The sequence below is a fragment of the Silene latifolia genome, chromosome 9, assembly GCF_048544455.1.
Source record: "Silene latifolia isolate original U9 population chromosome 9, ASM4854445v1, whole genome shotgun sequence".
In the NCBI taxonomy this organism is placed as follows: domain Eukaryota; kingdom Viridiplantae; phylum Streptophyta; class Magnoliopsida; order Caryophyllales; family Caryophyllaceae; genus Silene; species Silene latifolia.
Genome location: NC_133534.1, coordinates 182,592,512 through 182,664,600, shown reverse-complemented (window position 1 = coordinate 182,664,600; position 72,089 = coordinate 182,592,512). Strand labels below are relative to the sequence as shown.

The 72,089-nt window shown below is 39.1% G+C and overlaps 1 protein-coding gene and 2 long non-coding RNA genes across 4 annotated transcripts; all 3 read left to right on the top strand.

Moving 5' to 3' along the window:
• Positions 1-5,182: 5,182 nt before the first annotated feature.
• LOC141598392 (uncharacterized) lies at positions 5,183-6,935 on the top strand. The gene is made up of 2 exons (XR_012523478.1): positions 5,183-5,255; positions 6,773-6,935. It is a non-coding gene; the product is annotated as an uncharacterized LOC141598392 (long non-coding RNA).
• A 50,878-nt stretch (positions 6,936-57,813) lies between these two features.
• Positions 57,814-59,243, top strand: LOC141600267 (uncharacterized). The gene is made up of 2 exons (XR_012524279.1): positions 57,814-58,225; positions 58,646-59,243. It is a non-coding gene; the product is annotated as an uncharacterized LOC141600267 (long non-coding RNA).
• Positions 59,244-62,534: 3,291 nt separating this feature from the next.
• On the top strand, positions 62,535-68,835 carry LOC141600266 (DEAD-box ATP-dependent RNA helicase 15). 2 transcript variants are annotated; one of them, XM_074420461.1, is made up of 12 exons: positions 62,535-62,636; positions 62,815-62,934; positions 63,935-64,035; positions 64,457-64,629; positions 64,856-65,087; positions 65,201-65,319; positions 65,992-66,048; positions 66,125-66,309; positions 67,399-67,543; positions 67,637-67,720; positions 67,845-67,908; positions 68,351-68,835. In XM_074420461.1, the coding sequence occupies exons 2-12, from the start codon at positions 62,819-62,821 to the stop codon at positions 68,359-68,361; spliced, it is 1,287 nt and encodes a 428-aa protein (XP_074276562.1). In that variant the 5' UTR covers positions 62,535-62,636; positions 62,815-62,818; the 3' UTR covers positions 68,362-68,835. The 2 variants fall into 2 exon arrangements, with proteins under 2 accessions (XP_074276562.1, XP_074276563.1); XM_074420462.1 differs by having other exon boundaries at positions 62,551-62,636; positions 64,330-64,629.
• The last annotated feature ends 3,254 nt before the right edge of the window (positions 68,836-72,089 follow it).

Genomic DNA, 72,089 nt, shown 5'->3' with positions numbered 1-72,089 from the left:
CGTCACAGTTGGTATCAGAGCATATATTGCTCCCGACGCACACACGTGTACCCCAACTTAAAATTCTCACTTGACCTTGAATAATGAATGAGAGATGGGTAGAATTAAGGACCTAAGTTGGTAGCCTTTTTGTGTATGTTTTGTGTTAGGTTCTAACTTGTTTGCTCTTGTGCAAGATGGCACGACCAACCCAAGTGGAAAATGCTATCATGCAAGCCCTCACTCAAGTACTTGCTAATCAACAAAATGCTCAACCCGCTCCCCTTGCACCCGAAGCTAACCGTCAAGGAAGTTATGCTTGGATTGCAAGTCAACTAGCAAGGAACAAGGCTAAGACCTATGGTGGTGAAGTGGATCCCGTTGCTCTCTCGGAGTGGTTTCGTGATATGGAGAAGAACTTCTCTCTCTTTGATGCCCGAGAGGAGGACAAGGTGAGGTTAGCATCTCACTTTCTTGTGAAGGAAGCCGATAGGTGGTGGACTTTGACCGGTCCTACCGCTACTCAAGACCCCAACTTTGATTGGAGCCGCTTCAAGTCACTTGTGGAAACCCGCTTCTATCCTAAGGAGCTCAAGCAACAAAGATTGAAGGAATTCATGGAATTCAAGCAAGGGAAGCTATCAATTCAAGCCTACACCGACAAGTTTAATGAACTTGCTCATTATGCCTCCAAGTTCGTGAAAGATGAAGAGGATCGTGTCTACTTCTACAAGAACAAGTTGAATCCTAAGGTGGAAAGTATGGTGAGAAGAAGCTCAACTACCTTTGTGGAAGTCTATGATGATGCTATTTGGGCCGAAAGCTCTTTGAAGGCCATTGAAGAAGATTCCAAAACCCACTCCTCTTCTCATTCTTATCGTTCTAACTTTCATGGCAAGAGACCATTTGTGCCTTCTACTTCCAACTATGCCAACAAGAGAAGGTTTGTGCCAAGGATGCAAGACCATGGAGGACAAGGACCCAGAGTCCAAGAACCTAGAGGACAAGTTCCATCACCAACTAATGAACTTGAGAAGGACCGTAAGTGCTACCATTGTAGACAAGCTCTACACCCCGGAGTTGGATGCTATGGCAAGCCCTTGACTTGCTTTCATTGTAAGAAGCCCGGACATCGTGTTGCCGATTGCCCCGAGAAGAAGAATGCCCCTACTCCAAATGCTAGGCCAAGAGGAACTATCTTTGTCATGAGCCGAGCCGAAGCCGCCGCTCATCCCGATATCATCACGGGTATGTTCTCAATTTTTGATCAACCTTGCCTCATTTTATTTGATACCGGCGCATCTTTATCTTTTATATCTTCCAAATTCTCCGAAAAGCTAGCCATTGAACCAATTCCTAGTGAGGAAACTTCTATATCCTTACCTTCCGGAGAAATGTTCTCTTGTTCCCTCACTTTCTCCGACATTCCTATCTCTATTTCGGGAACCTTATTCCCCGCTAACCTACTTCGTTTTCCCCTTGAGGAATTCGATGTAATTTTGGGTATGGATTGGTTGTCAAAGTATGATGCAAGATTCGAGTGTAGAGACCAAAAGATTCGCCTCAAGAGTCCGTTAGGCACTCGTGTGTCCTATAGAGGAGTCCGTTCCCAAGAAGGTGTGAAGTTGATTTCCGCTTTGAAATTGATGAGTTTGAGGAGGAAAGGTTACCAAATCTTTCTTTGTGTGGTGACTTCTACCTCCCCTTCCTTACCAAAGATCGAAGAAGTGCCCGTGGTTTGTGAGTTCCCCGATGTCTTTCCCGAAGAATTGCCCGGAATTCCTCCCGAGCGTGATGTTGAGTTTTCTATCGACCTTGTACCCGGAACCGGACCGATTGCTAAAGCCCCGTACCGTATGGCGCCAACCGAGTTGAAGGAGCTGAGAAAGCAACTTGATGAGATGATTGAGAAAGGATTCATTAGACCTAGTGCCTCGCCTTGGGGTGCTCCCGTTCTCTTTGTGAAGAAGAAAGATGGATCCATGAGACTTTGCATTGACTACCGTGAGCTTAACCGTGTTACCATCAAGAACAAGTATCCCCTACCAAGGATTGAAGATTTGTTTGATCAACTCAAAGGTGCTTCTACTTTCTCCAAGATTGATTTGAGATCCGGTTATCACCAAATTCCCGTTCGTGAGTCCGATATCCCCAAGACCGCCTTTAGCACGAGATATGGACATTTCGAGTTTAAGGTGATGCCCTTTGGTTTAACCAATGCCCCTTCTATCTTCATGGACCAAATGAACCGGACCTTTAGTGAGTTCTTAGACAAGTGTGTTGTGGTCTTCATCGACGATATCCTCATCTTTTCCAAGTCCGAAGAAGAGCATGCCGATCACCTCCGTATCATTTTGGGAATCCTCCGTCGTCAAAAGTGGTTTGCCAAATTCTCAAAGTGTGAATTTTGGTTGTCTAAGGTGTCTTTTCTAGGCCATGTAATATCTAAGGATGGTGTCATGGTGGATCCTTCGAAGATTGAAGCCGTGATTGAGTGGAAGAGTCCAACCGATGTTGGTGAAATCCGTAGTTTCTTGGGTTTGGCGGGTTACTACCGTCGCTTTGTGAAAGATTTTTCCAAGCTTGCTAGACCCATGACTCAACTTTTGAAGAAAGAGACCAAGTTTGTGTGGACCGAAGCTTGTGAAAGTGCATTCCAAGAGTTGAAGAAGAGGTTGACTACCGCCCCCGTGTTGACCTTGCCCGAGGATGGAGTTGACTTTGATGTGTTTTGTGATGCTTCTAAGATGGGTTTGGGTTGTGTTCTCATGCAAAATAGAAGAGTTGTTGCCTATGCTTCGCGACAATTGAGAGTTCATGAGGTGAACTATCCCACTCATGATTTGGAGTTAGCCGCCATTGTTCATGCTTTGAAGATGTGGAGACACTACCTCATTGGAGTCCATTGCCGTATCTACTCCGACCATAAGAGTTTGAGGTACATCTTCACCCAAAAGGATTTGAATATGAGACAACGACGATGGTTGGAATTGGTGAATGATTACGACATGGAGTTGTTGTATCATGAAGGAAAGGCAAATGTGGTTGCCGATGCCCTTAGTAGGAAGTCTACTCATTCCTTGAGTGCTATTCGTGTGCTCCCCGATGACCTTTGTACCGAGTTTCGTAAGTTAGGTTTGCAACTTGTAGAGAGTGGTTTTGATTATCTTGGTGCTATGGTTGCCGAGCCCATTCTTCACCGTGAGATTCTAGATAGCCTTGTGGACGACGCTACATTTAAAAGTTTTCAAGCCAAGCTTCTTGAAGGGAAAGCAAAAGATTGTGAGATTGATGCTAGAGGTTACCTCCGTTACCGAGGACGCATGTATGTGCCCGATGCCGTTGACTTGAGGAAGAGAGTTCTAGATGAAGCTCATCTATCACCTTATTCGATTCACCCCGGAGGAGACAAGATGTATAGGGATTTGAAGCTTCAGTTTTGGTGGCCTAACATGAAGAATGACATTGTGTCATATGTTGGAAGGTGTCTTACTTGTCAACAAGTGAAGATCGAGCATAAGAGACCCGGTGGTTTGCTACAACCATTGGAGGTTCCTTTATGGAAGTGGGAGTCCATTTCCATGGATTTTGTGATGGCTTTGCCTAAGACCGTTGGTGGAAAGGATGCCGTATGGGTTGTTGTGGATAGGTTGACCAAGTGTGCTAGGTTCATTCCTATCAAAGAGACTTGGAGTTTAGACCGTCTTGCTAGTGCTTATGTTGAAGAGATCGTTCGTTACCATGGTGTTCCTAAGGAGATCGTTTCGGATCGTGACCCGAGGTTTTGTTCAAGATTTTGGAAAGCTTTGCAAGATGCTATGGGTAGTAAGTTGTTGATGAGTACCGCTTTTCATGCCGCTACCGATGGACAATCCGAGAGGACAATTCAAACTTTAGAAGACTTGTTGCGTGCTTGTGCCCTTGATTTTCATTCTAGTTGGGAGAAGAGCTTACCTCTGGTGGAATTTTCTTACAACAATAGTTATCATGCTTCTATCAAGATGGCCCCTTATGAAGCCCTTTATGGAAGGAAATGCCGTAGTCCAATTTGTTGGGACCAAGCAAGTGATGTCCGTGATCTAGGACCCGACAGGTTAGCCGAGACGATTGATCAAGTGAAGCTCATCCGTGAAAGAATGAAAGCCGCCCAAGATCGCTGAAAATCCTATGCCGATGTTCGCCGTCGACCCTTGGAATTTGAAGTTGGAGATAAAGTGTTCTTGAAAGTATCCCTAGATGAAAGGAGTAAAGAGATTTGGAGTCAAAGGGAAGTTGAGTCCAAAGTACATTGGACCTTATGAAGTGATAAAGAGGATTGGTGCCGTGGCTTATAAGTTGGATTTGCCCCGAGTTTGGGTAAAGTTCATGATGTCTTTCATGTTTCTCAACTTAGGAAATACATTAGCGACCCTAGTCATGTGTTGCAAAATGAGATTCCCGAGCTTGAGCCTAGTCTTTCCTTCGAGGAGAGACCGATTAAGATTTTGGATAAGAAGGAGAAGAAGCTAAGGAGCAAAGTGGTGCCCTTGGTGAAGGTTTTGTGGAAGTGTGGTGATGTAGAAGAAGAGACTTGGGAGCCGGAGGCTTCCATGCGTGTCAAGTACCCTAGTTTGTTTTCTTAAGGTAATGCCTTTTCGTTTCAAGTTTCGAGGGCGAAACTTTTTAAAAGGTGGGATGATTGTAACACCCCGCACTTTCCTTATATTTTAAATAAACTTTTAAGTAATTTTTATTAAATAATTATTATTTAAAGCTTATTTTCATAAAATATCGTAACGGTAATAATAGTGTAGATTTTTAATAATATTATTCTCCGTCTCGAGTTATAGTAGACTTGGGACGAAAATTCTAGTGGATACCGACTCATTTTGAGTTATTGGGCTTAACTTGACTCATGGGCCTTTTTCCCCCTTTTTTCTCTACACAAAACCTCAACTAAACCCTCACAACTTCATCTCCCTCACTTGTAATTTCTGAAATTTCCCAACAACCACCCCACCATTGTTGAACCTTCCCTTACTAACCCTAAAACCACCATATCTCACTCAATTCTTCACCAATCTCGTTCCTTTTCGCGCCATTCTCTTCCTTTTCTCATTTCCTTTCTTTCTAAGTAAGAAAGTTGTCATCTTTCTCTCTATTTCGAAATTATCATCTTTCAAGGATGTGAATTCTTGACTTAATATCTTTATTTTTGTGTTTAGGGAGAACTTGGACAACCCGGAGGAGGATAGCTACATCATTGACGAGTCTTTAGAAGATTGAAGTGCAAAAAGGTAACGGTGAGGGGTTACTCGACTTTTATGTTAGAATTGTGTGGTTTTATGTAGTTATAATCTCATATGAATGTTAAAAGTTGTATCTTTCATGATTGGTGCTAATTTGGATGTTGAATATCATGCTTGTTTGCAATTCTCACATGTTTGGATGAAAATCTCATGCTACATCTCTTGAATCCGAAATTACCCATTCACATGCTCAAATATGTTGTTTTTCCGAGTTAGAATCATGCTAGGATACGTAAACAATTGATGGGAAACGATTTTTGTTGGTTTCAAATGGTTTGGAAGTGTTTTGCATTGAACCCGTGTGTTTGTAGTCCCAGTGATCGGGTGACGGCGGCGGTCTCTTGACCGGGGAGTTTCTGTAAGTTTTGAGCATATTTTAGAAAGGTCAGTAGTCCCAGTAGGGTGATGGCCGGCGGCCCACTCTTGGCCACTGGGAGTACACCGAGTATTTTAGGTGATTTTGAGTTTTGGTCGTTCCCAGTAGGGTGACCGGCGGCCGGGTGACCGGCTGGGAGTACACTGAAGGTTTTTTTGTGTTTTTGGAAATTTGGCTGTATTCCCAGCCGGGTGACCGGCAGCCGGGTGACCGGCTGGGAGTGCACTAAAGGTTTTTATGAGTTTTTGAAATTTGGCTGTAGTCCCAGCCGGGTGACCGGCGGCCGGTCTACTGACCGGCTGGGAGTGCACTGTAAGTTTTATGGAATTTCTGATTTTGACATGTTTTCCCAGCCGGTGGCCCGGCGGCCGGTACACCACCCGGCTGGGAGTCCCCTGTTTGTTCTATTTCACTTGCGACTTCTAATAATGATTGAGCTATGCATGCATCTTCTTTCCTATTGATAATTGGTTACTTTAAGACTCATTAATGTTATGATCATGCATAATGGTATTGGTTCTTGTTCGGACCCGAGTGTGACGTTTTACATTGTGAGACTACTCGACATTCCCTATTTATTTGCCCTCGGACATTGGGTCACGGTTAGGTGCCATTGTTTCCGAGTTGGGCTATTTTTCCTTCCGCCTTTTCGGACCGGGGGTCACGGTTAGGTGACAAGGTTCCGCTTGAGGTTACTCGAGTTCGGGCACGGTTAGGTGTACCATATTTCGAGTCTTGGATACGATTTGGTATCGTTTGTCGAATCGGGTGTCGTCCATCCCGAGAGTCTGGCCAGGTTTAGACTAGGACCGTATTATGATCGTCGTCCTACCAAGAGGTTGGAGTCTAGAGGGTTGTCTTGTTTGAGTCTATACTTTGTAAATTGTCTTACATGTGAGTCGGGTTGATGTGACAATTTTGATCTAATAATTCTTCTCTCATTTATGCGTAACTACTCTTATTGCATTTTGTATACTAATCATGATCCTCTCGTCACCGTAAGTATGTTACTCTCATGCTTGTTTATTTAATTAAATTCTTAATTACTTGTATTTTGACATATTGTGGGCGGGAGAACCCTGAGTTACTCCCCACCGACCGTGGCTTTCATATTTATTATGAATGACAGGTTGGTGATGAAGCTTAAGTGGGCAAGACCGTGTGAGCTAGCGAGTTCTTACCTCGGACCTTATTAGTTATTACATAATAGACTCACCTACTCTTGAACTTATGTTAATTCGTGGGATATCTTTTCCCCAATAAATAGACTTGTGTTGTAAACTTAAACTTAACTAACTAAACTTATTTATCGTGTTGGTGATGCCCCGCGTTGGACATCGTTAGAAGTCTTAAAAGTTTTAAAAATCTCGTGTTTCCGCCACGATTTACTAGTTACTTTTAGTTACCTCATCGAGGGGCGTCACAAAGGAGCCTTAACAAGACCTTCCCTAACATATAAAGGCGTCACCATCTCGGTTGCCCGAAGAGAGTAATCATCAAAAGTCGATAAAAGAACATTTATAATTATTTTACAAGTGATTAAACCAGAACTATTGATACAAAAGATACACCTAATCAATACTATGTAAACTTCTCATGTCATGACTCGTGAAGACTCATCCCGCCAAGACTCCAGCTACCATCCAAGACATCACCTTTTAAGACTGACTGCTCACCATAAGGGATCACGGCAGACACAACAGAACAAACAAGAAACAGCCACACAAGGTCAGTAACTGAGGCAACACATCAACAACCACAGACACTACGCAAGCACACAAACACACATACATCACATCTCCGATCAATCACCGTCACCGACTGTCCACTGGACCAGCCCTCCCAGTGGGGGACCGCAGCCGTTCCCACCTAAGCCCCGCTCATCAGACTGAGCGATAACCCTGTCCTATTAATGTGCACATCCCCTTCCGTGGCGGGTTCCGCGGAGGGCGAAACTAGGGCGTGAAGCCACTCCCGCAAGTGACTTCACTCATCCGAGGACGTACCTCGAGAACCATAGACAATCAATCACAAACAGCTGCACCACAACAACAACCAACGAAACAACCCAACACCAACCGATTACTTTAACCAATCAACAACACTGACACTACAATCAAAACAACAACCGACACACTAAACAACCAACAGAAACTGAGTAGGCGAACCTACCTTTAGCCAACCGCAGCGATTTCTTGTTCAGTCACATGACATCGACCAAGCAAGCAAAACCCCTATACAAACAGCATAAAAGCCTATTACTACCACCACAACCCTGCAAGGAACAATAATGACAAAGATGATGATGATGATGACATACCTACGCATCGTATATCGGCGTCAAGACCGCTACCCGACTCAAGCAATCTATTCCCAAGACACAAGCATCCTCAAAGGCTCCCATGGAAGGAATTATGATGAAGGAAGTGAGGTAAGGCGACATCTAGGTCTGAAGGAAGGAGGCGGAAATGATTTGCGATTCTATCAAAACACGATTATAAACCCTCGCTGTAAAGACGCTACTCGATCGAGTAACCAACCTACTCGATCGAGCGGCCCCTACTCGATCGAGTACCCAAGCTACTCGATCGAGTACCACTCATCCCAAGGTCTATCAGGACACGAGTCATCCCTTGCACGAATTCTCAAAGGTTATCACATTCCCCTAAGGTCAGTCAACGGGTCCCTAAAAGGACGGGTATTACAGTCTTTCCCCCTTAAAAAGAACTTCATCCCTGAAGTTCGACTTATCCTCCCCCAAACCACACGACAAGAAACCAAGGTCGACACCACTGTTTACCCGACACAGGTCAACAACTCCCTAGAAGTATTATCCCACTACGTATGTCCATCAAATATAATCATCATCAATTGTCCAACACACACCACCTATTCAAGCCTCTAAGAACCACTACTTTAACTACCGAACACACAACATGCAACAAACGGTCCTATCACAGATTCAACAATGTATGATTCATAGCTGCACAACGCAAAACTACTGATGATAACCCCGCTACTATTCATGACATCATCTTCTCATTATAACATAACGAATGATTACTCATTCTCACTTAAATATATAATTTCCTCAACAAAACTATTAAAACAATTATAAACTCGTACTTGGAATGTAACAGAGATATTATAAAACATTACAAACATACGGCAAAATTGTTATGATTTCGTCTTTTTCTTTTGCGACATTACTCTTCCCCTCTAAAAAGGAACTTCGTCCCCGAAGTTCACCATCAGACGACTCCCCTGTCCCTTAACCCGACACCTATCACATCTTATTGACATTACTCATAAACCATCACTAACATCGATTCATATACGCACGGTACATTACTAATGGACATTACGCGATCACAACCCATACCATCGTAAACCATTGGAATTACACACTACCTCACGGACACATACATATACATATATATACTGTGACAACCAGTAACTTCCCAATAACTTGATATTATATAACTACACGGAAGAAGTGAGAATATTATGAACATATTACTCAATTAACCATGACGAATTGTATGCGCATACAGACTAAAAGGTAACATAAATACTACTAAAACTGCGTGAATTGCTCAAGTCCCTATTCACCCATGGCATCCAACACCACATAACCATTACTCTTAAGCTATAGATATGTACGTATGCAAATATGAGCTTAAACAACATCACGTGCATGCCAAAATCCCGTAGCGATATGTGTTATCGTCCCGTCACACCTATATCTCACAAAACTTCATTTATAACGCAAGCTCAAGTCAAAACATAACTAACAATGCGACCAAAACATGTTACTAATCTCCAACAACCATGATTAAAATCGAAACATCCAAAAATAAATGCATTCAAACAATTTAATTTTCGAAAAGTGCCTGTAACAGTGACACTCGATCGAGTGGGTCAGGCACTCGATCGAGATGGCCCTACTTGATTGAGTATCTTAGCTACTCGATCGAGTAGCCCGAGGTCAGAATACCCCTCAAGTAGACACACCTGCAGCTACTCGATCGAGTGGCTTCAGGTCAAAAAAATGCTCTAAATTTCAAACACAAGCTATATGATCGCATAACTACGAGTCGGGATGATAACCCGACCACCAATCCTGTAAAACAAGTTCAAAATAAGCAAGTATGGCCTTATGGCCACCGATACAACCAAGTTCCAAAAGAAAGTACCAACCGAAACAACTAACATCCATCATGAACTACAAACATCACAGAAATAAACGGAGTATCACTCCTGCTGTTGCTGCTCATCCATCACGTCATCCTCATCTCCACCACCACCTGAGGTGCCTGCTCCTGACGCCTCAAGATCCGCATCACCACCGGCTCCAGCATCTGGTCTCACATACCAAGGGGTCAAACCGCCGTAAGGGTATAACTGAGGTGCTCCCCATGTAGACATGTCCACCCCGTAGGTGTGGAAAACCTCGCTATTGTCCCCGACTCCCCTTCACCAAACTGGATGTGGTCCCGAGGTCCCAATACCCTAAACATACGCCATCTTATACATGTTCCGGAGTGTCAAGGTAGAGGACACTCTCTCGGCTAGGTAGCTCTCACGCGTCTCCGGGGTATCAAGAGAAGGGTAACCAGGAAACGGATACTGTGGTGGTGCTGTCTGCTGTGGCTGTGTCTCAGCCATCCTCTCCCGCACTCGGCGTGGCCCTCTCCCTATCCTAGGTCAATCCTCCTCAGCTCTCACGTTCTTCCCCTTCCTCGGCTCAAGCATGACTCGGAGGATCTCCGGGTCGATGAAATACGTCTGCCTCGCAGGACGTGCATCCTCATCCTCCTCCTCGTCAGAATCGGCAGCTACCACTGCCGCGGGTAAAGGCTATGTCGGTGGAAGGTGCTCATAAGCTGGTATCTTCATCCAGCTCATTCCCCACACCCTCCATGCTAAGCTACCATCCTCCAAGGTTCTCAACCATTTAAGGTCGAGGAAGTAAGCTCTGTCCAAGGTAGGTACCAGGGTGGCTAAAGGGGTGTAGGCCAAGGAAGCCTCAAAGAAAGTTAGCTTCTCAACTAAATGGGTGGAAATAGCACCACAACTCAGGATCCTTGTGCCAGACGAGGCCATCAAAGCGAGACTGGCACACACCATAGCGGGAGCACTAAAGGTCACTCTCTCAATCCGCTCGGGGTTAAGGTACGCCATCAGAAGCATCAACTCATCTGAGTTCAACTTACTCATATCCGATCTCTCATAGAGGAGACACGACAAAGCACGAAGAAAGATCTTCAAAGTGACATGTTGCACATCATTGATCAACATGTTACTAGAAATGGGAGCTGATTTCCCGGTGATACAAGGCATAAGACTGCAAACCCCACACTCGGTCGGTATGTCACGAAGGGCTCCCTTGGCAGGCTTAGCCAAGCCAAGGTGAGAAGCAAACATGTCCATGGTCAAGGCAAAGCTGGTATTCATGAGACGGAACTCCACAGTTTGTTCTACCGGCTCGTATTTAAACGAGCTCATGAACTCGAGGGTCAGAAAGGCATACGAATGCTTTCGTAGGCATATAGTCCAGTCAACCCCAAGGTCTCAAAGATGTGCCTGACATCAGTCTAAATACCCATATCATCCAAAAGAGTCGTGTCAATGCAGCGGGTCGGTCTCATCTTACGAGTCTGTAAATCCACAAAATTCTTTCTTTGGTTGAAATCCACAAATACCACAGACGGGTATTCGGGTACAGCGCCGGGACTACCGGTCCACTCCCCTCCCCCAATTTCGGGCTCAGAAGCCCTACCCCTCTTACTCTGTCTGACTCTTACTGTCGGTCTCGGCATCTGTTTCAGCATACAAATTCAAATATGCTACCACATATACACGAAAACATACAAAGCATACATGTTTGATCAGAAAAGAATCATCTAAGTACACACTATCACCAATAAATCCAAAATTACAAGAAAATTTCCAATTCTGATAAATCAGATGGTCTCTACAGCTGTAAAAATTTTGACATATTTAGCATGAATTAACTTAACCACTACTACTTTTAGGACTCAAACCTTCAAAACATATTCCCATACAACCCAATTTCACAATAACATGAGACGAATTTCAGTTTGGGGCACTTATAAGACGGAGTTTTAAAACGAATTTTTTGTTGAAAATCAAAAAAATCGACTCCATACATGATATATACGGCATAGATTACTCAATTTTCATCCTTTTACATACAAAGTACAACCAAAAATCAATTTAATTTTCCAAACCCTAGAAATTTCGAGACATCTTTTTCCCTAATTTGATTCGATTTTTGCATAATTAATAACAATAATCATCAAAGGAAAGCATCTAGATCATATTGCAATAATTAGAAGCAAGTTTTAACACATGTAAATCGATTTTTCAACACTTTTCATCATCCTATATGATTCTAATTAATTAAAAACATCAAAATAGAGTGAGCATTCATACCTTGATCAATTAGGAAGTAAAAGAACGAATTTAAGCAAGAAAATCACCAAGTTAAAGCACCTCAAACAACAAGAATCAAAGGGGTTGAGAGGGATTTGGGAAAATAGGGTTTGCGGAAATAAGGAAGAAATAAGAGAATGAATAAAAGAAAGGGTTTATGAATCCGCAAATTTTCAGGTACTGCAGCACTTACTCGATCGAGTGGCCTCCACTCGATCTAGTTGGAGTTACTCGGTCGAGTTTCCGTAGGGAATTACAACTTTCTCGACGTTATAGCTTCCTAACTAGATCGAATGAGGTCTACTCAGTCTAGTAGGCACTCATACTCAGTCAAGCAAGGCTAAATACACGGTCGGAAATACAAGATTAAATTAAAGTTCCCTGCAAAACAGCAACGCGTGTCGATTCCAAAAAAACTAATTCGGACATCGGCACAGATTAACATATTCATTCACATTATATTACTATCACATGATTACAACATATCAAGTAAGTTGAGTCACATGGTGAGACAGTCTTGCTTAAGGTTCTTTGGTCTAATCATGAGGTTGAGGAGGCTACATGGGAAGCGGAAGAGGCCATGAGAGAGCGCTACCCGTCTCTTTTTGATCAGGTATGTATGGTTACGGGGACGTAACCTTGTTTCTTTTATGGGGGTAGGAGATGGTCGCGAAGAGTTTTTACATGTTTTTATGTTGATTTTGATATAGTTAGTAGTTGTTTGAGTCGAGTTGAGTTTGGTTTGGTAAGTATGTTTTGAAGTTTTATGTTGAGTTTTGTTTTTGTTGTTGTGTCGGGAGAGTGTTAGTGTATTTTTATTTTATTGTGGTTTGAACTTCGGGGACGAAGTTCTATTCAAGGAGGGAATACTGTAATACTGCGGTTTTATGAGTCTGTGGGTACTCTATCGAGTGGAGCTTACTCTGTCGAGTAAGTATGTTTGGTATACGAAACAGTAGTCTGCCTGTAGGGTACTCGATCGAGCAGCCTTGGCACTCGATCGAGTACGTGACATACTCGATCGAGTAAGTCGGGTTACGGGTGTTATTTGACGGGTTTTGTTAATAAGGCGGATTAATATATAATAAGTTTCGTCTCTTCTTTAAACACTTTTACAAAACCTAATTCACTATTAAGAGAGATTTCAAGTTACGTTGCCTTGTTCTTCCGCATTATTAGCAAATCCCGGAGCTAGAGGTGTCGATTTTCTTTGTTCTTTATATCGTTGTGATCCTTGCGTTAAGGGTAAGTTCTACATATCTTTTTTTATAGCGTTTGGGTGATGTTGGTTAAACCCTAATTTGGGGAATTGGGGTTTTTATGATTGTATTGTTATATTAGTAATTGTATGAATGTGTGTATAGGAGGAGGGTTCGTAGAAGAGAGGTTTTGAGACAGCTGCTAGATCATCTGATTCTATGATTGCATTCCAGGTAGGGTTTTCCTACTCGGTATTAATTACATGATGTGTGTGGTGGTTGTACTGTTATTTTTTATTTATCATACTGCTGGAGTTTGTGACGGTTGTTGATTAATATCGTTGATTGTTGTTGTATCTGTCTGTGATCTTCAGGGTGCGTCCCTGGCTGAGTGGAGTCACTTGCGATAGTGGCTTCACGCCCTTAATTCGCCTTCTGTGGAACCCGCCACCGAAGGGATGTTCACATTAATGAACATGGGTTTATCGCTCGATGGAGATGAGCGGGGCTTAGGTGGGAACGGCTGCGGTCCCCCACTGGCGGTGTGGAGTATCTGTTGCGATGGGTACTCTGGCAGGACTACACACTTTAGTATGTAGTCAGTTGTGTGGAGATTGATTATGGAGTTTGGGGCTTGATGTGACGATTGAGCTGTTTGGCATTTGTTTTTTCGTGATTTATATTGTGTAATTAGTACTGACCCCGTTGTTTATTTTGTAAAACTATGGTGATCCATTCGGGATGGTGAGCAGTTGTTGAGCAGTTTTGATATGATGCATTTGGGCTAGCTGGGATGAGTCATCACTTGGCATTAGAAAAGTCTTCCGCTGTGTCAGACGATGTCTTAGTTGTTCAGTTTTGATAGTAGACATTTTTGGTTTTGTATGTATTGGATTTATCAGTTTTGGCTTTGAACATGTAATCACATAAATTATATTTACTTTTAAAGTACGTTTCTTTATTGTCTTTTGATTATCATTGCCTCGGGTAACCGAGATGGTGACGTTCCTATACCTGAGTGGTCCTGGTAAAACACTTGGAGTATGGGGGTGTCACACAAGCTCAACTTCATCATCAGATAAAATACCCGACGGAGACGGAACCGGAGGTCTTGTGATACCCTGAATAATAAAACTACAAAGGCCATCAACACACTCCAGAGGCGCCACAATATCACCCCGACTATGCCGACATCTAGAGCGAATGATACGGGTTTTAAAGCACACCCCACACAACCAGAGCCCCATCCGCCTCAAAGTACTCTCGGCAGTAGAGAAAACAGTTAGACTATCAATAAGAGTTTGACGCGTATGTCCCAAAGCACCATTACGACAATGCTGGTCCTGAAAATGCTTCTGCCATGCGGCCTTAGTAAGGACTTTACCAAAACCATCCGGACACGCATGAAGACTTGAAAAAGGACAATGAAACCGCACAAGTTCAGGCATGAAGGAAGAATGAAAGCAACCCCTCCTCCTACCTGCACAGGAAAAAATATAGCCACCAAGAAGATAGCCGAGATGTGCGGGCAGGGCAGCAAGCGCAGGAAGTGACCGGAGCTCCGGCGGAGCCACAAGCAGCACACACACCAACACCCACGGCAAACGCACACAGCCCTAAACACGAACAAACCCCAACCGCAAACACTAGTCTCGGCAATGCGCTGCCACTGAACCACCACGGTCAGGCCACAGATCAGCAGCAAATGCCGACAACGCAACCAGCAGTAAGGTGACAAGCAACAGTACACCGACTGTAAAACCCAAAAAAAAAGAGAGAAATGGAAAACCAACCGTAGGGCAACGTGCAGCAGTATACCATCGACGGAAGGGTAGTTTCCAGCCGGCAGAAAACCTCACTCCGACAAGATCAGAGGACCACAACCACCACTGACCCAAACTTAAGTCAAAAACCCGAAAACCCGAGATTGCATTCCCGAAAATAAACAACACAATCCAAATCCGATGAACGTCGCCGGAGATAATTGGTTATTATTATTATTATTATTATTATTATTATTATTATTATTATTATTATTATTATTATTATTATTCCGTCTCATACATAGTTCGTATAATATGCAACATAATATTATAAATAATTATGAAATACGGAGTATTACATAGTAGACTTTCAGTGGACCGAGTAGAACCCCTAGTGGACCAACTGAGTTGGCACTCGGTCGAGTAAAAGTATACTCGACCGAGTGAGTGCCACTCGATTGAGTGAACCGGTCACTCGGTCGAGTGGTGCTGAGCTGTACCTAAGAAAGGATTTTCGGGATTTCATTCTATCCCAATCATATCCCATTCATTCTTCTCTTTCTTCCTTCTTACACTAAAATCCTCTCCCTTCTCTCTAAAATGCTCCCAATGCCCTTCCCTTGGCGTTCAAGCTTGGATTAATGGTAGAACACCTCTCCTATGTTCCGATCTACCTTTGTAAGTACAAATATCACCTTTTCCTCTTTGTCTTATGAGTAAATTCGAGTTAGGGTTTACTAAGAGAGGTTAATTAGTATTTAGCTATATAAATGAATAGTTAGCGACTAATAATGAGGGATTTATGTTGTAATTTAGTATAGAGTGAATTGTGATAGTTATTACATGATTTATGTAGGATGAGACGGTATTATGAGATAGATACTTCGTGATTTCGATTAGCTTATGGATTATGCTAAAAGGTAGGTTATCCTACTCGGTTTCAATATTTTGTATGCATATTTGGGTGTCTTTACTCACTAGTGCATTCATGAGTCGGTTAGTATATATGTGGGATTGAATTCATGAATTTGGTCATATGTTAAATGTTGTTCTTCCATTTGTCATGCATGTTTGTGATTGTGTTGTGTTGGAGAACTTTGGTGGTGATACTTGATTGTCGAGGAGACGTAAGACGTTTGGGAGACCGTCTTGCGCTCGGGTCGCCCCTTAGAGCTTCCCACTCCAAGGGGGGTATGGACATTAATGAGTTGAGTCACGGAGGGACTCGTGTGGTTGAGGCACGACGTTTGGAAAGGGATCCGGTTGGCTTCTGGACCCGGTACGTCTGGGCGTGTCCCGGTACCTTTGTGTGAGATGTGGTGTCGTAGGCGTGTCCCTGGCACCGGTGGTTGTGGGTACGTTTGGGCGTGTCCCGATACCGGTAAGGTGATTCCATAGTCAAGTCTCATTCACATGATTATGTCGTGTCTACACTCATCGAGTCGTGTCATATGTTTGTATATTGAAACTGGCGTTTGTTTTGTCCGCGTAAATGTCACCTATTTCCGGGGTGGCCTGTGTCGATCCATATGATATTTCTGATCATATGGGGAGCGGTTGTTTACAAGTTAGCTTTGGTTGCTTGCAGGAGATGGGGACGAGCCATGATAACATTCGAGTCAAACTCAGTCGACTATATTAGTTTAGTAGTCATGAGTTGTATTATTCATTTCATTTATTAAATTATGCCTATGTAATCCACTAAATACTTATTTATGTTAATTGTTTCTCAACTGCGACTCCGATTTCACTACCTCGGGAAACCGAGAAGGTAACATCTCCCAATAACCTTAGCCGGGTAAGAAGGGGGTGTTAAAAAGTGGTATCAGAGCCTCGATTTTGGAACCTAAACCAATGAACCAAAATGAACCTAGGTGTGTCTAATAAAATGAACCCGACACGAGTACAATAGGAGATCGGTTTTGGATGAGTGGGTGCCCTCATGTCAAAACTAGTGACTATTGCCTCGGTTGGTCAATACGTGGGTGGTTACAAATAAGGGTGAATGATATAGACAATGTTGTGTGATTGCATGAATGATATGGTTGTGGTTAAACTCTTGCATGCTATGAATTTTACATGTGTATTGAAGATGAATTCTTAGATTAGTGGGAGTAGTGTGTTTGGGAAATGGTTAGCATATGTTGGTGTGTGGGTAATAGTTTCAATCCTTGTATCACAATGTGTGTTAATTAAATGCCTATTAGTGTCCTTGATCATGTTTGAATAGTAATGGATGCTAGTGGAGTAGCCACTAGTGTTGCGGTAGTGCACCATAGATGGTGAGTAGAACAACATATGAACTAACTCGGGATGGGTCACCAATAGATGGTGGAGTCCCGAACTTTGTATTGTCTTGCAGAAAATCCACCGATGAAATTCTATTGAAAATTTAAACTCAACAGGATCACTTACCGAGTGCGAGTACCAACTCGGCCGAGTAAACAAGCACTCGACCGAGTGGACTTAGTTACAGGAGGTAATACATTCTGACAGAAACCGTCACTCGACCGAGTGGAATCGTACTCGACCGAGTACACTCGGCACTCGACCGAGTGGGTTCACACGGGGTGGACCGCTCGGCTAAGAGCCCTTATTTTCCCCAATTCCTCATTCTTATCTTCATCCCCTTCCTCTCCAAAAATCCCCAAAAACCTCCATTGTTACTCTATTTTGGTTGGAAATTCATCCTATTACTCCATTTTTCTCATCTAATCCCACTAATTAGTCAAGGTAAGCATGTTCGTCTTCTTCCATCTTTTTCCCCAATTTTAGTTTTCTTAGATCTACTCTTAAATCCTTTGAGTTTTGTTAATTAGTTGTTCATTTTTCTTAATTCATGATACTAGTAAGCTTTTTACACCATTGTTGTTGATAAAAATCAAATTTTTATGATGAAATTTTGTCCGCCATAATTGAACTCGAAAATGGTGTTCTTGAGTCAATAATGGGACTTTGTTGATTGTTGTTGTGTCTAATTGGAAAACAAAGGCTTAACCTTTGTTGTCATGAATGGGTCTTGTTTAATATGTATAAATTTCGTCTTAAAACTTCGTCTTAAATTTTCGAATTTTAGACAAGTCATGTCCAATTTTCGATTTTTCACGAGTAAAAACTTGATCTAATTGCTTTATGAGACCATTATTTGGTTGATAATGTGGTATGTGGTCCCAAAATGAAACTAATCTTGCCTTAAAATTTTGGGTGAATTTTTTTTTCCATGAACAATTCCTTTTCATGTCTTAAGGATAATTTGTCCATATTGTGGGATTAAGAATTTTATGGTTATTACTATTCTATAAGAAGGATTAAAGGAAAATTTTGCCTCAAATTCTTGAACCTAAGCATGTTAATTTCTAAATTTCTTTCTTTACTACTTGAGTCACTTTTTCATGATTTCTCCAACACTCCAAACCATGATGCTTGAAGTAGCCTTAAACTTAAAATTTGCCTGACTCAAAGACTTTAAAATGACAAGGAGGCATTGCACTTGCCCGGACCTCTTTTAAAAATTTTGCCCAACTAATCCTCATTTTACTAAGCTTTACAAGTTAAATTGATGGCATCAACATGTAACCTCTTAAGTAAGACTTTAAACTGTGGATAAATGATTAAAATATGATAAGAAACAAGTATAGTGTGTCATGGTTGAGTCAAGATTGACCGAGTTGAATGATGAATAAGAATAACACACGTTATGGAAGTCATGTTTTAAGAGCGTATTATATCACAAGAGTCTTTAATTTCCGAAAAAGAATTTGTAACATGTAAAGTTTTTGAAAAGTTGGTTAAAATGCAAAGAAACTATATTGGAGATCCCTTTCATTTGATATTCATCAATTTGAGAAGTTGAGAAAATCTCCATTCACCTCCAACATTTTCTTCCAATCCCCACCTTTCCCATTCCATATCTTGTGTGTGATTCTCTTGTAGCATGGCAAGGAACGCTAGAACCGGTTGTGGAAGGAATGCTCGCCAACCTCAATAAGAGGCACCGCCCGCTATCTCCCTCTCGGACTACCCGTCTATAGCTTTTGGGAGTGAGGAGCACCGGGATAAGTTCGAGATCCTAGCCACTAGGAGGATGGCCCCAACCAAGTGCATGTCGGTAAGTACCTTCGAAGCCCTATGGATAGAGAAGGAGGTGCATAACATCTTCACGGTTCTCGGATTGGAGGGTTAATACAATTTGGAGGAGATAAGTTACCACAACCTCACTCTTGAGTTTTTGAGCTCCTTCACTTATGACAAGGAGACCCATAATGTGAGTTTTAGGCTCAAGAATACCCCTTTTAACCAAGGTAGTGATGCTTTTGCCAACCATCTAAGGGTGGGTAAGCGAGTTGTGGGTCACCATGATAAGGTTGTGAAAGACATGAAGGCTTCAAAGTATTATCATCTTTACACAAGCAAGGAAAAAGTTAGTGTGAGTAACATGAAAACTAGTGACATTGACCACCCCGTCCGAAATATTTTCTTGCGCTCCTTGACCAACCTCCTCTATGGGAGGAAGGACCCGAGCAAAATCAACTCCATGGAGGTGTTGATCTTGAGCTTCTACCTTAACCTCCGCCGTGAAAGCCGTTTCCATTTAAATGTCATGTCTTTGGTGTATCTTGCCCTTGGGAGGATGGCCGAGGCGGACCAATGCTCCTTAGATTATGGGGCCTTGGTGACTCGATTGGCCAAGAACATGTTAGATTACGAACCGGGGGCGGTGGATGCACCCATGTCCAAGAAAGTGGTTTATTTCGATCTTGATTGGTTGTGAGCTAAATCTTGGGTGGTAGATGAAGAGGAGGAGGACACCTATTCTTGGAGGGTTGATGATGAATGGTATATGAAGCTCCCCGCCGGTGAGGATCTACCCCCCGACATCCCCTTTAGAGAGAGCGGGATCACCCCACCCCGAGGCCCAAACATATAACATCCCTAGTAGCCTCACTTTTGACCTAGATGATGCTACTGAGCAGCGGGAGGCACCTCTGTTACCTCCCTCACCTCATGCTCCCATCGAGCAAGCTCCCACATCTTTTTCCTACTCCATGCCTACAACTATGATGCCCCCACCTTATGTCGGGAACTTTGGCCAAGCCCCACTCACCTTTGATTTCAATTATCCCATGTCGTACCTCATACACCGGGTGAACACCGACCTTGTGTTGAGAGACATGCACGAGGCGGCCTATAATCAAGGAGTCCCACCTGCCCACCGCCTTAGCTTTTGGTCCGAACCCGGAGACACCTATGGAGTCTTTAAGGCCAATGGTATCCAACCATTGGATTGAGAAATCAACTTTCCTTTCGGTGTGGGACACTTGCATGACCCATACATGAGTGATGTTGGGATCTATCCTAGCAATGTCTACCAAGGGTGTGGAAGTGAGGCGGGAACATCTGTGGCGGCGAAGTCCATGGACCTTGATGAAGTATGGGAGGAGGCGGCTCGTAGGGCACCGGGGGATGAAGAGGAGAATGAAGAAGAGGAAGAGGACAAGGAGGAGGAGGAGGAGCAAGCTCGGGGAGGAAGAAAGACGGGGAAGAGTCATTCCGGGTGGGCAAGATGGGTGTCAAGTGTTGGCATGAAGAAGAAGCCCTCCGCGTAGTAGTGGTTTTATGATTCGGACTCCTTAGGACTTTTCGTTATCGTTTAGAACTTTGAACACTTTAATCCTCGTGTTGTAAGCCGGCCATAAGGCCAATACAAGTGGACCTTGTATGATTAAATGGTGTGGTAAACACCGTTTCGACTCCATTACATGTATGCTCGACCATAGGGGAACTTGGAGGATTAGTGGCAGAAAATTTGGACTACCCAGTAACACTCGGCCGAGTACCCTTTCTACTCGAACGAGTGGTGGTCCGCTCGACCGAGTGGCAGCTCTACTCGATCGAGTAGGCCAAAAGACTGACCTGAAAACCTCCTGTAAATACCCCCACTCGACCTAGTGGTGTGACCACTCGACCGAGTGACTTTAACTCGGCCGAGTAACTAGTGAATTCGACCGAGTACAGTGAAATTTGACGCTTTCTAGGATTTTTGGACCACCTACGATGCATTTGACCTTGATTTTGGACTATGCCAACCTACTAAGAATCTATTGACCATAGAAAACCCACACGATAGACCTTTATGAATTGTTTACTCTTGATCTTGTCACTGGCTTGGGTGGTATACAAACATAGTCAACCTACAAATATTTATATATATGATGGCCTAAAGTACATTAAAATGTGTAGGCATTCCATAATAGTAGTGGCAAAGTAAATAATAGTAGTAAGTACACACCACGTGACAAGTTTGTAACACGAGTACGTGTTGTGATGGTTCAGTATGATATGTTGAATATTAAGAGTGGTTGAGCCTAGTCATAAAGAGTACTCATATACATGTATATATACATATAGTAACCATACAAACTAGCAGACCTTGGCCAAGCATAACATATATATAGTAAAACAAGCCGAGACCCTTTGGAGAACACAACTTGCGACAAAAAATCCACATGTATCATTTCCCTCCATTGTGCCCTCTCCGTCACCATAATCTCCTCAAGCCCCAGAAATCTCATATCGTGCTCTATCACTCTCAACCATGTCTGTCTCGGTCTTCCTCTACCTCTAGGGACCTTTTCTATTCTCCAAGTCTCCAGCCTCCTAACTGGTGCGTTCATAGGTCTCCTTCTCACATGGCCAAACCATCTTAGTCGGTTTTGTTGAAATATGTGTCCTCCGACAATAATGTGATCACAACTGTTGATCATGATGATCACATGTTTAAATCTCATTTTAAGGATACATGTGGGATGTAATATTTTACAGTCAACTGGTCCACACATATCGGTAATGATTGGTCGACTAGAGTTTGACATTACGTCGTGCGACGGTGGTGATCGATTGTGATCCCCCTTAGGTCATACCTATAGGGAAATACTCTTAATTGATTATTTAATTAATCGTATACCGATACGAGTTAATTAAATTGCTTAAAATTGACGGATGATTTTGTGAGTATAATTAACATATCTTATTGTAATATGATTAAATGAGACACGGTCTAAGTAATCGAATTGTTTTATTACTTAGATGAAATTATTGTTTACAGAAACAATTGAAACAGAATGAATAAATTATTATAAATACAGAATGTTGTAGTTTATAATACGGAAACACTTTTGGCACAAGTAATTGCGAATTACTAGTCGATTTTGTAAATGACATATTTTATGAGTATGTTGATTTTTAATATGTTAAAAATACATTACATTGTGACATGTCATGTAACATGTTACATGTGACAAAATTGACAAATGACAAAATAAAATGGACCATCCATTTTATAATGAAAGTGCCGAAAATGGAGGGGTAATTGGGTTAATATTGTGTTTTCATATTAGTGGAAAACATAATGATAAAAAGACTACCTCTAGCCATGCATACCTACCCTTGCCTTGAGAAGACCAAGACCATGCATTGGCTCCCCATAAGACCCCCCTCCAACCGGTTTTCCTAAGGTGGTGTGCAACCATATGGATTTCAATAATAATTCATTCTTCCATCTAATTTTTCTAGTGAAAGAAAAATGCTATCAAACTCTCTACAATTTATGATAATTCTAGAGAAATAAACTCACAAAATCACTACCTCTTGAACCGAAATTTCAAGAGCAAAATTAATATTTTGTGTCATATTTTAAGTAAAACTAATATTATTACTAGATCTAAATAATATTGGTTATTATGAGTTTTCCTTGGGTATATGCTTTTGGGAGGGATTCTATTCTTGAATCCTTGTTCTTCCATTTGAAGAGCTCAAGAACAAGTGAGTAGGAGAACTCATTTATGCCCATAAACCGAAATATCAATGTGAGATGATAATTTCTTCTTTAATTATATTATTGTTTGCATGCATAAGATCATCTTTTAATTTTATGACTAAATTAAAAATAAAAACATATATGAATATGTTAAGTAATGAAATATAAATTTTGAACAAGCGGTATCAGAGCACAAGGTTGTTTGCATGCAAATCGGTTATAGTTTTTCCGAGTTATACGATTAACATATAAAACTTGTAAATTTGTGTTATTATGATATATCACGAAAATAATTTTTGCATGTTAAAGTTTCTGATCCTAAAATGTATTTAGGATATTTTGGTTAATTTATGGATTTTTTATTGTTCATTTTATTTAATATTGGCATTAAAATGTGATTTTTATGATAAAAATGTCATTTTTGGACGAAAATTAGCTAAACTTCGAATTTTCTAGTGGTTTTTGGATATGTTTTCATATATATTATTTTTTGATGATCTGGAAATTTTCAAAAGTTTTGGAGTTCTTATGCTCGATATATGGATTTTTCATGATAAAAATCGAATTTAAATGAAAAATAGGTTAATATGAGATAAATTTCGAATCTGGTCATAGAAATTTAGTATATTGTCAGATGCAATTTTACAAGATGTGTGTAAAATAATAGGCTATAATGAAGTCTTCATGCATGATTTATGAATTTTTGATTAAAAATAGCATAAATAGTGACTTAATTAGTGAATAATTGCTAAAACATACTTCGTGACTAAGGAAAAACGTCACATGTTGCATTTTATTATCTTTTTCAAATCTAAAATTGAAAAGTTGGTGAATATAATTTTTCTCATGTTTTTATGATTATAATTGTTAAATCCGATAAATCGCAACATTGTTTTTCCCGATAATTTTCGAAATTTTTAACCTAAATTTTTGATCATTATGAGTGTCATGGTATTTTTCCAGAATGTTCATGAGTTTAAATTTCAAATTTTGAATTTATTTGAAATTTTTGTGATTTATTTGAAGTTTATAGCATTTTTATTGTAATTTTAAGTCCATTAATGAACAATTTTAAGAAATATGAGTTAATTATAGTCAAGTAATTAGTGAAGACTAATTTTGAGTCCTAAGAGGTTAAGGTAATTAACTTGTGCATAAATATGAATTTATGTAATTTTTGTGATTATAAAAGGTTGAATCACGCAAATCCATAAAAACCGTTTAATATACGATATTTGCTCCTTAAAAGCGATTTAGCATAAAATTGGGCATGTTCATACATATTATAATGCTGCATTTTATTTATGATTGTCATAATTTTATTTTATGTAATTTTTTTTTTGAATTATGTAATTTTACTTAGTATGGCCTTAGTTTTTTAATTGGTATTACCCGAAATGTATGGGAATATCGATTCGGTTGTAATTTATTGTGATCTCGTATCACCGTTATGTAATTTAATAGATTTATTTTATTTTAATTACAAATGTATAATAGGAAATTATTTAATTTGTTATGTAATTTATTTATTCCGGAGTTCCTTGAAGACGGTGTCTCTCAAGAAGGCGATACATAAAGACGGTGTTACCTCGAGATGCGTGCCAAAACCGAAGTTCAAGGGACCAATGGAGTTGGTTTTCGAATATGTAATAGTTAATTAGATTTTCTATTTTAGGAAGGCCATACTAGGATTTATTTTATGCTTAGCATTTTATTTATATGTCGCATGCATCGCTAAATCGCCATAACTAAAACATGCATTGTCTTTTTTTTTATCGAGTTTATCGACCGTGTCAATTAGAATTATCGTAGTTCACCGCTTTAGTTCACTTAAAATGTGATAGATAATAAATTGACATGACCTCTCGCTAAAAATAAACAATTGAGACGTAGTCTTACCAAAAAGTAGAAACCATGAAAACCTATTTCGCGAGGGAGTGCACTCGGCCATCCCGGGGTACAAACCTTGTTACGTAGGAGAAGTGGGTGATAAATGTCTATCCACCGAATTCGTGTTGATGAGGGTTTCATCGGCTATTCCGTGCCCAAGTTGATGTGAATTTGGATCATGGACACATTTATTCGAAATTTGGATTGAGCTCAACGGAAGTATTCGTGACCGTAGTCGCATGTGTTCCGAGCTATAGATAAATATTAGAGTAATTTTATCGACCGAGAATTCTAAAAGTAGAATCGATTAAAGAGTTAGTCCACCAAGTTATATTGATAAGGATTTCGACTATCCCGTGCCCAAGTTAATATGAATTTGGATCTCGGAATCATTTATCATAGTTGGGTAGAGGTCACTATGTAAATGCTTTACTTGTTATCTACAAGTATTATTTAATAAAACGATAAATGTTAAGTTTTCCACTATTCCGTTATCATATTGTTCTATTTCTTTACCACAATTCATATACGATATCATTTCATTTTTGATTCAAATCTCCATTAAAACATCGTAACTAAAGACAAATATGAATTTGCTTCTAAAACCTCAAATGAACCATTGCTAAGGATCTCTTGTAAAGAGTATAGATAAAAGTTATTCATTATCAAACAGGTTTTTGATTCTTGACTAACACATCTACTTACAATGGATTGTTTTTCATATACTTAATTGAATTAAGTACCTTGAAGCGATAAATTGTTTTGGTAAAATTCGTAATTGACCAAAATAACGCAACCACTTCAATGAAAGTTTTAAGACTAAAACGAACAAATGAAGAGTAATCTTCATGAATTCAATTTTGCTTCTCAAAGCAAAGACTCATTGAAATGAGTGGGAGCATTCTCTTAAACCGTTAAGATGAGGACGAAGTTCAAGAAGTAAAGATTATAATGGAATTGATACAAGGTAATGTTAATGGTAAAGTTATTGAGAATGACGATACTACACCTATCAATCCCAACTGATAAAGTTTCCATTGTCTTAAATGTTAGACACTAGAAAGGAAACAACCCCAAATTATTGAAGTATCAACAAATTAGTTGTGGGACATCTAATAGGATCTTCTTCTTTAAATGTTTATATGATTGACATAAATTTTGCTAGTACCATTTCGTCAATATTAGAAACCGGTGGTGGTTTTCATCTTTGTACTCGATACATAGAATGATTAAAATATGACGACTAGCAACAATGAAGTCGAGAGATAGAGTCATTGTGTACTAAATCTAGTTTTCGGGTTTGGAGATTGTACTTAATTGTGACTATTAAGTACATAAACTCTAAATAATAATACAAACTTGTTAAGATACAAAAAGAGGTTTCACTTTTGTGACCCTATACACCATGATTTGATGTATGGCTAGCCCATTATCAAGGTGATTATATTCTAAACCAAACTAGAATAATATATCATGAAGATGATGCAAGACTCAAATTGGTAACCCAAGATCAAACCTAAGATTCTGGAATGATGAACGCAAAGAGTTATCGAGTACTCTTAAAACAATTAGATCTTATGATATAAGCGTATCTTATATTCAAAGCAAGATGTCTCGTGCCTTTTAGTTGAAAAGGAGATCGAGAATGTAAATCATTGATACAGAATAGGTTGATCATTTACTTTTATCAACGATTTAAGTTGACGCTAATGTGTTCACTTAATAAGATAAATAGAGAAATCTTTGAAGAAGTTCAAAGAGTTCAAGGAATCACGATTTAGTCGTGATGGGATTATCAAAGTGAAGACTTTGATATAAGCCAAAGTAAATGTGATATAGTATCACAAGTTAATCTCTCTTAACACACATTATGGAATAATGTGTGGTTGGATAAGAAATCAAACGCTATTCGATATGGTTTGGACTTCAATCAAGTTACTTTGAGTTACTTGATCCTTTTGGGGATTTTATCATTTTGTCTAAATTGTTTTTCCACTAATTCTAAATTGAATCATATGAGATATGAAATGGTAGAGTACCATATTTGTAAGTTTTCAAAAGAAACAAATGCTCATTTTTCCTTATTATAATCACGAGTACACCGGTTTTGTGGCTCGTGAAGCTGTCTTTCTAAAATACAAGTTTATTTCTAGAAGACAGAGTGGGAGAAAATTATTCAAGAGCCACAAAGAATGTTATGTCGCAAAAAACTGGTCTTTCTTGGCTACATGAGACGTTTTGTGTAAGACATTGTTTCTTTAAAACCTAGGAGGTTAAATTCGTCACTTGTTAAAAATGATGAATTCATGCTACTTTTAAGAAAGTAAAGAGCTTATAACTTACAAAAGAAATCGTTTGATTCAAAGTTGATTACTTCTAGAAAGTAATGAACATGTGACTTACATGAGAGTGTTTAAAGTCGCAACTCAATACAAGGCTTAGAGCCATGAAAATCCGAAACAAAAAGGCTTGGTTAGTGTCAAAAGGGTTTTGCACTAATAAAGAGAAATTTCAAAGCTTGATTGGTTGCAAAGGGTTTTGCACTAATTGAAATGCTTAAGTCTATTTGGATCTTCTTAGGGATTGTGTTTCATTATGAGGATACACATACAGCAAGTGAATATAAAACCCACTTCTTCAATTAGAAGGAATGTATTCAATACATGTCTTAAGTTTTGAAGATTCTTGCAATCCTAAGATAATGTGAAACTTAAGAAAGGGTCTTAAGTAGGACATCAATGAGTTGAAATCAACATTTTGATCATGTGATAAAACATTTCTCGATAAGTCGAGAAGTTGTGTTTAAACATAAAGTTTAGTGGGAGTTACGGAAATTTTAATTAGTCTTATATGTGAATGACATATTGATCATTAAGAATGATTTAAGACTTTTGGAGTATTATAATACATCTTTAATATCCGGATTTATGAAGATAAATCCACATGATATTAGCGTCAAATAAGAAGTCTTATGTTCATAAGATTCATGACTAAGTGTAATACCCGCCCTTTTAGGGATCCTTTGACCAGCGTTGACTGTCCTTGGGAGCGGGAGTAACCCTAGGGAAGCGTGCCAAAACCATCTTGGGGTGCGTATTAAGAGTGGTACTCGATAGAGTAGAGGCTACTCGATCGAGTAGCTAGGGTACTCGATCGAGTAGGGGGCCACTCGATCGAGTATGTTGGGTACTCGATCGAGTGCCCGGTTTTCAGCGAGGGTTTTATATCGCGTTTTGTTAAATCCGCAAATCACTTTCGCCACTTTCCTCCTATCCTTCAGCCGCCTCTTTCCCTTCCCTTCACCTCAAAACCTCCATGGATGTCTTTTGAAGATTCTTGAGCCTTAGGAGAGCGTCTCTTGGGTCGGGTAGCGGTCTCTTGCTGAGTTTCCCCTATTAGGTATGTCATATTCATCATCCGTGCCTTTGCTTCTATAGTTAGAGTTTTGCTTGTAGTAATAGATATTTGCATGATGGTAATAGGCTTTGCTTGGTTCTTGGATGTGTTATCTGTCGGCATGGATTGGTTGCGGTCGCTTAAAGGTAGGTTCGCCTACTCGGTTTACGTTGACGGTCTAGTGTGTCGGTCGTTGTGGTAGTATTGTGCTTGTTTGATATAGTATTTGCGTGTGTTGTGACTGTGGTGGTGATCGTTGTTGATGGTTCTCGAGATGCGTTCTCGGCTGAGTGGGGTCACTTGCGGGAGTGACTTCACGCCCTAGTTTCGCCCTTCGTGGAACCCGCCACGGGAGGGGATGTGCACATTAATGGACAGGGTTATCGCTCGTATGATGAGCGGGGCTTAGGTGGGAACGGCTGCGGTCCCCATCGGCGGTGGTCCGGTGGACGGGATCGTGCGAGGTTTGGTTGGATTATTGTGATTGTGGTTGGGACTGGTGTCGTTGTTTGTATTGTTGATTGTAGTTGTCGTTGTCTTGTCTTGTCCCAGTACTGACCTTGTTTGGATGTTTGTTTGTTATGTGTCCGCCGTGATCCCTTATGGTGAGCAAAATCGGTCTTAGCAGTGTTGATGATGTTGATAGTCGGTTTCCGGGCAGGGATGAGTCTTCACGAGTTATGATGGTCATATCGAGTAGTCCTTGAGTTGTACCCTTTGTATTGTATTTTGGTTTAAATCACTTGTAACAAAACTTAATAGTTCTTTTATTGACGTTTGATAATTACTTTCCTCGGGCAACCGAGATGGTAATGCCCTTATATGCTAAGGAAGGCCTAGTTAAGGCTCCTCTGGATATGGGGGTGTTACAAAGTGGTATCAGAGCCAGGTTTTGGAACCTGTAAACAAATGAACACAATGAATGTAGAGAGTCTAATAAAATGAACCTGGTGTATGTGTAATGGGAGCCCCGGCTGATGCTAGATTTTGGGTGAGTAGGCGCCCTCATTTCAAAATCTTGGCCCCATGACACTTAAGCCAGTCACACGGGATGGGAATGTGGAGTCCGTGTCTCTATGTGTACTAGGAATGTTAATTGTGCTTTGCTACCTCCGGTTAAGTTTTGTTAGAATTAATAGCGGTGTGATAGTAATGTATGGATCGAACATGGTAATTGTTGATGAAGTTATGGGTTCTTTGAATGATTAGTGAGCTTATATGATAGCTATGTGATGCGTGACGAAATTTCTCGTCATGGAGATGCGTGAAAGTGTGAAATCAAATGTGTAATATGAATAGTGAACACGTGAGTAGCTGCCATAGAATTTATGATGACGGGAGTTGTACGTGAGATTATAGATCCTAGCGCGATGACTATAATGATAATTATAGTATAGCCGAGTAATAACCCGAACCATGATATATGGTAATGTGTATATGCTTCGCTATTTAGTTGAAATTTTCCGCTGCGTAATATTTGATTTAAGTAAGATAACTTGTTTACGATAGAATGTGAAACATGGTAGATTAATTTGTTTTGAAAAGTATGCATTTATGTAATACGTGAAAGAATGAACTAATATTAATTTAAATGTTTCAATTTGGTAGTAATATATATAAAGTAAGCTTGAATGTAATACGATGACGTGATTATGTTTATGGAAGATTCGGTAGCAGGTAAACCGAGTAGGGTAATGGGTGTAGGGTACGTGGAATAAGCTCCATCTGTTTGACGATATGATAGGCTTTGTTAATAATAGTAATGCGTGAATGAATTTGATAATGAGTGCCGAATTCCGAACTTAGTTGGAATCGACACGCGGTGTTGTTTTTGCAGGAATCTTCAAGTTACTTCGTACTTTTGATCGAGCACTTAGCTATACTTGACCGAGTGCGAGTGCGTACTAGACCGAGTAGACCTCACTCGATCTAGTTAGGAGGCTATAACGTCGGAATGTGGGAAAATTCCCGCAGTTACTCGATGATTTAGCTCCTACTCGATCGAGTAGGGTGGTACTCGATCGAGTACCCCAGGCACTCGATCGAGTAGGTTACTGTGCAGCATTCCTACGGGTTTCTTAAAACCCTTCACCTTTATATTTCTTCTTCTTATTCCTCCATATTTCGACACAACCATCCTATATCACTCTCAAATCCCTTAATCTCTCTCAAATCCTCTCTTTCTCTTGGGTTAGTAGTGATTCTTGGGGTTGATTTCCTTGTTTAATTCGTTTCTTTATCTTACTAATCAATCAAGGTATGTTACTCTTCTTAATTTATGTGATATGTTACTTTGAATGTGTAGAATGATGAGATAATCTGAAATTTTCGATTCACATGAGTAATAGTTGCTTTAGATAGTTGAAATATGATTCACATGCCTCTTTTCCATGTTTGTTGGTGACTAATTGCTGTAAATTAGATTAGAAATTTGCAAGGTTGAAATCGAAATTTCTAGGGTTTACAAATTTGAAATTGATTTCTGATTGTTTTACATTGATTAGATGATGGAATTAAGTACTATACATTGTTTATATCATGTGAAAGAATGAATTTTGATGATTTTACCCTTAGAAAGTTGCCTTAAAACTCCATCTTAAAAGTGCCTTATGGGAAATTCGTGACTTAGAATTGGAAAATTGATGTGGTAATTGACAATATAAGCATGAATTGAACTCCAATATGATAATAGAAACAAAGATTGATGAATACATGCCACAATTTTCACAGCTGTAAAGACCGTCTGAAAATTTTAATTGAGTTGTTTTACATAATAGTGAAGGGTGATATTGATTTGTCATAAATTATTCATTCTCTTGAATTAGTAACATGTAATTAGCAATGTACTAGAACAACCCTTAGAAGCATGATAGGGTATTCAAATTCGCTGAGCATATGCGGCCATCATGATAATCACTTTCACCACTATGGCTTATGAGTAGTAATAATATGAACTTGTATGTTGAAATCGTAGAAACTGCTAATGAGCATGTATACTTATCTTCATACTCAAAGTAACAACGCAAAATATGTGCTTCACATGCTGAGAATTGTTGGTAAATTGGTGTGTACCTAGCTGAGCATCTAAGTTGGGTGGCATGATTTATGTGCTTCAAATATGAAACTGGTTGATGAATTAGTAAACTTACTAAGTATAGAGAACCCAAATTACATGAAATATATGCTTGCATGATTATACAAATTGTTTGAACATATGCCTGAAACAGATGCCGAGACTAAACCTGGGACTCCGCCAAAGTAAGAGGGGGAGGGGTAACCCACTTGAGACAGGGGAGGGGAGCGGGCCCGTGGTACCCGCGGTCCCCGAATACCCTACAGTTGTGTTTGTTGACTTCAAGCAAAGGGAGCGTTTTGTAGCTTTACAAAAACGCAAGATGAGACCTACAAAGTGTATAGACACCGGTGTGTTAGAAGAGTTGGAAATAGAGACGGATGTCCGTCATATATTCGAGACCTTGGGTTTTACTGGTTTGTATAGGCTGAGGAAGCATACTTACCCCTTCCTTACCCTAGAATTTATGAGTTCCTTTAACTATGACCCAGCGGGTCAGACTGTTGAGTTTAGATTGATGAATACCAGTTTTCTGTTGACCATGGACCTGTTTGCCTCTCACCTTGGGTTGGCCAAGCCTCCCAAGGACTCCATCACTGACATTCCAGCTGAGTGCGGCGTCTGCCGCCTAATGCCTTGCTTGACTGGGAAGCAAGCTCCCACCTCGAGTAACATGCTGATTAATGACGTTCAGCATATCACCTTGAGAATCTTCCTCCGTTCTCTTTCAAACCTCCTCTATGATAGAAAGGATATCAGTAAGTTGAACAACCATGAGGTCTTACTTCTGATGTCGTACCTGAACCCGGAGCGGGCCAAGAAGGTGGTCTTTAACGCTCCTTCTATAGTTTGTGCTGCTCTTGCCTTGATGGCTTCTTCTCCTTCTCGATACTTGAGCTGTGGTGCTATTGCCACTCGGTTAGCTGAAAAGCTAACCTCCTTTGAGGCTTCTTCGGCATATGTGCCTCTAGCTACTCCAGTGCCTACCATGGACCGTGAATATTATCTCGACCTGAAATGGTTGAGGACCTTGGGCGACGGTAGCCTAGCATGGAGAGTGTATGGCATGAGTTGGATGAAGGTTCCAGCTCCTGAGCACCTCCCACCCACGGAGCCCTTGGAGCCGACGGTAGTGACGGTGGACTCCGATGACGAGGAGGAGGAGGATGATGACGGACCTCGCCACCGCAGACCTATCTCATTGACGGCACCATCCTTGAGGAGATGCCGGAGCCGACGAAGGGCGAGAATGCGGGAGTTCAGGGCGCGAGAGAGGCCTAGAGTGGTGAGGGGACCCCGTCGAGTGAGGGAGAGGGCCTCGGAGGCTAGACCACGGCCCGAGTAGCACCGCGGCGGCGATCTTTTCAATGCTACCCTTACCTCGACACCCCGAGACGCGATCCGATTACAGCGAGAGAGTGTCATCTACCTTGACACTCCGGAACATGCACGAGGTGGCGTACACTCAGGGGATAGGGACCGAGGGACCGCATCCAGTTTGGTGGAGTGGAGTTGGGAACTACTCGGGGGTTTTCCATGCCTACGGGGTGGATCAGTCGACGTGGGGGGCACCTCAGTCCTTCCCTTACGGTGGCTTGACCACATGGTACGTGGGCCCAGGAGCAGGAGCAGGGATGGATGTGGGGATCGGGTCAGCAGGAGCAGGTACTTCAGGTGGTGGTGATGATGAGGTGATGTTCGAGCAGCAGCAGCAGCAGGAGGAGTGATACTCCTCGTCCTTATCGATGTTGATAGTAGTTGATGTTAGATGGTGATATTGTTGTTAGACTTTGGTAGTTCTTTCCTTTTATTAGTGAAACTTAGTCGGATTTGTATGATTGGCCATAAGGCCGGAATTGCTACACTAACCTTTTGCAGGATTAATGAGAGTCGGGGCATCATCCCGAATCAATTTATGTGACAGTCATGTGTGATATGTTGGTTTGCGACGGGTTATAGAAAAGTACTTGACCTGCAGGTACTCGACAGAGTACCCCACACTCTATCGAGTAGCTGCAGGAAGGGAAGTAAAGATACATTCTGATCTCGGGCTACTCGATCGAGTAGCCAAGGCACTCGATCGAGTAGCATGGCACTCGATCGAGTACCGCTAGTTACTCGATCGAGTAGCACTGTTACAGGGGGTTTTTGGAAATTAAAAATGTTCAATTGTTTTATACTTGCGAGTTTAATGTTTAAAGTAGTTGTGACTGTGTAGTAACACCTTTAAACCGTTAAATCATATGTTGCAAGATGTGGTTGAACTTTTATAAGCATAGTGGTCACGATTAGTGAAGCGGTAATCATTTTCTTGTTGCTTTAATATGGCATACGCCTCATTACGATCTACTTATCGGAGTTGTAACTCCGCCCATAATTGTGCATATCATTTTAACGTGTGTGGTCAACGGTAACTAGTTATTCCGGTGACTCGGGTATGATTTCTAAATTAACGAGTGTATAATTAGCGAGTAATGTCCACAACAAATAATATGGTTCTCCTTAATGATTAAGATGCAAATAATAATTAATATGCGTGATAGTTTAGGTGGTGAACTTCGGGGACGAAGTTCCTTTTTAGAGGGGAAGAGTAATGTCGCGGAATAAAAAGGTTGTTTTCGAATGGTGTTTTGCTTGTTTATAATGTTGTTGGTGGTTGTTTATAAGGTGGTTGGTGTCATGTGTTAAAAAAAATAATAATAATAATAATAATAATCAATTTGTTGTTGAATTATAACGACTTACTTTCTTTGGTTCTTTAAAGTGAGTGTGATCGTATTTGAATCACGTTGCCAAGTAACATGGTGGCGTTAGTTTATCTGCATGAAGGTTGATATGAGACATGTTCTAGTTTGATGGTTGGACAGTAATTAGTGTATGTTGGAAGTTCGTGAGCGGCGATTCGCACTGCGCGTCGGATGTTTTATGTGTATATAAAATAACGGTTGACTGTGATAAAGCTTGCATGATAGTGGCAAGAGTCGATAGGTTTATTTGTGGACGGTGATGATGATGACATGGGGGGGAAATGGTGTTGACAAGGGGTGATGGTCTGATCGGGAAGATTGGTGAGATTGTGTGGGTCCCGTGCCATGAGCGGGAGAGGTGAGTTGAACTTCGGGGACGAAGTTCTTTTTAAGGGGGGAAGACTATAATACCCGCCCTTTTAGGGATCCTTTGACCAGCGTTGACTGTCCTTGGGAGCGGGAGTAACCCTAAAGAAGCGTGCCAAAACCATCTTGGGGTGCGTATTAAGAGTGGTACTCGATCGAGTAGCTAGGGTACTCGATCGAGTAGGGGGCCACTCGATCGAGTATGTTGGGTACTCGATCGAGTGCCCGGTTTTCAGCGAGGGTTTTATATCGCGTTTTGTTAAATCCGCAAATCACTTTCGCCACTTTCCTCCTATCCTTCAGCCGCCTCTTTCCCTTCCCTTCACCTCAAAACCTCCATGGATGTCTTTTGAAGATTCTTGAGCCTTAGGAGAGCGTCTCTTGGGTCGGGTAGCGGTCTCTTGCTGAGTTTCCCCTATTAGGTATGTCATATTCATCATCCGTGCCTTTGCTTCTATAGTTAGGGTTTTGCTTATAGTAATAGATATTTGCATGATGGTAATAGGCTTTGCTTGGTTGCTGGATGTGTTATCTGTCGGCATGGATTGGTTGCGGTCGCTTAAAGGTAGGTTCGCCTACTCGGTTTTTACATGACGGTCTAGTGTGTCGGTCGTTGTGGTAGTGTTGTGCTTGTTTGATATAGTATTTGCGTGTGTTGTGACTGTGGTGGTGATCGTTGTTGATGGTTCTCGAGATGCGTTCTCGGCTGAGTGGGGTCACTTGCGGAAGTGACTTCACGCCCTAGTTTTGCCCTTCGTGGAACCCGCCACGGGAGGGGATATGCACATTAATGGACAGGGTTATCGCTCGTACGATGAGCGGGGCTTAGGTGGGAACGGCTGCGGTCCCCCACTGGCGGTAGTCCAAAGGTGGACGATCGATGTGTTTGGTTGGATTATTGTGATTGTGGTTGGGACTGGTGTCGTTGTTTGTATTGTTGATTGTAGTTGTCGTTGTCTTGTCTTGTCCCAGTACTGACCTTGTTTGGATGTTTGTTTGTTATGTGTCTGCCGTGATCCCTTATGGTGAGCAGTCGGTCTTAGCAGGTGTTGATGATGTTGATAGCTGGTTTCCGGGCAGGGATGAGTCTTCACGAGTTATGATGGTCATATCGAGTAGTCCTTGAGTTGTACCCTTTGTATTGTATTTTGGTTTAAATCACTTGTAACACAACTTAATAGTTCTTTTATTGACGTTTGATAATTACTTTCCTCGGGCAACCGAGATGGTAATGCCCTTATATGCTAAGGAAGGCCTAGTTAAGGCTCCTCTGGATATGGGGGTGTTACACTAAGTTCAATAAAATTGAACATATTTGATTGATTCCATTTGCTTCCGCTGCCGGATCAATTAAATGAGTAATGATGTATAACACTTCATATACTTTGAGTATGATGAATTGTTTTCAAAATCGAATTTAAGTAATCTTTACCAAGTAAGCCATAAAGATTACCCTTAAGTGCTTGCAGAAGCATTAAGGAAGTAAAACAAAGTGTTTATGATGCAATTTTGTGTAAGGGTGTTACACAAATGACAATTGACAATTGAGATTGCGCATGGTTTCCGACAAAACCATAATCAAAACACATCAGGATGGTTAAGATACCATTGTGGCTATGTTATTTAAGAAATAGATTTTCTAGAATCGTTCTAGGCAATAAAGAACAATGAGAGATATTTATAACGGAAATTGAGTACACTTGCAATCATGAGATGTGCAAGAGGATGAGTCCCGCACACTGTGAAAACAGTGGGAGCTATTCTTAGGCTAGAGGGCCTATGTCTTGATTGGATCTCGACACGTACTCAGAAAGTTTTGTGATGCAAATGTATACATTACAAAGGAAAACGAGTATGTAGTAAGGTTGAGTAAGGTACAAGAAGTTGATAAAACCTACTAACAAAAGCCTTCTCATAGGCTAAACATGATGAATCATGTCATTTCAATTGAATTGAAATGAACAACTACATACAAGATCAAATTAGATTATAGAACATGAAATAGTAATCAGGCATTGACTATTCATATGTGATAATCGCATTTGTCGTTCGAGTTTTACTTTAAAACTCTTTTATTATACTTTGTTACATCCAAACGGGTTGTAGAGACAACGTTGAACCCCGTTAAAGTGAACCCGAATTAACATGGTATTCGCCCATAGTAACTTGTATGAGGTGACGTCTCGAAGTGACTAGAGTGTGATGCGATTGATGGCAAGTTCAAGTGCCATAGAGTCATGTGAGATGACTAGTCGATCACATAGGCGATCGTTAGGAACACTTTGTCGGGCAGTGACCGCTTATAGAGTTCTGGCAAATTTATATAGCCTGGTCGTGGCGAGAGCTACTATAGTATTCTAATGAGTCGATTCTTTTGACTAAAGACTGTTCGCCTAAGATGACACGATTTGATTAACTTTGATTTGTGTTACTACGACCTTCGTAAATGGGGTCAAATGGGCATATTTTGGGTTATGATGGTTGTGGCTAGTCGAAGGGAATGAGTACGATAGAATTGTCCATCCCCTTGTCGTGGTTAAAACAATATCTCGGGCCACTCTAGAAGTAATGAATCGGAAATGCGTGGCCACGCTCGGAAGGTATCCATGGTGGATAATTCCGGTCAATCGATTATTCTCCGGATCGAGGAAACCACTCTCGATATGATCACTTGCAAGTACGACCGAAAGACACCTTGCATTGAGTGGGAGATAGTAATAGGACAAGAGAATTGGTGACGCACACTTGTCGAGGACAAGTGGGAGATTGTTGGAATATGTGTCCTCCGACAATAATGCGATCACAACTGTTGATCATGATGATCACGTGTTTAAATCTCATTTTAAGGATACATGTGGGATGTAATATTTTACAGTCAACTGGTCCACACATATCGGTAATGATTGGTGACTAGAGTTTGACATTACGTCGTGCGGCGGTGGTGATCGATTGATCCCCTTAGGTCATACCTATAGGGAAATACTCTTAATTGATTATTTAATTAATCGTATACCGATACGAGTTAATTAAATTGCTTAAAATTGACGGATGATTTTGTGAGTATAATTAACGTATCTTATTGTAATATGATTAAATGAGACACGGTCTAAGTAATCAAATTGTTTTATTACTTAGATGAAATTATTGTTTACAAAAACAATTGAAACAGAATGAATAAATTATTATAAATACAGAATGTTGTAGTTTATAATACGGAAACACTTTTGGCACAAGTAATTGCGAATTACTAGTCGATTTTGTAAATGACATATTTTATGAGTATGTTGATTTTTAATATGTTAAAAATACATTACATTGTGACATGTCATGTAACATGTTACATGTGACAAAATTGACAAATGACAAAATAAAATGGACCATCCATTTTATAATGAAAGTGCCGAAAATGGAGGGGTAATTGGGTTAATATTGTGTTTTCATATTAGTGGAAAACATAATGATAAAAAGACTACATCTAGCCATGCATACCTACTCTTGCCTTGAGAAGACCAAGACCATGCATTGGCTCCCCATAAGACCCCCCTCCAACCGGTTTTCCTAAGGTGGTGTTCAACCATATGGATTTCAATAATAATTCATTCTTCCATCTAATTTTTCTAGTGAAGGAAAAATGCTATCAAACTCTCTATAATTTATGATAATTCTAGAGAAATAAACTCACAAAATCACTACCTCTTGAACCGAAATTTCAAGAGCAAAATTAATATTTTGTGTCATATTTTAAGTAAAACTAATATTATTACTAGATCTAAATAATATTGGTTATTATGAGTTTTCCTTGGGTATATGCTTTTGGGAGGGATTCTATTCTTGAATCCTTGTTCTTCCATGTGGAGAGCTCAAGAACAAGTGGGTAGGAGAACTCACTTGTGCCCATAAACCGAAATATCAATGTGAGATGATAATTTCTTCTTTAATTATATTATTGTTTGCATGCATAAGATCATATTTTAATTTTATGACTAAATTAAAAATAAAAACATATATGAATATGTTAAGTAATGAGATATAAATTTTGAACAGGTTTTCCATCATCTTGTCCTCTATTGGCGCCACTTTTACCTTTTTCCTAATCACCTCATTCCTTAAACGATCTTTCCTTGTATGTTCGCACATCCACCTCAACATACGCATCTCCGCCACACTCATCTTTAGAATGTGACAGTGTTTCACGGCCCAACACTCGGAACCGTAAAGTAAGGCAGGCCTAATTGTCGTGCGATAAAATTTTCCCTTTAATCTTTGGGGCATATCGCTATCGCATAAAAACCCTGAAGCACTCTTCCATTTCAACCATCCCGCTTTAATTCTGTGAGCCACATCTCCGTCTAACTCCCCATCTTTTTGAATAATAGATCCTAGATATCTGAAGAAATCTGACCTCTCAACAACATTCCCATCAAAAATAATACTCCCCGCCTCTATCGATCTCAACCCCGCTACTTTAGTGAACTGACACCTCAAATACTCAGTCTTACTCCTGCTCAGTGTTACACGGTTTGGAGTTCGGATCCCCGATTCTCGAACCAGATTCATCGGACCCGAATCGTCGTCGTTCGTGAACTAGGTCGTCGGAATTCGCGAACTAGACTGGTCAGATCAACGAACTCTAGTAGAGAGAGCATGGCTGACCGGAGAAGGTGCTAGCATGGCTCACCGGAGAAGTGCTAGTATGGTCAGACTGGTGGTGAAGGAATAAAGAGGGAGACGAAGGGGAAAGGAGGCGCAAAAGAGTTTAGTGGAGTTAAGAAATAATGGGTAGGTAGGGTTTTAATTCAAATGATAACTTTGCCCTTTATTAAAATGTGGGGCTGACCACTTAAGTTACTTTTTATAAGGACTGATTGCTACTTTGCAAAAACTTGGGAATACACGTATTAAATTAAATATGCTGACAGTGTTACTTTATTTGACTTTTCTGTTTTCTTATTAGTGGTAATTGGCAAAGTACACAACTTCCAATAACGACTCTTCCTATTTTCATGTGTTTTATTTAATTTCCCGACTTAAATTATAGATTGTTTATCTACACCTCGAACCCAGTTCACTATGTATAGCGAATTACAAACTAGGAACTCGAATCCGAACCGAATCGAACCCCGAACCATGTAACCTAGCTCCTGCTCAGCCTAAACCCACGAGTCTCTAAAGTCTGCCTCCACAATTCCAACTTTCTCTCCACCCCCTCTTTCGTCTCATCAATCAACACAATATCATCCGCAAACATCATACACCAAGGGATGTCATCCTGAATATCCCTTGTCAACTCATCCATAACTATATCAAAGAGAAAAGGACTAAGTGCGGAACCTTGATGCACCCCGATGGTAATGAGAAATTCTTCCGTTCTCCCAACATTAAAGACTCATCTTTTTTATTTTTAAACCATAAAGCAAGTTCAGCGTGGAAAAAGTTGGTTATTACATGACCTTTCTGGTACTGGCATGAAGAATAGGAGTAAGGTTAAAGTGGAACTCGAAGATGGGTATTGGGTTTGTATGTTTGCTATTACGCGATGTCTTCAAAATCTGGTTACGTATTTTTGTGTGGCATGTATTAGCTAATGCTATGCCTACACATGTAGCCTTGGCGAGATGCCCTGTAATAATGGGGTGGAATTTGAAGTCTGTGCAAACCATGTTCTACTTACTACCCCGTGTCCTGGTCCTCCGCTCTTTTACAGAGTAAACAAGACAAGACTTAATAGTCACATACAATGACACTAACTTAACTACTAGGTTTGGATAATTGCACAAATTAAAGGATGCATAACTTGCACTGGGTAGGACACTATGATCTAACCTTATATGTGAGCTATTTCACAATTACAAGGAAATCAGAAGTTATTTAATCGTGAGCAACACACTCCTAGATGGATTCTCGATTATTCGTTCTCTGTGTCAAAGGTCAAAGTTACTGGGCTGCTCTTGAAATTGTAGATGACGGTGCCAAAACCTGTCCGAAAGAAGTTTCTGAACCTAGATGGACAACATCCCGGCTGAAAACTAATTGTGATGCTGCTATGTTAGGCTAGAATATAAGGCGACTAGGCGTTGTTGTTTGAGACTGTAACACCCTCATGTACCGAGGAGCCTTATCTAGACCTTCCTTAGCATATAAGGGCGCTACCATCTCGGTTGCCCGAGGTAAATAATCATCAAAGGTCGATAACATAACAATTATAGTTCAATTTACAAGTGTTACATCAAACCAACAAAATAAAGATACAACTCGTCAGCTACACACTATCTCTATCAATACTCGTGATGACTCATCCCCGCCAGAACTCCAGCCATCAACCACATCAACACCTGCTAAGACGGACTGCTCACTATAAGGGATCACGGCAGACACGTAAACAAACAAGACAACCACACAAGGTCAGTAACTGAGGCAAGACTCAACACAAACCGACAACAATCATCAACACAACACAGCACAACCAGTCACACACAATCACACCCACTCCAATCAATCTCCGTCACCGACTGTCCACAGGACCAGCCCTGCCAGTGGGGGACCGCAGCCGTACCCACCAAATCCCCGCTCATCATACCGAGCGATAACCTTGTCCTATTAATTTGCACATCCCCTCCCATGGCGAGTTCCACGGAGGGCGAAACTAGGGCGTGAAGCCACTCCCATAAGTGACTCCACTCAGCCGAGGACGCACCTCGAGAACCAGAGACAAACAATCACAGACAGCTGCAATACAACAACAACCAACAAACTGTATACACCAACCGATTACGGCATATACGCTGCCACATAAACACAACTGCAACACAACAACCACGACACAATAACCGACACACTAGACCATCCACAGAAACTGAGTAGGCGAACCTACCTTTACGCGACTGCAACGATTCCATGCCAACACACGCAATATCCAGCAATCAAGCAACACCTATACACACCATACAGTCATCTATTACTACCATTCTAATCCTAACTGAAAACACAAGGCACAGTTGATGATGACGACATACCTACATGAAGAAAACTTGGCAAAGGACAGCTACCCGACTCAAGCTACGCACTCCTAAGGCATGAGGACCTTCAAGGGCTTCCATGGAGGACATATGGTGCAGGGAAGAGAAAAGGGCGACATTTAGGTTTAGGAGAAAGAGGCGGAAATGATTTGCGGATTTAACAAAACGCGATTATAAACCCTCGCTGAAAAGACGCTACTCGATCGAGTGGCCCACCTACTCGATCGAGTGGCCCCTACTCGATCGAGTATCCACGCTACTCGATCGAGTAGCCTCTACTCTATCGAGTACCACCCCTAACTCACAACATAAGATAACTTTGGTACGCACTTCTAAGAACTATTATTGCTTCCAAGGTCGGTCAACGCTGGTCAACAGGTCTCCGAAAGGGCGGGTATTACAGTCTTCCCCCCTTAAAAAGAACTTCGTCCCCGAAGTTCAACTCACATATCCCAAAGAACAAGATACGGAAACAAGTGACATTACAACTCTTCCGACATAGGTCACTATTCTCAAAAACGCCATCCCCCCCCCCCCCCGTGTTATCATCATCAACTGTCTAACGCTCCATATAGATCGACCTCTACAAACTACCACATGAAATACAACCCTCACAACACGAACCGGCACAACCAACAATTACCCAACACGTTACGAGATTACACTTTCACTAGCAACAACCATCAACACGAAATAAATCCCATTAAAACAACTATGTTATCCAACAATACGGTTCTATTCCCAACACATGACATCATAACTAACTTTCTATGACCGTCTTTTAAGCATACTATTCAACTTTACTTCAACATACAAGTTACTCAACGAACAAATGCAAACAGTTATAATTTCATACAAGAAATGTAACCAAAGTAATAGAAAACATTATAAACAAACAACAAAATAATTGTAATATCGGCCCTTTTTTTATTTTGCGACATTACTCTTCCCCTCTAAAAAGGAACTTCGTCCCCGAAGTTCACCACCAAATTACTACACATGTTACTTACTACTTACATCTTGACATATATCCAACCCATATTATTCATTATTGACATTACTCATTAATTATACAACCATTAAACCATAAAAACATATGCAACCATATTCGGATAAGTAGCCACCATCAAGAATGCATGTATATACCATTTGTATTTGTATATGGAAGGACACATCTCCGGTGAAACATAATTAGTAGACATTACGGATGTAAAATGAATGCAATAAGAAACAACTACTACTCCACTATTCGTTACGAATACGCATCCAAAACCCAAACACGACTTTCAACATATGAAATTAACGGTTCAAACATATTACTAAACATCAATAACCATGTTAAACACCAAAATAATATAACCATTAAAACAATTTTAATTAACGAAAAGTTCGTGTAACAGTGCTACTCGATCGAGTATATAGGGTACTCGATCGAGTGCCCGCTACTCGATCGAGTGTCTTGGCTACTCGATCGAGTAGCCCTGAGATCACAATACCCCATACATGTCACACCTGCAGGTACTCGACCGAGTGTGGGGCACTCTGTCGAGTAACCACAGGTCAAACCGTAGAAAATTCTTGTCATAACACCATATATATATAAAACGTCACATAAACGCGAGTCGGGATGACAACCCGACCCCCAAAATCCTGCAAATAAGTTCAAACTAAGCAAATCCGGCCTTATGGCCATCCATAGAAACCAAAATAAAAGTACTAACTAACAACGATCACTATCATCCCGCATAACCAAACCATAAACAAAGAGAAGAAAAAGGAGTATCACTCCTGCTGCTGTTGCTGCTCATCATCTCATTTCCACCACCATCTCCTCCCGAGGTGCCTGCTCCCAATGACCCAAGACCCGCATCAACCCCTACCCCCGCTCCAGGACTCACATACCATGGGGTCAAGCCACAAAAAGCAAAGGACTGTGGTGTCCCCCACGCCGTCTGGTCCACCCCGTAAGAATGGAAAACCCCACTATAGTCCCCAACTCCGCTCCACCACACTGGATGTGGTCCCTCGGTCCCAATCCCCTGAGCATACGCCATCTCATGCATGTTCTGAAGTGTCAAAGTAGATGACACTCTCTCTGCCAAGTAGCTCGAACGCGTCTCCGGGGTATCGAGGTAGGGGTAACAAAGAAAAGGGTGCTTCTGTGGTGCTGATGGTCGTGGTCTGGTCTCAGCTGTCCTCTTCCTCACACGACGAGGTCCTCTCCTCAACCTGGGTCTATCCTCCACTGCTGCCACGTTCTCCCCCTTCTTCGGCTCGGGCATCACTTGAAGGATCGTGTCATCAATGAGGTATGTCTGCAACTGTCGAGGTACATCATCATCCTCCTCCTCCTCATCGGAGTCAACAGTTATCACCACTGGGTCTAACGGCTCTATCGGTGGGAGATGCTCAGGAGCCGGGATCCTCATCCAGCTCATACCCCACACCCTCCAAGCTAGGCTACCATCAGCTAAAGTTCTCAACCATTTCAGGTCGAGGTAGTAGTCTCTGTCCATGGTAGGCACAGGTGTAGATAGGGGAACATACTTAGAAGAAGCCTCAAAGGAGGCTAGCTTTTCAGCTAGCCGAGGGGCGATAGCACCACAACTCAAGTACCGAGTGGTAGAAGTAGCCATCAAGGCAAGGCTAGCACAGACCATGGCAGGAGCATTGAAGATCACCCTCTCGGTCCGCTCCGGGTTAAGATAAGACATCAAAAGCAATAGTTCATGATTGTTCAGCTTACTCATATCCAGCCTCTCATAAAGAAGATTCGAAATAGAACGAAGGAAGATCCTCAAAGTAACATGTTGAACATCATTAATCAACATGTTGCTGGAGATGGGAGCTGACTTTCCAGAAAGACAAGGCATAAGGCGGCAGACACCGCACTCAGATGGAATCTCACTGATGGAATCCTTGGAAGGCTTGGCCAACCCAAGGTGAGAAGCAAAAAGGTCCATAGACAACACGAAACTCGTGTTCATAAGATGGAACTCAACAGACTGCTCAGCTGGCTCGTATTTAAACGAGCTCATAAACTCCAAAGTCAGAAAAGGGTAGGAATGCTTCCTCAACCGATACAACCCCATAAACCCCAGGGTCTCAAAGATATGACGGACATCCGTCTCAATTCTTAAGTCATCAAGGAGTGTGGTATCCACACAACGGGTGGGTCTCATCTTGCGTTTCTGTAACGCCACAAATCTCTCCCTTTGTTTAAATTCCACAAAAACCACTACCCTCCCCAGCTTCGGGTTGTGAAGCCCTCCCCCTCTTACTCTGACGGGTCCCTATGTTTAGTCTCGGCATCTGTTTCAGCATACAGTTTAAACATACTTGCATAGGCACTTAAATCATGTAATTTACACGATTGAACATTAATAATCATCTAGGTACACACTCTCACCAACAAATTCCCAATTTGATATGTAAATTCAATTTATAGCATTTCAGACGATCTCTATAGCTGTGAAAAGTTTAACATGATAAACATGATTTACTCGACCAATTCAGCTATCATGGCATGGCTCAAATGCTACTTCATATATATACTTGATAACACGTGAAATATTCATAAATGTTCATAGAAAGGCAACTTAATACATGTCATCACCAACATTCAACAGTATGAGGAAACCTCTCAATTAAACTAATCAGACGGTCTCTACAGCTGTAACGATTTTGACACATTCATCAAGAATTAGCATCACCATCACTATATTAAAAGTTTAACTCTTGCATATGCATTCATATTCAACACAAAACCTCAGTCATAGAAAACGAATTTCAATTTGGGGCACTTTTAAGACGGAGTTTTAAGGCAAGTTTTAAGGTGAAAATTACAAAATCCAACTTCCAACATGATATATGCAACATATAGTACTCAATTTCATCATCCAACATGTAGAAAACAACCAAAATCAATTTGATTTTGCAAACCCTAGAAAAATTCGCCCCCAATTTTGCAATTTCTATTCTATTTTGGAGCAATTAACATCAACAACCATGAAAGGGAAGCATGTGAATCATATTACAACAATTACAAGCAATTTTTCGTCCATATGAATCGAAATTTTAGTTTATTCTAACATTGTAATCGATTCAAAGTGATAAAAACATGTAAATAGAGAAGAAATTCATACCTTGATTAGATGGAAAGTAAAAAAACGAAATTAAACAAAGAGAACAACCCAACTTAATCACCACAAGCACAAGAATATATGAGTTTTTGGGAGATTTTAGAGCTTAGGGTTTCGAACAAGGAAGAAAGAATAAGGAGAATGAGAAGAAATAAGGGTTTTAAGAAACCCGTAAGAGCCACTGTACTGTAGCCTACTCGATCGAGTGCCCAGGGTACTCGATCGAGTGCCCTCTACTCGATCGAATAGGTGTTATTTCGTCGAGTACGCGCAGAAAATTCCCACATTTCGACGTCATAGCTTCCTAACTAGATCGAGTGAGGTCTACTCGGTCTAGTAAGAACTCGCACTCGGTCGAGTAAGGTTGAGTACTCGGTCAGAAATACGAAATTAACTGAAGATTCCTGCAAAAACAATATCGCGTGTCGATTCCAAACCAAGTTCGGAATTCGTCACTGGTTATCGTACTCACTTCTATATCACCATTATTACTCAAACATATCATACCGTCTCATCAGATAAGATTCATATCATATTACGCTACAACAACTGCACACAACACGGTTTACCTACTACTGAGTCATTCATATACACAATCACGTCACCATATCATGTCTAAACTCGTCTTACCACATTGCTAGCAAACTTATGCTCACGTTAATTACAACATATAATTAACAATAAATTTCCACCTGTCATCCAAGTGTATTACTATCATGTTCTAGTTTCAACATAAACAGATTATTCTACACAAATTAATCACCACGCAAGCGGAAATTTTTCAGCCATTAAACATTGTATAACGCATCACTATTGGCTATTTCTCATATTATAACTCAACACATCTTTAACTATCATCATTATAGCTACGGTAGGACTTATAAACTCATATAGGATCACCATCACTAACAACTTGAGGCAAACACCAACACGATCAATTTTCCCATTACAGCATACACTTCTACACCTTTCACGCATTTCTATTAAATAAAACCCTTTTACGTTTCTCATTATCATCACATATACCCACCAATTCTACCAAAACTTCACCACACACGATCCAGATGCAACTATCATGCCTATATCAACTTCAACAAAGACTCATCCACATATAGTTCCAACGTAATCAACATACACATTAAGTACATACATACGGACTCCACATTCCCATACCCAGTGACTGGCTTAAGTACAATGGGGCCAAGATTTTGAAATGAGGGCGCCTACTCACCCAAAACCTAGCATCGGCTGGGGCTCCCATTATACATACACCAGGTTCATTTTATTAGACTCACTACGTTCATTATGTTCATTGGTTACAGGTTTCCAAAATCGTCGCTCTGATACCATTTTGTAACACCCCCATATATCGAGGAGCCTTATCTAGACCTTCCTTAGCATATAAGGGCGTTACCATCTCAGTTGCCCGAGGTAAATAATCATCAAAGGTCGATAACATAACAATTATAGTTCAATTTACAAGTGTTACATCAAACCAACAAAATAAAGATACAACTCGTCAGCTACACACTATCTCTATCAATACTCGTGATGACTCATCCCCGCCAGAACTCCAGCCATCAACCACATCAACACCTTCTAAGACAGACTGCTCACCATAAGGGATCACGGTAGACACATAAACAAACAAGACAACCACACAAGGTCAGTAACTGAGGCAAGACTCAACACAAACCGACAACAATCATCAACACAACACGGCACAACCACTCACACACAATCACACCCACTCCAATCAATCTCCGTCACCGACTGTCCACAGGACCAGCCCTGCCAGTGGGGGACCGCAGCCGTACCCACCAAATCCCCGCTCATCACACCGAGCGATAACCCTGACCCATTAATGTGCGCATCCCCTCCCGTGGCGGGTTCCACGGAGGGCGAAACTAGGGCGTGAAGCCACTCCCGCAAGTGACTCCACTCAGCCGAGGACGCACCTCGAGAACCAGAGACAAACAATCATAGACAGCTGTAATACAACAACAACCAACAAACTATATACACCAACCGATTACCGCATATACGCTGCCACACAAACACAACTGCAACACAACAACCACGACACAACAACCGACACACTAGACCATCCACAGAAACTGAGTAGGTGAACCTACCTTTACGCGACTGCAACGATTCCATGCCAACACACGCAATATCCAGCAATCAAGCAACACCTATACACACCATACAGTCATCTATTACTTCCATTCTAATCCTAACTGAAAACACAAGGCACAGGTGATGATGACGACATACCTACATGAGGAAAACTTGGCAAAGGACCGCTACCCGACTCAAGCTACACAATCCTAAGGCATGAGGACCTTCAAGGGCTTCCATGGAGGACATATGGTACAGGGAAGAGAAAAGGGCGACATTTAGGTTTAGGAGAAAGAGGCGGAAATGATTTGCGGATTTAACAAAACGCGATTATAAACCCTCGCTGAAAAGACGCTACTCGATCGAGTGGCCCACCTACTCGATCGAGTGGCCCCTACTCGATCGAGTATCCATGCTACTCGATCGAGTAGCCTCTACTCTATCGAGTACCACCCCTAACTCACAACATAAGATAACTTTGGTACGCACTTCTAAGGACTATTACTGCTTCCAAGGTCGGTCAACACTGGTCAAAGGGTCTCCGAAAGGGCGGGTATTACAGAGACAGTTTGGCGAGATATTGGTGGTGGAAGACGAGCTAAAGGCTCGGATAATGCAACATTAGCCAAAGTCATAACTATTCTCTTTGAGATTGAAGCCAGTGGTTAAGACGGATGTGACTCATGTGAGCCTTTGACGGATAAAATTGTTGTTGATAGTGGTGCTTTGCAGGTACTTAACGACATGCACTGTATGAACTCAAATTTCAAACTTTATGATTGACCATGCTGGAACTTGGAACATGATGATGGTACCATCGGGCACCATTGTCTGATTATCTCAAAAACCCTTTATTAAAACTTTTTTTCAATTAGGCTTGGTAATTTAGTGGAAAATAACATATGCAAGATATTATAACGGACCCGTGAATTTTCACGGGCAACTAAACTAGTTTATGTATTTCAAGACTATATTTTTTAAATGGATCAACTAGTTGTTCAGACAAATATAAACAATACGATAAAAATAACAAAACTAAAATAGATAAACCCGTGAATCTCACGGGTCACAAACCTAGTTAAAATTATCATACATGTAAAGCCACATTTTTACAAAAACGAATATAAAATACAAATAAAATAATAAAATGGCTAATTAAATTATAAATGCCAAAACGGAAAATTCGCAGGTGTTACACATTTTGTATGAGCTTGCTATCATGATTTCCATTTGAAGCCATTCATCTTGTCTTGCTTACATATTTTGCCCAAATTTCACCCCTTTCCTAGCTACATATAACATTGCCTACCTTTGTTGAGGTAGTGACTTGCTATTTGTGTTGGGGATGCTCTCTTATTTTTGGGATATGGTTATTTGTTACTATTGTAAGTATTGTTGTTACGGGATTGTTGATTCTCGTATCTTGGTGAAGGTTAATTTGAGAAAAAAGGAAAGAAAAAGTTGAAAAAGAAAAAAATGCAAAAAGTTGAAAAAAGAAAAGAAAAAGAAAGAATTTTAAAATGTTGAGCAAAAAAATGATGAAAAAGAAGAGAAGAAATGTGAGTTGTTTCCATGTATGAGATGAGTTGTTTTGGGAAGTAGTCTCTTGTGATGTATTGTAAAATGAGCCAATATGCTGCTTTTGGTTCTAGTTCTTGTTGCTTGGGAAAGGTGAATGAGCATCCTTGCACTTTTGGTTAGTTGCTAGCTTGACATTAGCTCCACATGACCAAATTCATTTGTCCGCCTTCTTACCCATTTCCCCTAGCCTTCTTATTTGTTCTCTTGAATTCTTTTGTTATGCTTTATGATCATGTTTAGCTTTGTCTTGTTGATTTGGAATGTCTACCATACTAGATTGCGGGTGCATTCTCTTGAGTCGTAGATAGGAGAGTGTCTCATTCATGTAAACTTGCCTTTTTCATATTATGAGTGTGAGTGAATCCCGTGAGGAGTCCGATGTCATATAAGATCATGCAAGAGTCAAAATGTCCATGTGAAATCCTTTGTGCTACGGCATCGTGTGTTGCCTTTGTTGGAGTAAGTGTCCTCGATAATAATGCGATCACAATTGTCAATGACATATTAAATCTCATAATTAAGAATACACTTGGGATGATTCTATTATATATAGTCAACTGACCAACATTTATCGGTAATGATTGGCTGACTAGAGTTTGACATTACTGTCGTGAGACAGTGGTGGTCAGTTGATCCCTTTAAGTCACACCTATAGGACATTTCCCTTAATGGATAAAACTGATCAATTGTATGATGATATGAGTTGATCAATTCCTTAAATTTGAACATAAATTATTTGAGAGAGTTTAAAATTGAATCTTATAGTAAGATTTAATTTAGTAATTAAAAGTGTTATATTACTAATAATTAATCGGTGTTTGCGAAACATGCGAGATAAGAATGATATGTTAGTTATAATTACAATAAGTTGTGAATTATACTAACTAATATTAAAATGACCATTTTATGTAAAAGTAATTTAGAATTACTAGTCAAAATGTTAAATGTGATTTATTTAATTGATAAATGATATTTAATTTGTTAAATATGCATTTTAGATTAAATGTGACATAAGACATGTTACATGTCACATGACACACATTTGTACAAATGACAAAAAATAAAAAGATGTCCATTTTATCTCAATGACCGAAATATTGGAGTAGGTTATGGGGTTTGTTATTTGTCTTATCCATGCTAATGTTATGATGATTATATTTTGCATGAGTTAAGCTACCCTAGTTACATGGGTTAGTGAAAAAGAAAGAGCATCTTCACTTTTTGTCTTCTCCTATGCCCAACCGTGGGCTCTCTTCTTTTTCTCTACATTGAGACTTGTTCTCTTGCATGTGTAGACTACTAATCATTCTAATAATTTTGTGAGACAAAAATTCCTTAAAAAAATAAAAACTCTCTCTAGAAATCACATGATAAAAATTAGTTCTATCATAATATATGTTCTATTAATTTAGCATTGTACTAGAAATACATTTAAGGTTTACAAATATTATATACCTAGTTAGTGTTGATATTTGTTTAAGGGAGTGTCTTGGGTGCATCTCTTTAGGAGGATTTATACTCTTGAAATTTTTGGAGGATCATCCTAATACATAAGCTCAAGAACAAGTAAGGTAGGAGACTTCACTTGTGCCCAAAATGGCCGAAAATAAGATGGTGAGAAATCGATTTTTTTTCATCTTTTTTTATTAATTTTGCATGCATAAGATCATGTATTTATTTTATGACCAAATAAATTAATTCATATATGAATATGAATAATATTGAGTTTAAAGAAACCCAACAAGTGGTATCAGAGCAATAAGTTGTTTGCATGCAAATCGGTTTATGGTTTTTCCGAGTTATAAGATTAACATACAAAACTAATTAATTTGGATTTATGAAGATAAACCTAAAAATAACTTTGCATGTTAAAAGTTTCTGGTCCTAAGTGATTTTTAGGAAATTTTGGTTTATTTATGGATTTTATTGTTCATTTTGTTAATTTATGACATAAAAATGTAATTTTTGTATATAAAATGACATTTTTGGACGAAAATTACTTAAACTTCGAATTTTCCAGTGGTTTTTGGATATGTTTTCACATATACTACATACTGATGGCCTGTAAATTTTCATGTCAAGACGGATTATTTTGCTCGAAATTTGAATTTTATATGTTAAAATCGAATTTAAAATGTTAAATAGGTTAATAAGAGTTATATTTTGAATCTTATCATGAAATTTTAGTATGTTGTCACATGTAATTTTATAAGATGTGTGTAAAATGTTTGGCTGTTTTGAACCATTATTGCATGATTTATGAATTTTTGATGAAAAATCACATAAATAGTGACTCTAATTAGTTAATAATGCTAAAACATACTTCATGACTAAAGAAAAATATCACATGTTGCATTTTATCATATATTTCAGATCTAAAAGTGATAAGTTTATGAAAATAAATTTTTTCATATTTTAATGGTCATATTTGTTAAAACCGATAAACCGCAACATTGTTTTTCTCGATAAATTTTCGAAATATTTAACCTAAGTTTTAAACATTATGAGTGTCATGGTATTTTTCCAAAATGTTCATAAGTTTTAATTTCAAATTTTGAAATTATTTGAAGAAATTATAATTTAATTTGAAGTTTATAATAAAATATTGTATTTTAAATCCATAAATGAACAATATTAGATATACAAGTTGAATTATTGTCAAAATTTGTGTGAAGACTAAATTTTGAGTCCTAAGATGTTAGGATAATTAACTTGAACATAAATATGAGTTTATGTAACAATTTGTGATTTTAAAAGGTTAAATCACGCAAATCCGTAAAAATCAATTAATATACGATATTGGCTCTTAAAAAGGCGATTTAGCTTAAAATGAAGCATGTGCATACATATTATATTGCTGCATTTTATTTATGATTGTCATAATTTTGGTTTATATAATTTTGAATTATGTATTTTGTACTTAGTATGACCTTAGTTTTTAGTCGATATTACCCGAAATGTATGGGAATATCGATTCGGTTGTAATTTTGTGATCTCGTATCACCAATTTGTAATTTAATAGTTATTTAATTTTTATTACAAATGTATAATAGGAAATTATGTAATTTATTTTGTAATTTCCCGGAGTTTCCAAGAAGACGGTGTTGCCTCGTGATGCGTTCCAAGACCGAAGTTCAAGGGACCAAGGAGTTGGTTTCCGCATTTGTAATAGTTAATTGGATTTTCTATTTTAGGAAGGCCATATTAGGATTTTTATTTATGCTTTGCATTTTATTTATATGTTGCATGCATCGCTAAATCGCCATAACTAAACATGCATTTTAAATCCAGTTTATCGACCGTGTCAATTACAATTATCGTAGTTCACCGCTTTAGCTCACTTAAAACGTGATAGATAATAAATTGACATGACCTCTCGCTAAAATAAACAATTGAGACTTAGCCTTACCAAAAAGTAGAAACCATGAAAACCTATTTCGTGAGGGAGTGCGCTCGGCCAAACCAGGGTACAAACCTTGTTACGTAGGGGAAGTGGGTGATAAATGTCTATCCACCGAATTCATGTTGATGAGGGTTGTATCGCCAAAGCGTGCCCAAGTTAATGTGATTTGGATCATGGACACATTTATTCGAAATTTGGGTTGAACTCAACAAAAGTATTCTCGACCATAGCCGGATGTGTTTTGGGCTAAAGATAAATATTAATGTAATTTTAGCGACCAAGAGTTCTAAAAGTAGAATCGATTAAAGAGTTAATCCACCGAGTTATATTGATAAGGGTTGTATCGCCAAAGCGTGCCCAAGTTAATATGAATTTGGATCTTGGAATCATTTATCATAGTTGGGTATAGGTCACTATGTAAATGTTTTACTTGTTTACAAGTATTATTATAACGATAAATGTTAGTTTTCATCATTCCGTTGTCGCATCGTTCTATTTCTTCACCACAATTTATATACGATATCATTTCGATTCAAATCTCCATTAAAACATCGTAACTAAAGACAAATATGAATTTTCTTCTATAAAAAAAAAAAAAAAAAAAAAAAAAACAAATTAACCATTGCAAAGAATTCTTGTGAAGAGTGTAGATAGAAGTTATTCATTATCAAACAGGCTTTTGATTCTTAACTAACACATCTACTTACAATGGATAGTTTCTCACATGCTTAATTGAGTTAAGTACCTTGAAATGATAAATTGTTTTGGTAATTAGATTTGTTAGAAATCGTAACGCAACCACTTCAATGAAAGTTTTAAGACTAAACGAATGAATTGAAGAGTAGTCTTCATGAAATTAAATTTTTGCTTCTCTAAACAAAGATTTATTGAAATGAGTGGGAGCATTCTCTTAATCGTTAAGAAAAGGACGAGGTTCAAGAAGTAAAGATTAGAATGGAATTGACAAAACAAAGGTAAAAGTAAAGACTAAACCTATTAATTACAATCGATAAAGTTTCCTTTTGGAAGTGTTGAACACTAGAAAGGAAACTACCCCAAGTTGTTAAAGAATAAGCAAGTTAGTTGTGGGACATCTAATGAGACTTAGTTCTTTATTTAATTGATTGACATAAATTTGCTAGTACCACTTCGTCAATATTAGAAACTGGTGGTGGTTTTCATCATTGTATTCGATACATAGGATGATTAGAATATGACGACTAGCATAAAAAAAAATGTCGAGAGATAGAGTCATTGTGTACTCAAACTAGTTTTGGGTTTAAAGTTGTACCTTAATTATGACTATTAAGTACATAAACTCTAAATAAGAATATAATTTTGTTATGATGCAAAAGAGGTTTCACTTTTGTGACCCATTTACACCACGATTTGATGTATGGCTAGCCCATTATCAAGGTGACTATATTCTAAAAACCAAACTAGAATGATATATCATGTAGATGATACAAGACTCAAATTGATATCCCAAGATTAAAACTTTAATTCTGGAATGATAAACGCAAAGAGCTACCGAGTACTCATGAAACCATTAGATTGTTAATCTTATGGTATATGTGTATCTTGTATTCAAAGCAAGATTTCTCATGCCTTTTGGTTGAAAAGGAAATTGAGAATGCAAATCATTGATCCAGAAAAGGTTGATCATTTTATTTTACCGACAATTAAAGTGGATACTATAGTGTTCACTTAATAAGGTACAAGGAGAAATCTTTCAAGAAGTTCAAAGAGTTCAAACGATCATGATTTAGTCGTGATGGGATTATCTAAGTGAAAACTTTGATATAAGGCAAAGGATGTGTGATATAGTATCACAAGTTAATCACTCCTAGCACACATTATGGGACAAGGTGTGGCTAGATATAGAAATCAAACCCTGTTCGATATGGTTTGGATTTTATTCAAGTTACCTTGAGTTACTTGATCTAATTTTGGGGATTTTATCATTTTGTCTAAGTTGTTTTTCCACTAAATCTAAACGATTCATATGAGATATGAAATGGTAGAGTACCATGCTTGTAAGTTTTCAAAAGAAGCAAATGCTCATTTTTCCTTACTATAATCACGAGTACAACAGGTTTGTGGCTCGTGAAGATGTCTTTCTAGAATACAAGTTTATTTCTAGAAGACAGAGTGGGAGAAAATATTCAAGAGTCACAAAAGAATGTTATGTCGCAAGAAACTCGTCTTTCTTGGCTACATGAGACATTTTGTGTAAGACGTTGTTTCTTCAAAACCTAGGAGGTTAAAGTCATCACTTGTTGAAGATGATGAATTAGTGTTACTTTTAGAAAGTAAAGAGCTTGCAACTTACAAAGAAATTGATTGATTCAAGTTACTTCTAGAAAGAAAAGAACAAATGACTTACATGAGAGTGTTTAAGTCACAACTCAATACAAGGCTTAGAGTCATGAAAACCCAAAATAAAAGGCTTGATTAGTGACAAAGGGTTTGCACTAATAAGGAGAGATTTCAAAGCTTAATTAGTTGCAAACGATTTTGCAATAGTTAAAATACTTAAGTCTATTTGGATTTTTCCAGGGATTATATTTCATTATGATGAGATATATATAACGAGTAAATCTAAAATTCACTTCTTCAAGGAAGGAATGTATTCTATACATGTTATGAGTTTTGTAGATTCTTACAATCCTAAGACAATGTGCAACTTAAGAGATGGTCTTAAGTAGGACATCAATGAGTTGGAGTCAATGTTTTGATCATGTTATAAAACTTTTCTCAATAGGTTGAGAAGTTGTGTTTATACATGAAATTTAGTGGGAGTTACGAAAATTTTAAAATTAGTCTTTTATGTGGATGACATATTGATCATTGGGAATGATTTGAGACTTTGGAGAAACTTAATACATCTTTAATATCCGAATTTGTAGAAATAAATCTACATGATATTAGCGTCAAATAAGAAATCTTATGTTGATAAGATTCTTGACTAGTTCAATCAAGTTGAACATATTTGATTGATTCCATTTGCTTCCGCTGCCAAATCAATTAAATAGGAAATGATGTATAACACTTCATATACTTTGAGTATGATGAATTGTTTCAAATCGATTTTAGGTAATAGTTACCAACTAAGCCATAAGGATTACCCTTAAGTGCTTGAAGAAGCAGTAAGGGTGTAAAGCAAAGTGTTTTTGATGCATTTCACTAATTTGTGTAAGGGTGTTACACAAATGACAATTAACAATTGAGATTGCACATGGTTTCCAACAAAACCACATTCAAAACACATAAAGATGGTTAAGAAACCATTATGGCTATGTTATTCAAGAAATAGACTTGCTAGAATCGTTCTAGGCAATAAATAACAATGAGAGATATTTACAACGGATATTGAGTACACTTGCAATCATGAGATGTGCAAGAAGGATGAGTCCCGCACACTGTGAAAACAGTAGGAGCTATTCTAAGGCAAGAGAGCCTATGTCTAGATTGGATCCATACACGTACTCAGAAAGTTTTGTAATACAAGGTATGCATTATGAAAGGAAAACGAGTATGTAGCAAGTTTGAGAAAGGAGTTGCTAAAACCTACTTAACAAGGCCTAATCATAGGCTAAACATGATGAGTCATGTCATTTCAATAGGATTGAAATGAACAACTATATACAAGATCAAATTAGATTATAGAATATGAAATAGTAATCAGGCATTGACTATTCATATGTGATAATCGCATTTGTCGTTCGAGTTTTTACTTTAAAAACTCTTTTCTTGTACTTTGTTACATCCAAACGGGTTGTATGACAATGTTGAACCTCGTTAAAGTGAACCCGGATTAACATAGTATTCGCCCATAATCACTTGTATGAGGTGACGTCTCGAAGTGACTAGAGTGTGATGCGATTGATGGCAAGTTCAAGTGCCATAGAGTCATGTGAGATGACTAGTCGATCACATAGGCGATCATTAGGAACACTCGTCGGGCGGTGACCGCTTATAGAGTTCTGGCAAATTTATAAAGCCTGGTCGTGGCGAGAGCTACTATAGTATTCTAATGAGTCGATTCTTTTGACTAAAGACTGTTCGCCTAAGGTGGCACGGTTTCAGATTAACTTTGATTTATGTTACTACGACCTTCGCAAATGGGGTCAAATGGGCATATTTTGGGTTATGATGGCTGTGGCTAGTTGAAGGGAATAGTGCGATAGGAATTGTCCACCCTCTTGTCAGGGTTAAAACAATATCTCAGGGCCACTCGAGGAGTAATGAACTGGAAATGCGTGGCCACGCTCGGAAGGTATCTATGGTAGATAATTCCGGTCAAATCAGTTATTCTCCAGATCGAGGAAACCACTCTCGATATGATCACTTGCAAGTACGACCCGAAAGACACCTTGCATTGAGTGGGAGATAGTAATAGGACAAGAGAATTGGTGACGCACACTTGTCGAGGACAAGTGGGAGATTGTTGGAGTAAGTGTCCCCGACAATAATGCGATCACAATTGTCAATGACATATTAAATCTCATAATTAAGAATACGCTTGGGATGATTCTATTATATATAGTCAACTGACCAACATTTATCGGTAATGATTGGCTGACTAGAGTTTGACATTACTGTCGTGAGACAGTGGTGGTCAGTCGATCCCTTTAGGTCACACCTATAGGACATTTCCCTTAATGGATAAAACTGATCAATTGTATGATGATACAAGTTGATCAATTCCTTAAATTTGAACATAAATTATTTGAGAGAGTTTAAAATTGAATCTTATAGTAAGATTTAATTTAGTAATTAAAAGTGTTATATTACTAATAATTAATCGGTGTTTGCGAAACATGCGAGATAAGAATGATATGTTAGTTATAATTACAATAAGTTGTGAATTATACTAACTAATATTAAAATGACCATTTTATGTAAAAGTAATTTAGAATTACTAGTCAAAATGTTAAATGTGATTTATTTAATTGATAAATGATAATTAATTTGTTAAATATGCATTTTAGATTAAATGTGACATAAGACATGTTACATGTCACATGACACACATTTGTACAAATGACAAAAAATAAAAAGAGGTCCATTTTATCTCAATGACCGAAATATTGGAGTAGGTTATGGGGTTTGTTTTTTGTCTTATCCATGCTAATGTTATGATGATTATATTTTGCATGAGTTAAGCTACCCTAGTTACATGAGTTAGTGAAAAAGAAAGAGCATCTTCACTTTTTGTCTTCTCTTATGCCCAACCGTGGGCTCTCTTCTTTTTCTCTACATTGAGACTTGTTCTCTTGCATGTGTAGACTACTAATCATTCTAATAATTTTGTGAGACAAAAATTCCTTAAAAAAATAAAAACTCTCTCTAGAAATCATATGATAAAAATTAGTTCTATCATAATATATGTTCTATTAATCTAGCATTGTACTAGAAATACATTTAAGGTTTACAAATATTATATACCTAGTTAGTGTTGATATTTGTTTAAGGGAGTGTCTTGGGTGCATCTCTTTAGGAGGATTTCTACTCTTGAAATTTTTGGAGGATCATCCTAATACATAAGCTCAAGAACAAGTGAGGTAGGAGACTTCACTTGTGCCCAAAATGGCCGAAAATAAGATGGTGAGAAATCGATTTTTTTTTCATCTCTTTTTATTAAGTTTGCATGCATAAGATCATGTATTTATTTTATGACCAAATAAATTAATTCATATATGAATATGTATAGTTTTGAGTTTAAAGAAACCCAACAGCCTTTTCCATATGCCCATGTTGTTTCGGGTTTTGATTCATTGTGCTTTAAAGTTACTTAGTGGGATTTGCATTTAGATGGGATGGTTGTTGCTCGTGCCCTTGTCCTTGTCATATTGTGTGTTTTCTTGAGGACAAGAAAGGATTTAGCTCGGGGGAGTTTGATTTCATTTCATATATACTTTTCGCCCCTCATTTAGCTCGGTTTTATATTATTATCCGCTCTTAGAAGCGATTTATTGAGCTAATATCGCCTTGGATAATATTTCTTGTGTTTAATGTCTTTTGTAGGAATTGGAGCGGTTTTTCCGTTATTTTCTTACGCTAAGACAAATCCTGAGTAAGACGAGGCTAAAACTACGAGACATGTTGCTACATATGACGTGCCAAGTTCATATTCAAGTCGCTAGTCAAGGGAAAGTGGTTCAAGTCATTTCGAGCAAGATTGAATAAGTTGCGACGGTTTTACTATGCATTATCATGGACTGCTCGCGCCCCCGTCACCATCCCCTACCTCTAGGGGATGCATGCATGCTTAAGTTTAAGACGAAATTGTGCAAGAAGACTATTACTCACTTCCCATATCGGGGTTATAACCCCTAGGTACCGAGAACGCATGCATGAAGCAAGGAGTGGAATTGAACAGTGTGGACAACTGTCCACGTCTCCGATCGGGGACCATGTTCCCTACCCCGGGGATGTATACATTCTCAGTGATTGTTAATTTTTCGACCTCCTCTATATAATGTTTGCTTGTATTATCTAAAACCTGTCTTTATTCCGTCATTTCTATTATGTTCTAGGGTTTATAAACTTTGTTTTCCTTTCTCATTAATTTACATAAGCACTTTAGTTTAATAGTTTACATTTGAACGGGTTCTTATTTAAAGTATTGTTCTTCCAAGTTCTTGTTCTTATTCCTTTAAAGTTGATAATTCTATTCTCTAGTTTAAATTATTATTTCAATTCCAATTACATATTGTTATCATGTTTATGTTTATCTATTCAATCGTTATTAGTTTAATCGTTATTATGCGTGAGTAGTCCTTTAATCTAGGAGCGGGGAAGCCATGTTTCATTAGCATTTTCTACATGTTAGATTAGAGAATTTTATTATCAAATTATTGTTTATATTCATGCTTGTTTCATATTGTTAATCTTTGATTGTTGGCCATAATCATTGATTAATTTGTTATTCATTTCCTAAGAGCGAAAGTCTTGAATTGAATTAGGCAAAACATTTTTTAGCAGATCGGTTTAATTTGTGCGAAAGCTCGTTACTAATCGTTCTATGGTTGGGTAATAGGCCGAAGGAAAATTGCTAATAACCTAAATAACAATTGATTCTAATGTTCATCTAATTTGACACCGTCTTATGCTAATCTATACATGAGTAACCCCATTCCTCCTTGATCTTTTTTTTATAATTGTTTACATCTTTTTTTATAGTTGTTTACATCTTATTTACATAATTGTTTTCATCTTAAACAACCAAATCAAAACCCAAATTGTAACCGACCTTGATAAAATTCGCTCCATGACAACTTGTTTAGTAATTAACTTCCGTCTCCCTGTGATTCGACCCCTACTTCCCTAACTACATTTATTTGTTGTTAGCCTTGCATAAAGTATTTATCTTTGATTAAGGTACGCGACAATTCTATCAATGACATCACTCATCAGGGGACTAAAAAGAAGCTTGCATCCGGCCTTAAAAGCCCATTCAAATATACAGAACCAATCAGGGCTACACCAATTAGCTCTGATTGGATCATTCTCAGGAATCCAAACTCTCTTCTCTTGAGAAACTAGACGCTTGCTCTTCAAGAAATGCTCAAAAGCAGGTTTAAGAAGGTTCTCCTCAGGAAAGGACGGAGAAAGGTGCTTTGCTGGGGCAAAGGCATAATCTTTGTGCATAATAGCAAGAATTTCAGCGGGTGGTTCAACTTCAACCACCTCATCTTCTGGTATCATATCAGGCACATCGACAATATCAGCCATGCCTTCTATTTCAGCAGGTTTTGAAGCAACAACCTTTCTTTTTGGTGATATGTTAATGAGTTTTCAGTTAAAAAGGGGACGGTAATTGTTTTGGATTTTGACTGAAAGAGTTGAGTAAGATAGAGAAGAAAGCAATGGTGAGAAAGTGAAAATGAAAGACGGTGAAAGATCTTTTTATAGGCGGGTTTAAATTTGTTAGGGTTGATGCAAGTGGATGAGTGCAATCATAACTCTCCTAGAGAGTAATGCAACTACCCGCATTTATTCTCATATCCGTTAGACATTTAAAACAGATGGGACTCTTCCATTATCCGGAAATTTGCATAACCTGGTCTTACTCTGGGAAATTCACTTAGACAGGTTATCTCCTTATCCCTGGCCAGATCCAGCAGAAATAAGGAGATAAGGGGCAATTGTTGAGCCAGGATAAATCATGCCTGACTAGGAAACGTTCAGCCTAACAATGCCTGGCAAGGGCAACACTAGCAGCATCCTTGTACCAAGCAGGCACCATCCAGGAGAGGGATATCAGGTCAGGCAAGCTAAAATGCCCTGGCCTGAGAGCAGTTCAGCATAAGTATACATTGGATCCTACAAATTCCGCATGTGATTAAGCAACAATCTTGAAAGAGCGGCTCCTACTTCTATGGGAGACCAAGTCCATGAAGCCTACTATCTAGGAAGCATGACCAACAACCCTAGGAGATATTTTGCAAGAAGGTTATTTCCTTGGAATGAGTCAATAACTACCTCATGCACACTCCCTATTTCCTAGCAACGATCACCATATTCAAATGAGCTAACCATTTGGTAATTTGAAGGCTATAAATAGAGAAGAATACCGACAAACATCACACACAACAACACTCTTACACTTCTACTCTTACTCTTACATTGTTCATACCTTTTGTACTTAGAATTATCATCAAAATCATAGTGAAATTCCCTCCTGACTTGGTGGCCGTGGTTTTTTTCCCATTTCAAAGAGTTTTTCCACGTAAAAATCTTTGTATCAATTTTATTTTACTTTCATTGCAATTAGTATCAATTAATCACGCAAAGTATTTGAGCTAGATCACCCTACACTATAATCCCTGGCAAGATTATCTCCCCTACGTGAAATCTTGATAAAACGGATACCATGAGAAATTTCCGAAAAATAAAAAAATCTACTCCGTATTTAGAGGTGGCAATCTGGTCAGTCAAGTCGGGTCATAGCGGGTTAGCCAACCCTTTCGGGTAGGATCGGGTCATTATCGGGTTGGGTCATTTCGGGTCAAATGATGTATTGGGTCGGTCGGTTTTGAGTCACTTAATTCAATTTTTGACCATTAAATATAGCTTTTAACCATTATTTGGTTTAATTACTCCATTATTAAGTCAAACGTATAAATCTAAACGAAAAAATCATTTTCATTTTGATCAATATTAAACTTAATAATTGCCGGGTCATCAATTTAATCGGGTCATATCAGTATCGGGCCGGGTGAATATCGGGTTGGATCTGGGTCGAGTACGGGTCACTGATCATCGGGTCACGTCGGGTTAGGGGTCGTCGACGAGACGGGTCAGGTCGGATCGGTTTCGGGTTGCAATATTCTTGGGTTATGTTGGGTCGGGTCAGATTTGCCAGCTCTATCCGTATTTAGATCAAATATCTTTTGGGTCAGTTAGTCAAGTCGGGCCGGGTCATTTCGGGTCAAGTGATGTATTGGGTCGTGTCGAGTTTGGGTCACAATAATTCAATTTTTGACCATTAAATTTTACTTTTAACCATTATTTGGTTTAATTATTCTATTATTATTAATATTAAGTCAAACGTATAAATCTAAACACAAAATCACTTTCATTTTGATTAATATTAAGCTTAATAATTGTCAGGTCATCAATTTAATCGGATCAGTATTGAGTTGGATCTGGGTCGGATGAATCATTGATCATCGGGTCACGCCAAATTAGGGGTCGTTGACAGGTCGGGTCAGTTTCGGGTTGCAGTGTTCTCGAGTCATGTCAGGTCGGGCCAGACTTGCCAGCTCTATAGTCTATCCGTATTTATTTAGATCAAATATCTTTTGCCGCAAGCAGGGTAATTAGTAATTATCCCCTACCCATAAGGGTAAAATCGTCAATTACCAATTCCCCAGTAATTCCTTTTGATTTCCTCTATAAAACCCTATCATCCTCCTCTCTCTTTCCTCTCTTCATCTTCCGTTTTCTTCGCTTGCAGACTTTCATCCCCAAAACCCTAACCCTAATCCCCCGATTTTTCATTCTTTCCAAGGTAAGTTCAGTTTCATCTATTAGATCTCACTTTAGTTTTACTTCAATTCGTATTTATCGTTATTTCAATCGAATTTAACTATACAGTTCTGGATCTTGTTGTATATTTTTTAATCTCGATTTCTAGGGTTTATGAATGAAGTGCTTAATTTCATGTTGATTAATTAATTAATGTTCAGGACAATGGGAGAAAACAGAGATAACGACGCTTACGAAGAGGAGCTTCTTGATTACGAAGAGGAGGAAGAGAAAGTTCCTGATTCTACGGTTGCTAAAACTAACGGCGATGCCGGAAAAAAGTTCGTTTTTTTTTCAAATCTACTTTTTAATAGGTTTTCATATCATGTTTATTTGTAGATCTCAACTTTTATTTGTATATGATGATTATCGATATGTTGTTGCTTTAATTTGAAATTCGGTCATGAAACATGATCTACTTGGAGTAAGCCTCCTGTGATACCGTCTCACATCAAAATAACTTCAGACGTAATATAAAAGACAATAGAAACAAAATTACAAATTGCAAATTATTGAGCTTTCTAGTGTAATTGTTCAAAAGATCGAATCTTTGTATTTGTAAGTAGATTAGCAAATATTGGGTCATCAAAGTATTTGTAATCTATTTGTAAATAGATTAACATCTATTGATTTTTTTACTTCGTATTTTAAGTCTTGTGACCTGTTCATAATGTAAGGAATGATTATTGTGGTTTTTCATTTCAAATGATAGTAGATTGGAAACTCCGACATCATCTAATAATCTAGTGCAAGATATCCAATTGATGTTTTTCAACTCCAAATTTTTTCTTTTCCAATGGAAAGTTGTTTATGAGCCTGATCTGATCTTATTGAAGTGCTATAATGTCTGTGTAAGATTGTTGTATGGTCAAAACATACCCCCCTCCGTTTATTTCTTTACATTTGCTTTAAGCAGAAAGAAAAGGATAAACAATGCTTTTAAGAAATATGAAAAGACAAAAAACCTGCTCATGAGAAGAAATAGCAACATGTAGATACTTAAAAAATGAAAACAAAAGAAAATGACATACCTACCCAAATAAGAAAAATTTAAAGAAATGACTGGAACTGGTAGTTATTATTTGCAATAATTATGTGCTGTGTATGACATGGTTTGTAGGCCATTATATGCCTCCAGTACAATGGTCATATTTTGAGTTGTTGTCGTGTATGCACTTCATTATGTCTGAAACTTGCTTGTGTTTGTGTTTGTCAGTTAAACTAGTCAACTTTTTGTTATTTGAAAATTTTGTTCTTATAGACTTTGTGCTTGTCTTGTAGAGGATATGTCGGTATCTACAGTTCAGGGTTTAGAGATTTCCTGTTGAAGCCAGAGTTGCTGCGAGCGATTGTGGACTCTGGGTTTGAGCATCCATCTGAAGGCAAGTGTTTAATCACTGTTTTTTGTTTGGAAGTATTGTATACAAGCAGTATTAATATTAATTTTGCATGGGAAGCTATGTTGATGATGTGTACTAGTCTTTTGGTAATATGCTCATAGGCAGTCAAGTGTTCTGACGGCACCTTGAATAATTACTCCTGTGTTCATTGGCTAATTGATATGTCAGGACAATCATCGACTTGTTTGCATGTTAAGACGATCATCTGTTTTTCTTTTGCTCAATTCCTTTTTTAACAGCATTGTTTTTACCTCTAATTTTTTTATGTACTACCAGGTAATTCACTTCTATAACTCGACTTGGAGCTGTAAAATGGTCTGGTAAACTTTCAATTACAAGGATCCGGAGGTCTTATTGTACTCACTGCGATTTCTCTCGCTCCAATTTTTTGGTATTTCTTCAGTTCAACATGAGTGCATTCCTCAAGCTATCTTGGGCATGGATGTCATATGTCAGGCCAAGTCTGGTATGGGAAAGACAGCTGTGTTTGTGCTGTCAACCCTACAACAGATTGATCCTGTTACTGGACAAGTCTCTGCGCTTGTTCTCTGTCACACTCGAGAATTGGCTTATCAGGTATTGGAGATAATTTCAGACACATTACCTAAGAACAATTTCAGAGGATGTATATATCACCCCACCCACATCGAGGCACTCATATTTCAAAATTCTCATCACTCGTAGTGAATTATGATTTCTTTGCTGTGGATGGGAGGTAGTATATATCATGTTCAAGTTAAAATGTAATACCAATATATTTACAGTGAAATCTAATATCAATATCTGTTTGGTATTGCTGTAGATCTGTCATGAGTTCGAGAGGTTCAGTACATATTTGCCTGGTGTCAAGGTTGCTGTTTTCTATGGAGGTGTCAACATCAAAATTCATAAAGACCTCCTGAAAAATGAATGCCCTCACATTGTTGTGGGTACACCTGGAAGGATACTTGCATTAGCTAGAGACAAAGACCTGTCCCTGAAGGAAGTCCGCCACTTTATCCTTGATGAATGTGACAAAATGCTCGAGTCACTTGGTATGCTTTCTAAGATCACTGTTATTTTCCTGTGTTTTGGTTTTTCCTCTGTTCGGATGTATGGTCTGAATTTTACATCTGACGTTGAAATCTTGATGTGATGGCATTTGCAGACATGAGAAGAGACGTGCAGGAGATTTTCAAAATGACCCCCCATGATAAGCAAGTGATGATGTTCTCTGCTACTCTCAGCAAGGCAATTCGCCCTGTGTGCAAGAAATTTATGCAAGATGTAATGTTTCATGGCCAGCTCTTTTTGAATTATCAGTCTTCCATTTACGAGCTTTCCACAGAAGATATCTTCCTATCTCTATAAATTTTATGGTCCGAGATGCTCTATCTCAGTTAAAAGGGACAACAGTGCTGAGTTATTGAATCCGCTCCACCCACAAGAAATGCCAACGGGATTTCAGCATATTTGTACCATGGCGTTTGATATAAATCTATGCACCAGATACTTTATTTAGTGCGAATTGCCGATATTTGGTGGTCTAGGCAACCCTGCAACGATGGCCGAGTTAAGTAGGTTATAGCTTGGGGGACGGGTTCATCGATGTGCTACCTCACATTTTATTAAAATTTCATGGTTCTTCCCGTGTCTAGTTTTTTATATTAGGTGTAAACTAAGGGTTGGGGTGTCTTCAGTCTCTCAGGTACTTCTGCCTAGGTTGAGTGAAGTGTGTTGTGAGATGGTGAGGTTTTCTGTAAATGAGGTCGTATCTGGACAAACAGTACTACTTATAGATGGTTTCGATCCACAAGTCCAATTATGGTGAAGTGCCTTGACTTTAAGCATCTTCCAGAAGACATCTTGGACCTGAGTGGGATCCTCAATTGCTAAATGGATTCCTTACAATTTAGGAAGACCCTAATATGTTTTACAATAACGTTCTTTTCATTTCAGCCGATGGAGATCTATGTAGATGACGAAGCCAAGTTGACGCTTCATGGTCTTGTTCAGGTATGGGAACAGACGCTACTGTTCTTTGTATGTTATATAATCTTGTACATGTTCTTATTTGCTCATCTTTTTACAGCACTACATCAAATTGTCCGAGCTAGAAAAGAATCGCAAGTTGAACGACCTTTTGGATGCCCTGGACTTCAACCAAGTTGTCATTTTTGTTAAGAGTGTTAGCAGGGCTGCCGAACTGAACAAGCTGCTTGTGGAGTGCAACTTCCCTTCTATCTGCATACATTCTGGCATGTCTCAGGAAGAAAGGTAAATTAGACTTTTCATTTGTTTGTCTGTTTGATTTGTTCTATGAACCTTGGTGCAAGGAGTAGCATACTTGCTATTGGGTTTCTTTCTGCTTCTTTGTGATAATCAAAGAGATGAAAGTTGGCTATCATTTTAAATGTTTTTACGCGTTACTAGATCGGGCCAAGCAAAACTGACCTGACCTTGATGAGTCATGACTCATGATTACCAGACCCGAAAATGCATAACCTGACAATAACCCTAAACGACCCATCTCACCCAAAGTACTTGACCCACAATAACCCTAAACGACCCATCTCACCCAAAGTACTTGACCCACAATTTACCGGATCCAAGAGGACCCAGAGTGGCCTGAAATGGCTAATTTTATGTCATACTTAAATCATCAAACACTCTATATTACTCCCTCCGTCTCGGTCATTTGTTGTCCTTTGGTTTTGGCACAAAGACCAAGGAAAGAGGAGAAGGCCAATAGCTAAATGACAAGTGGAACAAATTGAGTGTGAATGATCAAATTACTCATCAAGTTCATTCTTAAAATAGAAAGGACAACAAATGACTGAGACACCCCAAAATGGAAAAGGACAACAAATGACCGGGACAGAGGGAGTAATATTTAACTTTGCAAAACTCTTATCAAAAATGGCCAGATACTTCTAAATAATCGGATTGGAAGCAACTTGAACGGAAGTGACCCTTATTCGGTATGAAGCGATCTGACCTGACCCAAGGCTTATGACATGCCTGAAATGATCAAGCCCAAACCGACCCGACCCATACGTGTTACAAATGTAGGGAATGGGGGTAAATTTTTGATAATTTAAACCCCTTTAAATCATGAGTTTGTTGAGTTAATTTTTTTTTGTTTAGTTTCAAGTTCAGATTTTATTTGAAATCTGTATGTCCGTCTGCTAGTGTAGCCTTATTTGTAGTTCTTGTAAGATTAGTATTTAGTGGTGGCGGCCTTATGTTGCCACTAGTGCATTTCCTTTGTTCATGATTTTTTTTGCTGTAAGCTACTATTTTGTTTTAAATTTTCTGCTGTATGTTTTAACTGAATCTTTTGGACGTTTTTACTGATTCTGCTAGGCTGGCTCGCTACAAGGGTTTTAAAGATGGCAAACAACGAATCCTCGTTGCCACTGATTTAGTTGGCAGAGGTATTGATATTGAGCGTGTTAACATAGTTATTAACTATGATATGCCGGATTCTGCCGACACATACTTACATCGGGTTGGTACTTACTATAATTTTCTGTTTTTAACTTAGTTCTGCTTTGGACGGGCACTCGCTTATTTTTAATCATTTTTTTCCCGTATATTGTAGGTTGGTAGAGCAGGGAGGTTTGGTACAAAAGGACTTGCTATCACTTTTGTGTCTTCTACCTCAGATTCGGAAGTTCTCAATTCGGTGAGCATACTTGTCTACCTGCATTTTCTGTATTTTCCTTTTTGGAGGGTCTATAATGGGGTCTCGTTAGTCTCATGATCGTTGACTATTTTTGGCTAACTTGGAAGAATGCTGATTTTTGCAGGTGCAGGAGAGGTTTGAGGTGGACATCAAGCAGCTGCCGGAGCAAATTGACACCTCCACATATAGTATGTTTCCTCTCTCAATTTGTGCTTCGTGCTCCTCTATTCCCGCTCCTTTCTTATGTATGACTGTTCTTCTCAGTGCTCTCATTTTGTGAGATGACGTAGAATTTGTTTTTTGAACAAATACCCCCCCCCCCCTCCTCTTCCTTCTTATGCGGAACTCTCTTCTTGGATTGCTATTACGCTGGTAGCTTTCCTTTGCGTTGTTCTAAATGTTGCTTAATATTCTATACAACTCTGGCTCCTCATATAATGCTCGCATACTGTGGTCCAACGGTCAAACACTCTTGCCTAGGTATTTCCCATATAAGATTTGGACACCCTCATGTAGTGGATAAAATTAACGAATTCTGTGCAACTTGGATTATCCCTGAACTTTTCTGATTTTTTAATGGGTTTTTAGTTGATGAGAGAAATTGCTGACTTAATTCCTTTTATATTGTAGTGCCATCATAAGACCTATCTGGTTGGGCATCTAGCTGTGCGAATCACGGTGCTGACTGCTCTACTCTTGCGATATAGTTGGCTTCGGTGAAAGATTCACCCTTGGAATTATCAGGATGGTGCAAAATTCTGATGTGTTTTGCTTTGCTTGAACTACTGATGATAGTAGGGGGTGGCTTTCTGGCCTCTACCCTTGAGGTTTGAATTATGTGTTTGAGCTCGTGGCATTGTATCAGACTATTAAAACTATTTTAGTTTCCGTGAAGCAAGCACTTTTCTATTTTCGAGTCTCAAGTTTCATTGTGGCAATCTAGAGTTTCATTGTACACGCAATATGTTGTTCTAGATGGTAGTGATGGTATATGACTTCTATAGACTACATTGACTGTTGACATGGTTGTGTCATTAGCGTACCTCTAGTTTCTGTTGTATGTTTTGGACGTTGGACACCAGGCCTACAGTAATGCTGATTTTTATTTACCATGAGCTTCCACGTGTTAAACCCATAAATAAATAGATGAGACTTGTACATAGAAACATGTAGTGCTGAATACTTTTTGGAAGTTTAAAAATCCCCCACAATTTTCTTTGCTAGAAAGTATAGCACCCATGGCATTGTATCTGGCCGGTCATGTATTCTGGTCAAATATTGAACAAGGCCGATTAAAGACAGGGCAAGGACGAAGGGGATGTACTTGACGATGGGTTAAGAAAACAGAGGTGATTAATGGAGACCATAGTTTGCGTAAAATGTCCTATGATAAAATATACTCTGAAGATCTCCCATCCTTGGAGATGGTTGATATTTGTTCACTAACAAAGATATACAAACTCATAGGTTCACAGTCAATAACATCTTCGTTGTAAAGTATAATAAGTCAATGAGATACATTGATGGGTGGTGGTGAGGGCCCATATTAACTATTATGAGGTCTTTTTTGGTAATTGATATAATCATAGGTTTTGTCCTAATTATTCTTTTTGGAATGTATTTTGACATAAATTGGAAAAAGTACATTAAAATTCAAATATAATAAATCAAATAATTCAAAACAACTCTTAAAAGTAACGGGGTTTTAGCGCTCTAATGTTCAATTCATTCCAATAAGTTATGGTCTTGTAAATCCCGCTTCTGTAGTTGCTAATGTGTGATCCCTGACCCAAGGAAGAGGGTGTAGACAAGGAACTGGAGGAGAAACTAAGACTTGTTCTCCTTTAGCATTGTTACACACGGCATGTATCTTGATTTGGGATGTACTTGACGATGTTATGTCAATTTTCTCCATGAAGATGGTGGTGTAAGGCACCGTGCTACTACAGTTGAGGCTAATTGCCACTTCGCTTGCTGACGTTCCCTTGAAACCTCTGTACGTTATCCCACTGATCGCCACGGCCTGTTTCTGTTCTATGTCATATTGCTGATAATCATTTACAGAAAGTTAAGAAGTCATGTTTTTTTTTTTTTGGTTCGACAATTGGAAATAAAGGTTCTTACATAATAGCATAGCCCAATAAGCCATCCTTATAAACTCTAGAATAGGCATAAGTCATGTTATTATTACCTGAGTTTGACGACCACCACCTCGACAACAGTAAAATTGGTCTATGATAATTGGGTTCTGTACATTTACGAGAGAAATGTCTTCAAATGTGATATTCCTTGCATATCCTGATCCACCCTGTGTACACAATGGTAAAGGAATTTCAACAATGTTTTTCCAGAATCAGTATGAAACTTTTTGTACCATTAGAGATCTGATGGAAAAAATCAAAATGGCTCACTAAAGTCCGTCTCTTAACATTTGCTCAACCATTTTGAGAGATCATTGAAACAAAATGAGCGTTTAAATTTGAGAAAATTATAATAGTATGAAAATAGGAGAGTATTCATGACCTGCCATGTTTTGATTCTAGCGCCATTTGAGCTTCCTGTAAAGGTGCAGTTTTGTATATGCACTTGTTCTACTATCGCATGTTCACCATTTCTTCCTAGGCTTCCAATGCTGAAAAGACGAATATATATATTATCAAATAGTTTTACTTCTTCTGTAGAAACGAATGTCACACGTGGTGGAAAATTATGGTAGACGACTAACCTTATACAGTGACCAGGGCCACAAGTCACCCCAGTCACAGTAATCCAAGACGATCCTGTTCCTATAGCTATACAATCGTCACCTGTAGCGATAGTAGAGTCACGGATTTGAACTTGATTGGAAGCGTTAAGATGAATACCATCAGTGTTGGGAGTGTTAGCAGGAGCTTGAATGTCGATGTTTGAGATGGTAGAATTATTACAGCCAGTGATTGATAGATGGGCTCTTGGGCTGTTGATGTGTTTTGTTCCTTGTAAACGAAGGCCATTGCAGTCGCAGAATGTTGGAGCCTGTTTTAATTTGTGTCATATACTCCGTACTCCGTATTAGAAATACAGACATAAACAAATCAGACAGAGTTAATAGAGATGGTAATAGACACAAGATGATCCTTACTTTAGGGTTGTTACATGACGTATCATCCTGCAAAACAATCAAGGGCAACTATATAAATTTCTTTAGTTGTTACTGAAATAGTGTCCTGTCTCGGTCATATTCGCGTCTATCGAATTATACATAAGTCTTACGGTGTGTTGATGGTGGATGGGAAGAGAAGTTTTCCACCAAGATGAACCTTGACCATCTATCACTCCTGATCCATCTACAATGAGGTTGGTAATGTGTTGAAAAACTAGCCAACTATTGTGATTGCAATTTTTCCAGCCATCGCGGTGACTTGGTGCTACCCAGTTATCATTTGATACAATTATGAGTTCCTTAAAAAGAAATACAATTACGAGCTTGGCGATACTGAATAAATAATCTAGGCACCTGAAGGTGAATGGTAGGTGAGTTGCAAGGACCAGAGAATGTAGTTGGAGTGAGCAAGAATGTCTTTGCTGCTGGAACGGTAAGGGTAGGAATGTCATTTGTCACAGCAGCTCCACATACCAGTCTCCATGCTTTCACAAATGCCTTGAAAACATATATATATGCATGTGATGTTACTAATATAATATGGCATGGTTCATTAGGAAGCAAAGCAATTCATGTAGAGGTTATTATTCATATATATACTTGAGTATCATCGTGTTTTCCGTCTCCGATAGCTCCATATGTAATCACGTTAAAGTTTGATGGTCCATCATCAATACAAGGATGTGGAGCTCCATTGCTTAATTCAAGGGAGACATGCAGTATATACACAACTACTATCCCCAAGTAGCAGCCCTGTATAAAATAACAATTGTAATTATTATTCAATTGTACCATCCACTAAATGAATTAATCTTCTTGTTTGACTTGATTTCGGGTGTACATGATTGGCAGGTTGGCTATCAAGTATACTCACCCGGTGCGTATTAAAAGTAGCGGCTGCAGGTTTCCTCGTCATAAAAAAAAAAACGCTATTAAAATAAGACCCTTTTGTATGATGGTGTTACAAGAGAAATTGCATTTTAAAAAGTTCTTGTTTGACTTGATTTATAACAACATACTCTCTCTGTTTTCTATATATGACTTTCTCACATTTCGAGACACACACTTCTCTCTTCAATATCTCTCAAATTATATGCTTAAATATAGTGATATGTATACTCATATGAAAGTTTTTCATAAGGAATTTAATGGTATAATTTATGTAATTTTTTACCAAATATATTCTTGTAAATATTAAAGTCAAAGGCTCGCCTTGAAAAAGCAAAA

Bases quoted from the DNA above. Each gene is read 5' to 3' on its own strand.
- LOC141600266 (XM_074420461.1), top strand. From the start codon at position 62,819: ATGGGAGAAAACAGAGATAACGACGCTTACGAAGAGGAGCTTCTTGAT. The intron at 65,088-65,200 runs GTATGCTTTCTA...TGGCATTTGCAG, and splicing joins CAAAATGCTCGAGTCACTTG to ACATGAGAAGAGACGTGCAG. The intron at 66,310-67,398 runs GTAAATTAGACT...TGATTCTGCTAG, and splicing joins GGCATGTCTCAGGAAGAAAG to GCTGGCTCGCTACAAGGGTT.